The sequence below is a fragment of the Neomonachus schauinslandi genome, chromosome 4 (assembly GCF_002201575.2).
Source record: "Neomonachus schauinslandi chromosome 4, ASM220157v2, whole genome shotgun sequence".
NCBI classification, from domain to species: domain Eukaryota; kingdom Metazoa; phylum Chordata; class Mammalia; order Carnivora; family Phocidae; genus Neomonachus; species Neomonachus schauinslandi.
Genome location: NC_058406.1, coordinates 23,580,150 through 23,635,111, shown reverse-complemented (window position 1 = coordinate 23,635,111; position 54,962 = coordinate 23,580,150). Strand labels below are relative to the sequence as shown.

The 54,962-nt window shown below is 48.2% G+C and overlaps 1 protein-coding gene across 1 annotated transcript; it reads left to right on the top strand.

Annotated features, from left to right (window-relative positions):
• The first annotated feature begins 25,585 nt into the window (after nucleotides 1-25,585).
• On the top strand, nucleotides 25,586-52,397 carry SPOCD1 (SPOC domain containing 1). The gene is made up of 15 exons (XM_021684416.1): nucleotides 25,586-26,938; nucleotides 41,846-41,887; nucleotides 42,683-42,859; nucleotides 43,287-43,328; nucleotides 43,448-43,508; nucleotides 43,857-43,947; nucleotides 44,703-44,862; nucleotides 44,979-45,095; nucleotides 46,631-46,756; nucleotides 48,841-48,973; nucleotides 49,200-49,351; nucleotides 49,644-49,793; nucleotides 50,358-50,447; nucleotides 50,734-50,920; nucleotides 51,684-52,397. Exons 1-15 carry the CDS (start codon nucleotides 25,586-25,588, stop codon nucleotides 52,346-52,348), a joined length of 3,546 nt encoding a protein of 1,181 aa, XP_021540091.1. The 3' UTR covers nucleotides 52,349-52,397.
• The last annotated feature ends 2,565 nt before the right edge of the window (nucleotides 52,398-54,962 follow it).

Genomic DNA, 54,962 nt, shown 5'->3' with positions numbered 1-54,962 from the left:
TACATCACATGGTTGGTCTGGCTTGAGGTCATGATTCATTACACCGTTGTCCAGTTTATTACCTGCTCTCCTCGGCTCCTCCCTATTTCATTGTCTGAAAGCGCTACCCGGCTACAGTGGACTGTTGTACCAGCTTAGGGTCTCTTGGGTAACTGCTCCCGTGCGAGCCGGGTGGAGCTGTCCGTCATGGTCATGGTGTCCCAACACCACAGCCATGGAGTTGGGGAGCGTGACCCAGCCTAGACCGGTCCTGTGACTGATCCACGCTGTGACTCAAGCTGGGCAATCAGACAGGAGGTTTTATTAGGGTTGTTATTATTACAATAATAATTAACAGGACAGCTGGTACTCTTTCTTGTTTCACAAGGGGATGAGGTGTAGGCTGTCCGGGAGGTGGCTTCTGAGGTTGCCCGTGGCTCTCTCGCGGGTCACAAAGAGACTGTGTAGCACGAGGGTTTGGAGCCAACGTCGGAATAAAGGTAGAGAGTTGAAAGGGTGGGAGGGAGAGAGACCTTTTCTTTCTTTTTTTTTTTTAAAGAATCTTTTTTTTTATTAAAGATTTATTTATTTATTTATTTATTTATTTATTTATTTATTTATTTGACAGAGAGAGAGACAGCGAGAGAGGGAACACAAGCAGGGGGAGTGGGAGAGGGAGAAGCAGACTCCCCGCTGAGCAGGGAGCCCGATGCGGGGCTCGATCCCAGGACCCTGGGACCATGACCCGAACCGAAGGCAGACGCTTAATGACTGAGCCACCCAGGCACCCCTACGATGAACAGTTTTGTATATGTTTCTGGGTACATATGAGCAAGTGTCTCTCCATGGAATATTCCTGGGAGTGGAATTGCTAGGTTACAGGGTATACACACCTTCAGCTTTACTTAAACAATGCCAGATGTTTTTTAATTTCAATTTTTATTTTCGTTAAAGATTTTTTTATTTATTTGAGAGGGGGAGAGAGAGAGTGTGTGTAAGAGCAGGGGGAGGGAGAAGCAGGCTCCGACGTGGGGCTCGATCCCAGGACCCCAGGATCATGACCTGAGCTGAAGGTAGATGCTTAACGACTGAGCCCCCCAGGTGCCCCAGATTGTATGTGGTTTTGCTTGTCATGTCCCCTGTACATAGTACAGTGCCTGGCACTGTATTTATTTATTTATTTATTTATTTATTTATTTATTTTAAAGATTTTATTTATTTATTTATTTGAGAGAGAGAGTGAGAGAGAGAGCACAAGAGGGGGGAGCGGGAGAGGGAGAAGCAGGCTCCCTGCCGAGCAGGGAGCCCGATGCGGGACTCGATCCAGGGACTCCAGGATCATGACCTGAGCCGAAGGCAGTCGCTTAACCAACTGAGCCACCCAGGCGCCCTGGCACTGTATTTAAACACACACACACACACACACACAGCAATAAATGAGTAGTGTTACAAGGTGTTATCCATTCCAGACCATCTTTCTTTTTTCTTTTCTTTTAAAGATTTTATTTATTTATTTGACAGAGAGAGATAGTGAGAGAAGGAACACAAGCAGGGGGAGAGAGAGAGGGAGAAGCAGGCTTCCCGCAGAGCAGGGAGCCAGATGTGGGGCTCGATCCCAGGACCCTGGGATCATGACCTGAGCCGAAGGCAGACGCTTAACGACTGAGCCACCCAGGCGCCCCGAGAGACCTTTTCTTTGTTTATTCGTCTGTTCAGCTCTTCTACTTCTTGAGTGAATCTTGATAATTTATATTTTGATAGAGTGTCATCCTCCTTCAGATGCGTTGCCATAATGTTATCTTTAAATCCCCTTAGCCCTGTCGGCCCCACAGTTGTACCTCCTTCCCCATGATCTGTATCTGTTTGGAAAAGCGCTGTGCCTTCTGTTCTTAATTAGGCTTGCTAGCAGTTCTGTACTTTACAGAATATTTTCTTTTCTTTTTTTAAAAATTTTATTATGTTATGTTAGTCACCATACAATACATCATTAGTTTTTGATGTGGTAGAATATTTTCAAAGAAGCGGGTTTTCTTTATCCTTTCCGCTGCTTTTTATTTCTTTCTCTTCTACTTCATTAATTTATCTTTTTATGAATTTTCTTCTGCTTTTCTTTTTTTTATAACTTATGGGGTTTTTTTAGATTTTATTCATTTATTTGACAGAGAGAGACCTAGTGAGAGAGGGAACACAAGCAGGGGGAGTGGGAGAGGGAGAAGCAGGCTTCCCACTGAGCAGGGAGCCCGATGTGGGGCTCGATCCTAGGACCTGGAATCATGACCTGAGCCAAAGGCAGATGCTTAACAACTGAGCCACCCAGGCGCCCCCTTCTGCTTTTCTTTATCTTGTTCTTTTTCCAGGTCTTAAGCTGCATATTGAGTTTAGTCATTTTCAGCGTATTTTAATAACAAAGAAATTGCAAATGATAAATTATCTTCTGAATGAAGATCACTGTGCTCCATAGATTTTGATATAAATTTCCCTTAATTTGATTATTGTGATTTCTGTTTTTGTTTCCTCTTTACTTAGGTATTTTCCTCCACCCACTTTTCCTGATGAATTCCTACCTGTTCATCAGATTTCAGCTTAGACATTATTCCTCAGGGAAGGCTGCCTGACCACCCTCCCCCTCCGCCCATCAAGTTAGGGCTTCTGGTTGTAAACTCTTATAGAGTTAATACTTCTCCTTCTGATACACATTGTGGACGATTCTTTGTGTGATTACCTGTTCCTTCTTGCTTCCTTACCAGACCGCAAGCTCCTGAGCTCGGGGACCGTGTTGATCTTTGTCACTGTTTCGATATATGCTTATTGAATGAATGACTGAAAAATAGTTATTAGGGGGGCGCCTGGGTGGCTCAGTTGGTTAAGCGACTGCCTTTGGCTCAGGTCATGATCCTGGAGTCCCGGGATCGAGTCCCGCATCGGGCTCCCTGCTCGGCAGGGAGTCTGCTCCTCCCTCTGACCCTCTTCCCTCTCTTGCTCTCTCTCTCTCTCATTCTCGCTCTCAAATAAATAAATGAAATCTTAAAAAAAAAAAGAAAAGAAAAGAAAAATAGTTATTAGGGAGAATGTGAAATAGTACAACTCTTTGGGAGGTGACCTTGGCGATACCTAAAAAAAAAAAAAAATTCCTTGATGACTTACGCATTTACCCTTTGGCCCAATGATCCCACTTCCAGGATTCTAGCCTAATGATACACTGAGGAAAATGTTAAAATGATTTATGCACAAGGTTATTCATTGTGGCATAATTTGAGATAACAAAAGATTGGAAACAATCCAAATGTCTATCATTAGGGAGACTGGCTGAGTAAAGCTGTGATACATTCACACCAAGGAACCAAAGGATACTATCCAGCTGTAACAAGGATTGTGGAAGATGCATTGCAATGGGACAATCTCCAGGATATACTGCTAGGTGAAAAACACAAGGTGTGGAACTGAATATCCAGCATGCTATCTTTTGTGTAACAATGGGGGTGGGAACGGGTATAAATATGTATACAAATTGTTTATATTTGCAAAGAGAAACACTGGAAGAATAAACCAAAAAAACCTTAAAACCACCCAATGACAATAAAAATGATTACTTATGGAGGAAAGAACATGGCGAAGGGATAGCAATGGAAGTGAAATTTTCTAAATGCATATTGCTATGTGGTTTTGGTTTTGGAATCAGATAAATACTGCACACATTCAAAAAAATAATATTAAATCAAGGGGCGCCTGCGTGGCTCAGTTGGGAGTGTCTGACTCTTGGTTTTGGCTCGGGTCATGATCTCGGGGTCATGGGATCGAGCCCGGCGTCAGGCTCCATGCTCAGCACAGAGTCTGCTTGGGATTCTCTCCATCTCCCTCTGCCCTTCATCCTGCTTTCTCTCTCTCAAATAAAATGAATAAATAAAATCTTTTAAAAAAAGGAAAAAATATTAAATCTAAAGGAAAGGAGAAAAAAAACAATGTCTAAAATTTGAAAACAATCTGAAATGAAGGACCTTAAATGTGTATCAGATTGGTGATATAACCACTCAGTGGAAATAATTACCTGAAGTGGCTCCACAACACAATATATTGATGGTAGGTGCTTAAAAAAATATTTTGTTTTTAAAGATTTTCTTTATTTATTTGACAGAGAGAGAGCACAAGCAGGGTGAGCAGCAGGTAGAGGGAGAGGGAGAAGCAGGCTCCCCGCTGAGCAGGGAGCCCAATGCAGGGCTCTATCCCAGGACCCTGGGATCATGACCTGAGCTGAAAGCAGACGCCCAACCAACTGAGCCACCCAGGCACCCCAAAAAATATTTACTAAGGACAAAATGAGCTGCAAAGAAATTTTAAAATTGTATTTAGAAGTTTCACTGTTAGTGCAAATATTGGTGTTGTTTTTTGAAACTCTTTTATATAAATCATAGCATAATGCAAATAAGTAATTATGTTAATACTAGAATCCAAGATCTTCAGTGTAAAAGAAAAGAGATTTGAGGATAAAACCAAAGAAGTTAAGTAAAAACCTTGAAATGTGACATTTGAGTTGGAAATATTAGCAGAAACTCATAATTCTTTCATTTTTCTGTTCAAAAGTTATGTATTATTATTATTTTTTAAAATATTTTATTTATTTATTTGACAGAGAGAGACACAGTGAGAGAGAGGGAACACAAGCAGGGGGAGTGGGAGAGGGAGAAGCAGGCTTCCCGCGGAGCAGGACCCCGGGATCATGACCTGAGCCAAAGGCAGACACCCTATGACTGAGTCACGCAGGCACCCCTCAAAAGTTATGTATTTTCCAGCTCTGTCCACTGAAAAATTTGGAAGCTGTGATAACCCACTATCAATGAACACACCTAGTGCCCAGATTGTGTTCTCCAACCACCCAGAATCAGGTGATTCCAGATCTGGAGCAGCAGCTGATTCCAGATCTGGAGCAGGAAATAGACCACACAAGCCTGGGACATCTTGTCGAGCCAGGAAGCAAGGACGTTGTCACAGAGTAATGGGATCACACTGAATATATAAGCACTCATTTGCCCATATTGACATTCAGAGAAAGAGAGAGAAAGCCTCAAATCAACCAAATATTATTAAACACCGTTGGCGGTAACCAGGCCACAATCCTCATCCTGAGAATTAGCAGGGACAAGGAGAGAATTAGGCCTTTAGCCTGTCATTCTTGTACTATTTCATCTTAACCTAAAGCTGTCGTTTATGAGGGGTAGTTCCTTATTTAAAAATTCCAACTAATAAATGTAGAAGGATTGATAGCATTAGAAAATCATCTTTAGGGCGCCTGGGTGGCTCAGTTGGTTAAGCGACTGCCTTCGGCTCAGGTCATGATCCTGGAGTCCCTGGATCGAGTCCCGCATCGGGCTCCCTGCTCGGCAGGGAGCCTGCTTCTCCCTCTGACCCTCCCCCCCCCATGTGCTCTCTCTCTCTCTCTCATTCTGTCTCAAATAAATAAATAAAATCTTAAAAAAAGAAAGAAAGAAAGAAAGAAAATCATCTTTATTTTTTTTTTTACAACCACTAATAAAATAATGGCTTTAGGCAATAATCACGGATGGATGAAATTATTGTATGAAAGGCCGATAGGGAATTTTATAATGGAGGGCGTCGGGTTGTCACTGCTTGGGCCCGCTGACCCATCTAAGTGCCACCATGTGTGTCCCCTGATGTGATGTCATATGATGTGCACAGCCCTACCTGTGAAGTTCCCGCCTTAGTTTGGATTTCCTCAAAAGCACACCCTAGGAAAAAGATTTGGGTGCGAATGGTTTACTTGAGAGATGATCCCAGAGAGTACCTTTAAGAGAGTGGAGAAATGAGGCAGGGGAAGAAGAAAATCAATAAAAAGTGAAATAAAGAGTGGCCACCACTCAGACAACTGGGTTCCAGTTCTTCTGGGGATCCTCTGAAGGACTGCAAAGTGTCAGGAACCTCCTCGAAGAGGCCAGGAGGCTGGGGTCTTGAGCCACCAGGGCTCCCACCTTGCACTGGTCCAAGGCTGCTCCTGAGGCCTTCCCTTCCCTGCTCCTCTCCAGACCAGAAACCGCCCTTGGGGTGCAAGACCCGCAAGGGCATGGTCTGGCATGTCTGTAAGTGGCTGCCAGGGTTGGCCCGGAGGATTAGCTGAAGTGCCCACGCCACCCGCTGCGGTGCCACGTGGGAAGGGTTGAATTTGGGGCTGGCTTCTAGTTATAGGAAATACGGGGGATGGAGGAACAAGGTAAATAATACTGCACAGAAGCATGTAGACAAATCCAGAATGGGGGGACATTCTACAGGACAAATGATTTCTTTAACAAGGATGTTCTTGGAGTTGGTTACCACTGTGGGCAACTGGGCTCAGTTTGGCTGGGGCCCCTCTGAGAACTAGGAAGAGCCTCAGAATTGTCCCACTTGGGCCTGAATGAAAGCTAAGGTGTTTATCCAAGACTCCAGGCCCCCTTTGTTAAGGGTTGCCCCAGGGGCATCAGCTTCCTGCGTTTCTTTTTTTTTTTTTAAAGGATATTTATTTATTTATTTATTTTAAGATTTTTTTTTTTTTTTTATTTGAGAGAGAGAATGAGAAAGAGAGAACACCTGAGAGGGGATAGGGTCAGAGGACGAAGCAGACTCCCTGCCGAGCAGGAAGCCCGATGCGGGACTCGATCCAGGGACTCCAGGATCATGACCTGAGCTGAAGGCAGTCGCTTAACCAACTGAGCCACCCAGGCGCCCGCTTCGTGCGTTTCTAAATTGTTCCCAGCTGGAGGGCTGAAAGGCCTTCCCCGTGAAACAGCCCGAGGCCGAGAACACAGGCAGGGAGATGTGGGGAGGCGGGGAAGGCGGCAGACCGGCCTCTCCAGCTGCCTGGAGGCAGGGGCCCCCGGGGATGTGGGACGGCCCCGCCAGCATCGTAGGCATGTCGGCGCCTTCCCACCGAGGCTCCAGAAAGAATTCCTGCTTCCAGGCGCTGCGGCTGCCCTCCCTACAGTTGCCTCCAGCCCAGACCCCGGCTCCCACCCGGTACCAGAGTTCCTCCGTGCAGGCTGTGGCAGACGTGCGGGCCCTCCGTGCTGTGCGTGCGTGTGTGCGTGTGTGCGTGCGTGTGTGTGTGTGTGTGGTGTGAAAGCGCTGTGCAGCCCCTGCCTCGCTCTCCGTGCTGTGTGTGTGCGTGTGTGCGTGCGTGTGTGTGCGTGGTGTGAAAGCGCTGTGCAGCCCCTGCCTCCCTCTCAGAAGTACCAGGTGCTTCTCAGAGTGCTTGTCCTGGTTCCTGCTCACAGATAGGGGCTCTGTGAGCACTCAGGTCCTCATGTCGCTTCCCTGCTTAGGACCATCCAAGTGGCCGTGGGGCCTCCTGAGATGCTGGCATGTGGCTCAGCGGCCTGAGTCCCGGGGAGGCCACGGTGGGGCTGCGCCTGGTCTCTGGCCCATCCTGGTGGCCATCTCTCCTCTCTCCATCTGTCCTTCCCAGTCCTGTCTCTCTCCCCGCTCAGCGCCGCTTCCTTCCATGTCTGCCTGCGTCTTGGCCTCTGATCCGCCCTAACTCTGCATCGCTCTTGGCGCCCTTCCTCCTCCTCCTCCTCCAGCCTAGTTTCCCCCCCTCAAGAGCCAGTTTTGAAAAACGACTCTTATAAAAAGGTTTTAATTACAAACACGCTATAAAGAGGCATTAAAAGTTGGATCAAGGGGAAAAAATGAATAATCCCGTCACTCTAACTCAGCAGCTGTGGTCAATTTCGGTTATTTCCTTTCAGCCTTTTTAAAACGAGTTTCTAAACATATCATACTATACTTTCATCTTATATTCTGCTTTTTAATTTTAATAAGAAATCCTTCCACTGGTTTCCAATCTCAGAGCAGATATCAGAGCACCTTTACGGTGGCTTATGAGGCCCTGCGTGACCTGCCTACCCACCCCGCCTCCCACGGGTGCCCCGTGTGCCTTCCTTCTAGATATGTCTCCCCCTGCCCATCACTCTGCTCCAGCCACAATGGCAGCTTCCCTTTCCTGAAGATGCTGCGGCCTCAGGGCCTTCACACTGGCTATTCCTACGCCTGGAATGTCTTCTCGCAAGTCTGCATGGATCACTTCTCACCTCCCACATCTGAAGGATCACTCTGCCCGTCAAGGCTATCATGTCCACCCTCCCTAAATGGCAGCACCCCCCCCCAACTGCACTCCCAATCTGGTACCCAATTTCTCAGTCTAACAACATTGTTGGGAAACAATTCTACTGCATTCCTGTTGGGCAGACACCTTGACCCATGCTTTTCTCAACCATCGCCTGGAGGGACATTTTGGTTGGAGTAGAATTGCTGGGATTAAAGGTGTGCACATTTAGAATTTCTATGACATTGGCAACTTGCCTTTTACTAAGGCTTCACCAATAAGTACTTCCACCAATGGCACATGACAGTGCTTTCTCCCCTTATCTGCCTTTCTAATTTTTGCCAATTTGATAAGCAAAATGCATCCTATTGTTTGAATTTGCATTTTGCTAATTAGAGCTCACACTGAGCGTCTTTTCATACACTTATTAGAGGTTTGTATTTCTTCTATGAATTTTACTTTTCTTATCCTTTGCCTATTTTTCTTTTGGATTATTCATCTATTTTTATTGATTTATAAGAGTTCTTTATATATTGTGGATTTATATAGCCAAAGTAGATTTTACCATTCATTATCTGGTTCTAGCCAAGTACAGGTTGCCAGGGGTCTTCACTTCCATAGTACCACCTCCTCTATGGGTGTCAGAGATCCCACCCTTTGGTTTAGGAGGCTGACAAAAGTCCTAAGTCATTTAAAAAGGGGTGGCATTGATAGGGATAAGTGTGGATGGAGGTCCTCCACAAAATCTCAGGACAGGGGTAAGCATCACTCCTTTTGAGCACTCCAGACAACTGTCAATGCAGGCCCCAGCTGGAGAGTGAAGAGCTGAATGCCCGAAGTGGCCTCACGCACCCACGTAAGTGGCCACAGAGGATCAGCCGGTGAAGGCCCAGCCCCCAGGAAGCTTTCTGGTGTGATGACGGAGGGCTTAGCAGTCTCTGGACACTGACTCCTTTCCCCTCTTTGTGGCCCCTGAGGTCTGGTTGCCTCATCCCAGTCCCCCTTGACCTCTTCCAAGATCATGTCTGATCCCACTCCCTTCTTCCCTCCCAGCCCAATGTCCCCATTGATTTCTCTAGGTGGCACATGGTCTGGGTCTTCTCTGTCCTCTCTTCAATCTATAGTTAACGCATAAACTCTATCTCTAGCTTCCTTCAGGATCTACCCTTTTGATTTTCAAGAGCATTTTCCTTCAGCAAAAGCAGCCTCTTGCAGATCAAAGTCTCTGCCTTTCAAAAGTGTAGTTTCTGATGCGGGCTTCAGCAGATGATCTGGGAAGTTAAAAAACAAAGACATCTGAGCGTTGGCTGTTTCTCTCCCTTTATATTCCTGTTATAAAAGCACTAATTTTCCTGGAGGTGAAGTGGAAAAACTAAAAGCAAAACTGTTATTTTGGCATATGGACTTGCTGTCTTCCTGCATGTCTATGGCAGGTTTGTTTTCCCCAGCCCATTACTTGTCTTTTAACTCGGCTCGTGTAGTCTCTGTCATTCTGAAGTTAAATGTAGTCAAATCCAGCCACCTTTCCTACTTTTCTTCTAAAGCTTTTATGGGGTTTTGTTTTTTACATTCAGTTCTTTAAATCAAAAATACTTGATTTCTGAATACTTTGTATGTATGTCTGGTGTAAGGCAGAGTTCAAACTTTCTATCTTTCAAATTGGAGAGCCGTTTGTCCCAATGCCATTGATTAAATAGTCTACACTTTCCTCATGGATTTGACATGCTCCACTTAAGACAGATAAACAGGCGGATAGTCTGTCCTCTGCTATCCTGTCTGCTGCTCTCTTGCAGTGTATCCAATAAACTCCCATCTCCTGGGCGCCTGGGTGGCTCAGTTGGTTAAGCGACTGCCTTCGGCTCAGGTCATGATCCTGGAGTCCCGGGATCGAGTCCCGCATCGGGCTCCCTGCTCGGCAGGGAGTCTGCTTCTCCCTCTGACCCTCCTCCCTCTCATGCTCTCTGTCTCTCATTCTCTCTGTCTCAAATAAATAAATAAAATCTTTAAAAAAAAAAAAAAACAAAAAACAAAAAAAACAAAAAACTCCCATCTCCTTAAAAAAAAAAGACAGATGATAGATAGATAGATGGATAGATAGATGATGGATGGATGGAAGGAGGGAAAGAAGGAAAGGAAGAAAGAGAAAGAAAGAGAAAGAGAGAAAGAAAGAAAAATTCTCTTGTTTTCTAAGTATTTTTATTTCTGGCTTCATAGTTCCCCCTCATTTTTATTCATGAAAATCATTTTTTCTTGTGGAGAAAGAGGGAAATGGGAATTATTGCTTAATGGGGACAGAGTTTCAGTTTGGGAAGATGAACGCATTCTGGAGACGGATGGGGGTGATGGTTGCACAACAATGTGAGCATACTTAATGCTGCTGAACTGTATACTTAAAAATGGTTAAAATGGTAAATTTTATGTTATGTATATTTTACTCCAATAAAAAATTCTTAAAAAAAATTTTTTTTGGCTATTCTATTCTTGTCTATTTTTTTCTTCCTGTTAGACTTGAGAATCAGATTGTTAAATTCCATAAAAAGTACCTTTGATATTTTGATTGAAATTACATTAAATTTATAGATTCCTTTGGGGAGAACTGACATCTTTATAATACTGAGCTTTTACCATCCAGGGACATGGTGTGTCTCTCCATTTATTCAGATCCTTTTTTATGTGCTTCAGTAAAGGTTTTATAATTTTGTTCATATCAGCTTATTCCTAGATATATGATGACTTCAGTTGCCACTGTGAACGGAATCATGGGTATGACACAGGTGCCGTCCCTCAGGTCTGTCCTCAGCCCAGCCCCTGGGATGAATGGCAGGGTCCAAAAGACACATGAGTCAGGAAGTAAAAAATGTCATTTCATTAAAAGACTCTGCAATAGGCAGGAGGTGTATCCAAGCGAGCTGAGCCACAGAGGCTGGCAAGGTCAAGAGGAGGGACTGTCAGGATCAGAGAAAGCCAAGTTTATCACCTGTGTGGTCAGGAAGAGGCAGAAACTGAGATGATGAAGGTTGGGACTTACGCTCGCCTTGAATACCGATGTACCCCCAAAAGCCTCTTTCATTCTGCAGGGCAGATTATGGCTTTGGAGCCAGGAGATCTGAGTTTGAACCCTGGCTCTGTCATTCACTAGCTGAGCGGCCTTGGGCCATTGACTTGGCTTCTCAGAAACCAAGTGTCCTCACCAGCAAAGTAAGAGTGAATTCTAATTACATATTCAGTTGTTTAATCATTTGTCTGTCCCCCACTGACCTGTAACTCCACATGGGCAGGTACCAAATGGGTTTAATTCATTAATGTACAGGGCTACTTCTAGCCCATACAGTGCTTATGAAGGAATTAGAAAAAGGCACCCTTCTGAGTAGACACAGCTTTGTGAGCCCAGTCTGGTGATTGGTCTGTCGGCTGGATCTTGGCTCCCACTTGTCTCTCAACTGGGTGCCCTTGTGTAGTGAGTGACCTGCCCCAGTGTGTATACCCAGTGCTTGGCACAGGCCTGGCACATGAGAAGTGCTCAAGAAATTTATTGAATAGATAGATGATTAGATGTGGGGGCTTAGAGAGAAGGAGATGAGGGAACCCCTAAGGGGTTCTCACTTGAACTCAAAAAGAAGTCCTCTGCTTCCAGGTGCAAAATAACACGGATTATTCCAAGTGCTTTATTTCCCTTAATTCTGCAGGTGCTGAGGATGGTGTCCATTAGCACCTAGGCTGTGACCCCTATAGGAATGGGGCAATCTGATGATCTGGTGGGATGGACACCCCAGGCCTTCGGGAGCCTCCAAGAAATATCCTCACTCAGGGAGGAAGGAGGCTGACTTGGTAACTAAACTGTGAGCAATCCAGGGAAGTGGAGATGAAGAGTAGATGAGGAGTAACTGGTGTGGCAGGGGGCTGCTTTCTGAGGAGGGGAAAGAATGTGGTGACCTGAAGGTTGAGGAGGATCCAGGCACAAGAAGTGTGTCTGGAATGTGCTTGGATGTTGGATGGAATGTGCAAAAGTCCTGACGCTGGGGACGGGTTGTTTGGCCCCTTTGGGGAGTTGAATATTGGCCAAATTGACTAGCCCTCCGTGCATCATTTCATAGACTTTTCATGAATTAGATGCCCTTTGGGATTTTCTACACTGTCCTCCTCTTTCTGAACTTGGTGAAGTTCAAATAACTGAGACATACCCTCACTACACACCTCCGTCTCCTCGACATGCACTTCATCTCCTCATATAGGGCCAGCCTAAGGTTGACGGGGTCACCCCGTCAAGACCGATAAGCGTCCCAGCTCCACCGTGTATTGGCTGTGGTCTCTGTCAACCCCTCACAGCCTCCTTCCCCATCTATAAAATGGGGATGAGAAAATTGACCTTACAAGTTGTTGGGAAGATTCTGCCCTCAATAAAAAAGGCAAATAGTCCCAAGAACAAAGGAAAGACAATTAAAAACTCCAGGAAAGGGGTGCGTGGGTGGCTCAGTTGGTTAAGCGTCTGACTTCTGATTTCAACTCAGGTCTTGATCTCAGGGTCGTGAGTTCAGGGCCCACGTTGGGCTCCACATTGGGTGTGAAGTCTACTTTAAAACAAAACAAAACAGGGGTGTCTGGGTGGCTCAGTCGTTAAGCGTCTGCCTTCGGCTCAGGTCATGATCCCAGAGTCCTGGGATCGAGCCCGCACTGGGGCTCAGTGGGAAGCCTGCTTCTCCCTCTCCCACTCCCCCTGCTTGTGTTCTCTCTCTCGCTGTGTCTCTCTCTGTCAGATAAATAAATAAAATCTTAAACAAAACACAAAAACCACCCCCAGGAAAAACATAAAGACACAGAAGGAAGGAAATATACAAGCACACTTCTTAACTCAGCAACAAACAATATTTAGATGGTGACAGTAATCCTTAAGGTTTTAATTTCTTTTTCATGTCCTCCTGTGCTGGCCGGAACTGCGAGTGCAACATGGAACAAAAGCAGTATTAGTGGGCAACCTTGCTTTGTTCCTGACTTTAAAGGGAACGGTTCGAATGTGCATCATCAAGTATGAATGCTAGCTTAAGCAGCTGTGGGAAGAGTGAAATCTGAATCCTCAGAGAACCTCTGATCTTTTTCTTCTTGCAACTAAACAGTGGTTTTCATGCTTCAACCATTCCAAGATTCCACAGTCTCTGTGTGAAGAAGTTTAAGCCTTTTAAAAGCCTAGCATTCAAGGCCTCTTAGCCTTTCCCAATCCTGAGTCTTTAGGATTTACCCACTCATCCCATTCCAGATGTCTGGACATTCCAGAACACACCCTTGATGAGATCTTAAATTCTATCTCAGAATATCTATCCTATGCTTTCGTGCCGGCCTGCTCTTCTCCTTGTCTGGAATACCCTTCCCTTCATGTACTTACTCCCAATTATCTTGGAAAAGCCAACTCACCTCTTCAGGGAAACTTTCCTTCCACCTTCCCTAGCACTTGGTAGAAGATTCGTTTATAGTCTGGGGCACAGGTCCCAACACATACTAGGGTCTTTATGTATGTGTCTATTGAATAAACACATAAATGAACCCTTGACTAAAACTTTAGGTCACCAAAAGGAAAAAAAGTCCTGTTCTTCCAACAAATCCAGACTGTGCTTTTGCTTCAGCCTCCAAACTCCCACACATGTTCAAAAATGTTGTCTTCTGCCTTTATACTTGATCAGCAGTTTGGCTCAAAATAAAATACTTGAGTCACACTTTCTTTCCTTGCTGACTTTGTAGGTGGTGCTCTATTGAGTTCTAATGCTGGATGCTGCCATGAAGAAGTCAGAGGCCAGCCTGGTATCCTCCCCCTTGTAAGTGACTAGTTCCCTTTTGTCGAGTTGCCCAAAGGATTATTATTTTTTTTATGACTTTGAGATCTAATACCTTTATTAGGACAGAGTTGATAGTGATCATTATGAATCAATTTTCCTGGTCTCATTGCCTTTTCAATGTCTCCTTTTTTTCCTAAAGCGTTTTCTTGAATTATATCTTAGAATATTTGTTTGATGCCGTTTTTGGTTTACTTTTTCTGGTACGTGCGTATGGTCTCTGTCCTTTTCTCCATCATTTAAACTTTAAAAAAGTCTTTTCATTCTATTTTTCTCACATTCTCGTTTCTATCGTCTCCGTCCCTTGTGGTGTTTCAGCAGGGTCTGTTCTCTGTTCTACCTTCACACTGATTTTTAGTTCTGCGCTATCATAATTTTCCTGAATCCTGACAGCTTGTTGTATTTCCTTCGGTGGTTTTGCTTTTATTTCTGTGAGCTCTTCTATCTCTTCTCTGTACTCTTGTTTAGTAGAAATAAGCCCTTGGCATAGCGTCTGGTGTATGGTGGGCATTCTGTGAAGTTCCTCTTCATTATCAAGGCGACGGCTTTCATTTTCTTATATTTTCTGCCAGGCTTTCATCAAGTCAAGATGAATATCTTGCACACTTGCAATCATGCTTTGAGTCCAATTTTGCAGTCTGCTTGTAAACCTACTATATTGTAAGCATTTGTTTCCACATTTTGGTAATAATTTGATGGTGGAACACCATGCCATTGAATCAAGGTGTTGTTATTTAGGGAACCATCCTTCTGCTACTGGACATTTTGTAGTGTTACAAATGATTTCCTATTGAATTATATATTCTATGGTATTGTTGCTTTCTTTGGTATCTCCTTTTTATTTCCTACTGAAGGCTGAATATTCTTCCATGTTTACTTACTACTTCTATTTCCTCACTTGAATTGCTTGCTTGTGACCTTTGTCCAGATATCTCTTAGCCACCTATTTTTCATTGGTGTATATGAAATCCTTACATAATATAGACATTAACCACTTGTCATTTTCCCCACTCCCGGGTGACATTTACATTTTAGTTACTTTTCTAATATACAAACTTTTGGTGTTTTATCTATCAGTCTTTGCATTGGTAGATTTCTTTGACTTAGTTAATTGGTTATCCAACAAACACTGTGGGAGCACCCGATCCATATGACAGGTGCATAGAGAGATATGGAGAGGGGGAGTAAAGGACACCCCAGTTCCTGATTTCCAGTTAAGTTGGGGATGCAGCCATGAAAACAATCAGTGTTGTCTCAGTACGTGCTAGAACTGTGAGGACCGCAAAGGCAGCTGCAACAACGGCCAATTGAGCCAGCTCTCTGCACCCAGCCCCTTTCGAAGAACTTGCATACAGTATCTCATTTAAAGCTCATAACAGCTCTGTGACTTAGATGAGGAGAATGATCTTCAAAATCCTTACAGATGGGGGAGAATGATTCTCAGAATGCTACCATGACTTATCCACGCTCCAACAGTTAGTAAGAGCTGAAGCCAGTATTTGAAGTCAGCCAGTTAGACTGTAGAGCTTGCCTTTTTTTTTTTTTAAGATTTTATTTATTTATTTGACAGAGAGAGACATAACGAGAGCAGGAACACAAGCAGGGGGAGTGGGAGAGGGAGAAGCAGGCTTCCCGCCGAGCAGGGAGCCCGATGTGGGACTCGATCCCAGGACCCTGGGATCATGACCTGAGCCGAAGGCAGACGCTTAACAACTGAGCCACCCAGGCGCCCATCCTTTTTTTTTTTTTTTTTTTTTAAGATTTTATTTATTTATTTGAAAGAGAGAGAGAGAGAGCACAAGCAGGGTGAGGAGCAGAGAGAGAAGCAGGCTCTCTGCTGAGCAGGGAGCCTGACGCGGGGCTCGATCTCGGGGCTCCAGGATCATGACCTGAGCTGATGGCAGATGCTTAACCGACTGAGCCACCCGGGTACCCCTAGAGCTTGCCTTCTTAACCACCATACCAAAGCAGCTCCCCGGGACAAGGTGGTGATGGTGGTAATGACGGTAGTGGTAGTGATGGAGTTACAAATCAAGGAAAGCCTCCAGGAGGAGGTGAGTCAGAACTGAGAAATAAAGGATGAAGACAATTTCACCATCAGGCGAGGGGCTGTGGAGGAATGGGCATCCCACTGTGGTCTCTGAATCAAATGTATTGTTTGACTTAAGGAGGAGCAGATGTCCCCACCCTCAACCCGGGCAGGGAGCTCCAGCCCCCTGAGAGACTGCAAGTTGGTCAATAGCCTCAAAGGACAGGTGGTCCTTTCATGACCCACATTTTATTTGTTTATTCTCCACAGGCTCCATGTTAGGTGCTGGGGACACAGAGGTGAACAAGACACTCAAGACACCTGCCCCATGGAGTTTATATTCAAGGTGGGGGAAATAGACAAGAGAAAATGTACTGAATGTTTGCCCTTGCCCAACAATCTTAAAAATTCCCTTCTACATTTTGATTATTCCTTATATCTTGAGTTCCTTCTTCCCAAAGCAGAGAAGCCTGCCTCCCTTGAAGCTAGGGTGCAGGCATGTGACCTCCTTTCCTCCAATCCCACTCATGCATCTGAGATACCAACCAGGAGGTGAATGCTGTGAGGAAACGGATGCATGTGGGGCACACCTTTGGCTGGGCTGTGTGGTGGCCAAGGCAGTATGGTTCTGGGGTCAAGGACAGCAGCAGCAGCTCCCCCGTCAACCTGATCTTGTAGTGTGCTTCTTGGAGATGCTCCTGAAAGCTGCATCTAGAGCCTGTTTCTCCATCATCCGATAAGCCTAACATCCCTAAGTAAATTCCCTTTCTACTTCAACTGGCCAGAATGGATTCTGTTGTCTGCAAGCAAGAATACTGAGAATATGCAAACAAATAAATATACATACCGAGGACACTAAGTAGTCGAGAGGCTAAGAGACTGGCCAAGGGTTCCCCAGGGGTAGTGCTGGGATCCAAACCCAGGAGGGAGAATCCAGACCCTGACCTCCCATCCTAGGTGCTGCCGGAGTGACACCCCACCTGGTGGGATCAGTGCTATAGGGCTTGCTGGCACCCTCACAGGATCATCCAGTCTTCCTTCTTCCATGCTCAGCCTGGGCAGAAGAACACGACTGCCTCCCTGCCCCCACCCCTGCCCCCTTGTCAGGTGCACGGATTGCAGGTGGCTGGGAGGAGAGCCTTTGCACCTGGTGCTCTGACCAAAGGCTCTTGTGCTCTCTCACAGGGAATACTGTTCTGTCTTCCTCCTTGAGGACTGCAAGGTGATGTGTATTGGGATGGGATTATGTATTTTTTAAAAATTTATTTTTCATTTTTTAAAAGATTTTATTTCTAGGTAGCCTCTACACCCAACGTGGGGCTCGAACTCATAACCCCAAGATCAAGAGTTGCATGCTCTACCAACTGAGCCAGCCAGGCACCCCAGATTGTATATTTTTATTAATGGTATTGTCATACAATTATGTATCCATCTTATGGTCGGAAAGAAGCAAGGGTCTAGAGCCTACTTGGACCTGTCCCAGGAAGGGAACAAGGAGAGAAACAATCCAGGGTGTGTGGCCTTGGGATTGTGGGCCATCCAGGCCTTGCATGTCTATGGGAAGAAGTCTGGCTCAATGTTCCTGGAAGCCAGATTTATGCCCTTTGATGTCACTGTTAAGACTAGCTGCAGAAGGGGAAATGGAGGCTCCTGCCCCCAATTCAGGCTCTGCTTTAATTGAATCAGGTCTTGTCCAGAGAGACAAAACAACTCGCCAAGGGCACTGAACTGATGGCCGGGGAGTCGTTTGCCCAGAAGTGGTTTCCCCACTGACAGGGCCAGCCTGTTAGCAGCACAGGGTGAGAGGTGTTTTTCTGTTGGATGCCTTTCTTTGCATTCTCCAAGGCTGGTGGATCAATAGCTACAAACAGTTAAGATAAATTTGTCTTTGCTCTCCATACCCTCTGACAGGGAGACCATGGGCCCCCGGATAACTCAGGTTCCCATCAGATGTTGCTGCTGTAGGCAACTGTTGTCCAGGACCTCTCTGAGTCCTCACAACAACCTTCCAAGGTGAGGGCTACTGTGCCTATTTCAGAGATAGGAAAACCGAGGCTCAGGAGAGGACGTCCTGACCCAGAGTCCCAGAGTTTATCCTTGGCCTCAGGCCTCGGTGCATGTAAGCTCTTTGTTGTCACAAGTTGTGTTATTACCGTTGTTGATTCCCCAGGCTAGAGAGTAATCATGACCCTCAGAGAGGGAACATTGCTTGCTCAAGGTCACAGAGCCAGTGAATGGCAGGGCTGGAGTTAGAAGCCCACCTGGTGGGACCACAGAACCCCCTGCTAGGAGAGCTCCTCAGCCTGGGCTGGTCTGGCCCCAGCATGCCTGCCCTGGAATCCACAGAGAAAGGCATCAAGATGTGTGTTCCTCTGAGAGCCCCCGGAAAGGGAAGCAGCCTCCTTCCCCATCCACAGTAGCAAGGACATCACTTCCTGGCTCTGGAAGGACCTACTCCCCAAAGCTGCAGCTCTATTTTTAGCCTTGAATCCATCAATAAACGGAGTCTGGCAGAGCAGGCAACTCCTAGCTGCCTGGTATTAATGAGAAGAGAGACCCAGACCGTTTATTAAGCGCTTTCTGTGTGCTGGGCATTATGCAAAGTGCTTCACATGGATTAGCCACTTTACAACATTCTTATGAAACAACTACTATTATTGTCATTTTATAAATAAGGAAAATGAGGCTCAAAGACATTAGGGCACTTGCCTGAGACCACACAGCTGATCAGCTGCAGAGCCAGGATCCAAATGCAGGTCACATTCGGGTTTGTGGGACCCTGAGTCCATGCGCTTTCCCCCTTACTGCTCACTTGCTCACTCGCTCCAAGGAAAGGGCCCCTGAGCCTGGGGCAGCCTGGTGGGGGAGGGGACGGGGGCAGGGCAGCCGGGTAGCAGTCACCGGGGAGCGAGGAGGTGCTGTGAGGCGGGCAGGAGCCACAAGCCCCAGCTGATTGGTTGGTTTCTGTCACTGAGAACAGAAACCCAGGCCTGGGCGTCCCCAGATGGAGAAAGGCTGGAAGAGCATTGTGGGCGGAAGGAAGGGCACCGGCAAAGGCAATGAAGTGAGGCCTGTTCAGGGCACCGTGAATAGTCTGGCAGGACTTGGGCAGAGAGGGAAGAGGAGGCCAGGGGCAGGGTGCAGGGCAAGATTCCGGAAGCCCTTCAATCCCAGGCAGGGAATTGCGGTCTTCTGGATCCTGGAAGGACTCAGGGTGGGAGAGTGGCAGTGTGATGTCTGAGCTTCAGAGCAGGGTGGGGCATTTGAGGAAGAGGCCAGGGAGGGGGAGATGAAAGGCTACTCCCACTAACAACAGTGGTAACAGCTTCCGTTTGCTGAACACCTGCTGTGTGTGGCCAGCCTCCTATTAGGCGCTTTTCATAAGTCATCCCCTAACATACCTAGCAGGTGCTCTATCCAGTGGCAGCTCTGTGAAGGCTTTTCATGATCCCCCCTTTACAGACAAGGAAACAGAGGCTTTGTGAGGTCAAGTGACCACCCGGGGCCCCTAGACGGGTATCTCCGGAGACCTTGGTGCCTTGCTGACCAGATCCGAGCGTGTGTAACAATAAACAGTCTCCAGCGAAAGGACATTTATCTGAAGTCTCAGGAATGGAGACGATAAGGTAAGTTTTCAAAGATAACAGAGACGAAGTTTTTTTTTTGTTTTGTCCTTTAAGTAAGTTTATTCTCACACTGAGGATAGCAATTACGTTACTAAGGTTACAAAGCGCTTTTGGGGGCTGCAACCCGCAGGAAGACTCAGCCAGGGGAGAGGGCATTTTTTCTTCAGGGCAGCGGCTAGGGGAGGGAGGAGAGGGCAGGGTCTCCAGTTCGGTGTGTCCAGCAGCTCTGGGGGCTCCCCCGATCAGAGGTGCAGCCAGGGCTCAGGGTTCGGAGGCCCAGTAGCAAGTGGCAGAGGTGAGGGAAGGAGGGGTCGGGCTGGGTCCCAGCGGCATCTGACTTCTGATATCATTAGGGTCAAAAGTCTCCAAGGAGGTAGGAAATATACCGACCCCCTCCCCGTCTTTCCCCCAAACTGGGGATACATCAAAATGTAAAGAGACACAAGAGCCAACGAGAAGAGCTCCCAGTGGCCAAAGCTGGAATAGTTTGAGCAACAAAATAAATAAGGCAGCGTTTGGTTACAATCCAAAGTATGAAACAAATATCCACGAGTCCATACTGATATAAATAAATGATTGGATAAATAATATAAATAAATGATTGAAAAGAAACAAATCTCCCATGTGGAATTGCAGATGATTTATGCAGATATTCCAAGGAGGTGGTACACAGCTCCCCGCTGCTTAAGTGTGGGCCGCACGCAGTGACTTCCTCCTTAAGAGTACAGTTGGGGGCAGAGTAAACTTTTTAGAGGAGAAACCTGGTGAACAGGCCCCAGCCAGGTGATCAAGGTCAACGTCAATGGGGATAAGTCCTAGCGATGTGATGTGCGTCCATCAGCAGCCTTGGTCAGGGTGCCATCAGGCCCTGGCAGCCTTGAAAAAGTTCCGCTTTTCATAAACACAAGCATTCCCACCTGCAGTAGCCCCAGCTCCGGTTCATCCCCGGCTGGCTGTCCACAACCCTGCGGGATGGAGATGAGGAGCCCTGGAGGACCTGACCATTGCCTAAGCTGCTGGGAGCTCAGGGGCACGGGAAATCTAGTCACTTCTGCTGTAACCAGGACTTAGAGGGGCAGCCACATCCAGGGGTGTCCCGGGAGGTCTCTGACAGAGGCCTCGCCCACTTGACAGGGAGAAATTAAAGTACACATGTTATAAGTTTAAAGGTAACTACTGAAGATTATAGGGATGCCTAGGTGGCTCAGTCGGCTAAGCATATGCCTTCGGCTCACGTCATGGTCCCGGGGTCCTGAGATCGAGCCCTGCATCAGGCTCCTTGCTCAGCGGGGAGCCTGCTTCTCCCTCTGCCTGCAGCTCCCCCTGCTTGTGCTCTCTTTCTCTCTCTGACAAATAAATAAAATCTTAAAAAAAAAGAAATAGGAAAATCTAATTTCCAATCTTTTGAAGAAAATAAAGGGGGTGTGATTTGATAAATCTGAAAGAAGGCAAGAAGGAACACAAAGGAAGCAGGCAATTTGTAGCAAGAAAGCATAAAGAGCAACGGTAGAAATAAGACCAAGTATATCAGTAGTCCCAAGCATATGATTAGGTTAAACACATCGATGAAAGACAAAGATGCTCTGATTGAAATTCTAAAGCCTAGCAATACGTCATGTACAAGAGGTGTGGTGAAAAGCAGAACTGCACATAAAGGTTGAAAATAAAAGGATAGAAAAATTATACCAGGTCAACACTGTCCACAAGCAAGCAGGATACTAATAAATTCAAGCAAATAATGAATGAATAACTAATTATTATAATAAATAACTTATTATTAATAATAAATTAATGAACTAATAAATGAATTAAAAGAACATTGATAGGAAGGAAGAAGAACATTTGGCACTGACGGAAGTTATAATCTACCAAAAAGAGGTAAAAATAAATGAATTTGCATGCACCTTAAAAGGTGTTTGAGATATATAAAGCAGAACTTAGCGAAGTAAAGGAAAAGTTGACAAGTCCACAATAATAACATGAGATTTAAAAACACACCTCTTGGGGCACCTGGGTGGCTCAGTCAGTTAACCATCTGCCTTCGGCTCAGGTCATGATCCCAGGGCCCTGGGATCGAGCCCCACGTTGGGCTCCCTTCTCAGCGGGGGGGCTCTGCTTCTCCCTCTCCCTCTGCTGCTCCCCTTGCTTGTGCTCTCTCCCTCCCCACCTTCTCTCTCAAATAAATAAATAAATAAAAATAAAATCTTTAAAACAACAAAAAATATACACCTCTTAGAAATGGATAGATCAAGTAGATAAAAAATAATGTAAAATATGATAGAGGCTAATGCAGACTGATTCACTCCACATCTGTTCCCATGTGCTAGCGTGCCTTCTTATCTTGCAGCGGATGGAAAGCCGAAAATGATTTCCCAGAGTCCCTTACAGCTAGTGTTCCAAATGCGGATTCGTTTCCGGCCCTGGGTACCACTGTGCGAGATCTGGAAGGTGGGTGAGAGGCGGAGGCCACTGTCCTTTTCCTTGGGCCGTTCCTGCTTACAGGCTCAGTGGGAGAGGCGCTGGGGTTCTCTGTGTCCGTGTCTGGGCTCCAGTTTTGTGACTGTTGGGACACAGTGGCAACAATGGCCATGCTGTGTCCCGATCTTGGCTGGCTACCACAGTGCTGTATTTGTAGACAGCACTCGGTGCGGTGTCCCCAAGCCCAGCCTAGCCTGCACTCTTGTGGCCCTTCCAGAGACCTGGTAAACACCCAACACTTCATGACGCTGGGGTGGTTACTATTGTCTGCCCTGAACACTGATGTCTACAGTTTCAAGTTACTATAGATCACTGTGGATTTGAAAAACATGATTTAAAAGCTGAGAGACTTGGTGTAAGGATTAATATGGGCAAATTAACACAGATAAACACAGGTAAAGCATGTAGATCAGTCTCTGGCTCAAAGTAGCATTACACGTATTAGTGATCACTGTCTTTTTATCCTCAGTACCCCGTGGTGCTAATAACAACATCATTCCCCCTTTCTTTGACAATGGTGGGAGACCCCCATTATCGAAATGGACCAGAATAACAGTTCCCCTGGTCTCAGGAGACCTGATCAAGTCTCTGCCATCATGACTGGAACATTCCATAGTGGGAGGTCTTTTCACTTAAAAAATCATTTCTTTAGGGCGCCTTGGTGGCTCAGTTGGTTAAGCGACTGCCTTCGGCTCAGGTCATGATCCTAGAGTCCCGGGATCGAGTCCCGCATCGGGCTCCCTGCTCAGCAGGGAGTCTGCTTCTCCCTCTCCCGCTCCCCCCTCTTGTGCTCTCTCTCTCTCTCACTCTCTCTCTCAAATAAATAAATAAAATCTTAAAAAAAAAAAGATTAAAAAAAAATCTTTTCTTTAGAGCAATATTGGATGTTTAGTAGCATCCAGTCTCAACTTGTACCTCATTTGTGACCCTGACACCAGATCGAGACTGACTGCTTTCGATATGGATCACACAACACCTTCTCTCTCTCTCTCTCTCTCTCTCTTTTTTTGTAGCAAACCTCATTTTTTTTTTTTAAGATTTTATTTATTTGACAGAGAGAGACACAGTGAGAGAGGGAACACAAGCAGGGGGAGTGGGAGAGGAAGAAGCAGGCTCTCCGCCGAGCAGCGAGCCCGATGCAGGGCTCGATCCCAGGACCCTGGGACCATGACCCGAGCCAAAGGCAGACGCTTAACGACTGAGCCACCCAGGCGCCCCTAGCAAACCTCATTTTTTATGAGTTTTAGATTTACAGAAAAAAATGGAAGATTAGTACAGAGAGTTCCCATATACCTGGCACTCCGTTTCCCTTACTGTTAACATTATCTTGATTTTCAAAGATTTATTTATTTATTTGAGAGAGAGAGAGAGAGCGAGCACGTGCAAGCAAGGGCAGAGGCAGAGGGAGAGAGAGAATCTCCAGCAGACTCGCCGTTGAGTGCAGAGACCAAGGCGGGGTTGGATGCCAGGTTCCATCTCCCCACCCTGAGATCAGGACCTGAGCAGAAAGCAAGAGTCAGAAAGAGGCTTCACAGACTGCACCACCCAGGCGCCCCGACATTATCTTGATTTTTAAATTCAACATTATGTCTCTGAGATGCAGCCATGTTGATCTACAGATCGAGTGCCTTGGCTCTGAGGGCAGTGGACTATTACACCGGCCCCAGAGCTGCTCCTGGCCTCACATGGTGCAGCTTTACTGCCAGCGAATTCCATTTCCCTCTCAGTGATGTCTATCAGATTCCTCGTTCCGCAGTGAAAATATTTACATAGCCGTAATGTCATCAATGTCATCTGGTTTTAACGTTAAGAATCAATCTGCAGCAAAGTATGGCAAACGGAATTATCTTCACAGGACAGGATGTGCGTGCGCAAACCTTGACAAAGCCAAAAGGTGCGTGGCTGGGGGAAGGGCAGCAGCAGGGAGGGGAAACCGTTCATTTCACACAGAGGCGAGAGGCAATCTAAGGAAGAAATGGACATTTTAAGACTATTATTCCAAGTGGTGATAGTGATCAATAGAAACAATAGCAATACAAATATGAAAGAGAAAAACTGGGAAGAGAAAGGAGGACAGGTGGTTAATGCAATCACCAGAGCAGGGAGTCAATAGAGGCTATTCTTGTGAATAAGTCAAGTAATAGAGTATGAGACTATTATTAATATTATTAATTAGTAATAGAGTATGAGATCATTTACAGTTATGAAAGCAGCATGACTAAAAAACTAAAACGACAACAAACATGGTGAAAGGAAGAAAGGCTGCTCCCAAGAGCCCGGAAGTGAGAGGACGTTTAAACTTTTTATTTCCAACCTTTCAGTTGGACTTGGGTATGCATGTTCCTCCATATGAATTATATTTTTATATTTGAGACAATGAAAGTAACAAGTAACTAGGCAAAAGTGTGATTCTGATTCCCCTCGGAGTTCAGGCACTTTCAGTAACTCCCCATGGCCCTAGGACCAAGTTTAAACTGTCAGACAGATTCAAGACCCCTCAACGCTGGGCGCCTGGGTGGCTCAGTCGTTAAGCGTCTGCCTTCGGCTCAGGTCATGGTCCCAGGGTCCTGGGATCGAGCCCCCACATCGGGCTCCCTGCTCGGCGGGAAGCCTGCTTCTCCCTCTCCCACTCCCCCTGCTTGTGTTTCTTCTCTCGCTGTGTCTCTCGCTGTCAAATAAATAAATAAAATCTTAAAAAAAAAAAAAAAGACCCCTCAACGCTTCCGCCCTCTGGTTCGGGCGCCCACCTACCCCTGCCCCGAAGCCCAAGGGATTGGCACCTCCGCCGGGAAGCCCTCGGGAGAGAGAGCGCGCCCTCTGCCGGTGCCAGGACGCCAGCACGCCTGGGGTGCCGTCCTCAGCGCCTCCTCCGAGGCCCCGCCCCCGTCCCTCACCCCCCCTCCCCCACTTCCCCCCTCACGTGACCCCAGCTCCTGCCCAACTCGGGGGTGGAAGCCTGGGCGGGGGAGCCCTGGGAGCCCAGGTGAGAACTTCTGGACGGCTTGGGCGGTAGGGGTCTGTCCCGGTCAGGCCTGGGAACCTGGTGGGGGTATCCACGGGAGCGGGATCCAGGTGAGGGGAATTACCCCACTCGCTGCCTGCTCCCCGCCCAGTGGTTAGGAGCTGGGCTTTCGGTGGGGGAGAGAATCCCCGCTCTTCCACTCCGGTGTGTCCTTTGGTGACTCACTGAACATCCGTGTGGCTGGCATGAAATGAAATAATGCACATAGTAGGTAGTTAAGAAATGGCAGCTGTTATTATTACATCCCGTTTAAACAAAAGCGGGGCCCCTCACAGACGAGAAGACCTCAAGGGTTGCTGTAGCTCAACCCTGTTTGGTGGCAGGCCTCCCCTGCCTCCCCTGGGGCCCTGGGCCCTGCTGGGGTGCTTACATGACTGGGTGCTGTGTCCCTGTGGCCTCCAGGCCTACCCCCTGGCAGGGAGACAGCTTTCTGGCCTGGTGTCCTGAATGGGCTGGCAGCGAGACACCGCATGATGCAGTCTCCTGTCTGTCTCCTCACAGGGGCTGTGTCCTGCTTCTGGCCCCTGTAGGCAGACAGACATGTCTCAGGAGAGGGCCGCAGAGGGCTCCAGCACAGAGGACCCTGCCCTCAGTCCCCGCCGTGGCGGTGAGCTTTTCCAGGAGGATATGGAAGAAGCCAGCTCTGTGTCAGGCCTGACACCACACGTGCCGGGGGCGAGCCCTGGGGCCCGAGTTCGGGCTGGCAGCAGGAAGAGGGTCCTGAGGGAAGAGACCCATCGAGGTACCCGCTCCCAGGCTGGGGGTGCTCCTGGAGCCCGCCTGGAGGCTGAGGCCCACTTGATGGCCCTGGAGCTGCAAGCCGTGGGACAAAGCCAGGATTTGGTGCCTGGCCCCCAGCTCCACTTCCAGCAGCCCATAGTGCCTGCTCAGGGGAAGGCTCGGGCCTTCAAGAGGCTCCAGGTTTCTCTGCACGACATCCTCACTGAAAGTTGGCCCGGGAACCCGTGTAGCGTGCCTGTAGGTCTCCCGGACAGAGCTTTGGTTGGCCGGGAGAGGTTGGCCGGGGTGGGGACGATGAGCTGCACCGGTCCAGGAGAGGCCAGAGTAGGTAGGAGTGATGAAAGAGGCCCCACCCTCAGCAAAGAGGAGCCCCTCAAAAGGAGCCTACCATCCTCACCGGGCCCAGCCCCTGTGGGAGCAAGAAAGAACAACAGGAAGTATGCGGCCCGCTCAGAGGGTAGGGAGGGGGCAGGTGGCTTCTTGTGGTCTGGTCAGAGCCCTGGTGAGGACAACCCCCCGTGTGAGGGAGGCAGCCCACCATGTGCTGACCTGGAGTCCTTGGGAGACCTTTGCGGTCCTCTCTCTCCCAAGGAGGGAGAGGGGTCTGGGTCAGGAGATCCAAGTGGAACCTGTGTGGGATGTGTCTCAGGGACTGAAAAGTTCGAATATTTGCCTGCTGCGGGGAACGGGGCCCAGCCAGGCAGCCCCTGTGATCCTGTCGGGGTCCCACTGCCTGATGGAGGAGAGTCCCGTAGGCCAGCTGCCTGGGATCCTCCACAGAGCTCTGCACTGTGCCTGGGAGCGGCCTCCACAGAGTGGCAAGAAGCTGAGCCCCGAGCCGGGGCTGGCTGTGATGATGACCCTGCTGTCTCACCCAGTCAGGCCGAGCTGGAGGTCAAGGCTCAGCCAGAGTCCAGGGGGAGGCTGGGACAAGGTCCCCCTGCTCCCACTGACAGCCCCTCCAGCTCCTTGGTGCCTGCAACCAGCAAGGCTCACTCAGGCCCATCCACGGGACAGAGAAGATCCAAGTATGCTAAGAGGTCGAGGAGAGGCCCAATGCCCCGTGTCCAGCAACCGGGCGCAGACAGGAGTGCAGACGACTCCAGCCAGGAACAGCCAGAGGAATCCCGCCCAGGAAGCTTCCCCAAACTGGTAAGTTGAGCCTGAGAAGTTGGGATAGGATGGACTTGGCCAGTCTTAACACCAGGCTTGGCAGTGGAGTTTAATAAGCTAGAGAGGCTGTTAGTGGGCATTATCCTTCACACCCATTTTATACGTGAGTAAACTGAGACCCACCATGTCAGGAAAGAGAAAATGAACTTCATTTGCTGACATCTTATGAGGGTTCATTAGCTTTCGGAATTGGTGAGTCCTGGGTTCAAATCTTGCCTCTGTCCACTTCCTAGCCGAGTGACTTTGGAATACTTTTTAAACTAAGTTCCTCATCTGTAAAAAGAGGATACTAATTCCAATTTAATGGGGGTTGTTTTAAGGATTAAGTGAGATGATGGTGTAAAATAATGTGCCTAGCACTGCATAACGCACAAAGTAAATTACTTAATTTATGTTAAATTTGTGTTTCCTTTAGTGTTAATAGCCCTGTAAGATGGGCATTAGCTCCATGTTTCCAGATGGGGAAACTGAGGCTCAGGGAAGTTAACAAACTCCCCCAAGCTCACACAGCAAGAGAGTCAATGCCCAGCCGTGTCCCCTGTATTCACTACTTCTCTCTCCATTGTTCTTTAACTAGATTGTTACTTTATTAATAATAGTTAACATGTTGTTTTAAAAGATTTTATTTTATTTATTTATTTTAGGGAGACAGAGAGAGGGTGCACGATCACGAGCAGGGGTAGGAGCAGAGGGAGAGGGAGAGAGAGAATCCCAAGTAGACTCCGGGCTGAGCATGGAGCCCGATGCGGGGCTTGATCCCAAAACCCTGAGATCATGACCTGAGTGGGAGCCAAGTCAGATGCTTAACGGACTGTGCCACCCAGGTGCCCCAGTAGCTATCATGTTTATATACAAGGCAGAAGGTTTCGCCTTCTCACATAGTGGACTTTTTATCACATTCATCGAATATGTATTCTGCGCTAGGCACTTTTGATTGAATATTCACATGAAGCCCAGAGAGGTAAGGTGACTGGCCCAAGGTCACACATCTGGTAAGCGACGGAGCCAGTGTATAAAGGCTGGCGGTCTGTCCTGAGAGCGTACCGCACTGCCTGCTTGTGCTGCTTCCCTGTTGGCATCACTGTAGTGAGAGTATCTAGCCTGCTTACCATGTGCTGGGCCCTACACTAAACACTTTGTCTTCCTAACAACCCAATGAGGTAGAGGCTATTGATACCTACCCATTTTACTGATGTGGACACTGAGGCTCAGAGAGGTGAAATGACTAGTTCAAGGCCAAACAGCAAATTCCTAGAGCGGGGATTGGAACAAATGAGCTTCTCTGTGACATACCACGATTCGGTGTTACAGTTGCATGAGAATGCTATTACATTGCTTTTGTAAACATCACTCAAAACCAATTTTTAATAAAAAAAATTAGTATGTGTTTATCATAAAAAATAAGGAATTTTTAAAACTCCAAATGCCAACTTTTTGGTATGTCCTTCCTCTCATCTCTTCCCTGTGCATACATATCTTTTCTTCACCTAGAAATAGGACCACGTGTGTCAAATGTAGAACTTGGTTTTGGTATTTAAAAAAATTTTCACAACTGGCTGGCTCAGTTGGGATGTAGAGAGAGAGAGAGCACGTGAGCGTTGGGGAGAGGGGCAGAGGGAGGGGGAGAGAGAGAATCCTAAGCAGGCTCCACACCCAGCGCGGAGCCTGACGTGGGTTTTGATCTCATGACCCTGAGATCATGGCCTGAGCCAAAATCAAGAGTCAGACAGTCAGACAGACGCTTAACCTACTGAGCCACCCAGTCGTCCAGCACGTGACTCTTGATCTCGGGGTCGTGAGTTCAAGCCCCACTTTGGGCATAGAGTTTACTTAAAAAAATTTTTTTTTCACAATTAATTTGTTAACACAGAAAGAGGAAGTCCCTTTAAATGCTTCCAGGCCCCATTGCCCTCCGTCTGGAGATAATCGGTGTTCACGGTTGGAGTCCCTCCAGCCCCCTTGTTCTGAACATCTAGATCTCTGTATTGTCCATATATAAATAAGCTCATACTACACTTCATTGTTCTGGGATTTGTACTTTATTTTTCAAGCATTATAGTGTTTGGAGATCTTCTGAGTAGGTACATGTTGCCCTGCCGAATCTGTGCCTCTTCTGAGCCCTGTATCACAGCAGGCTGCAGACATTTGTCACGGCCACAGGCGCTGCCAGGACCAGAGGATGGGCCGGGACTTCCTTTTCTCCTTTCCGACCGCCGTCATGTAGTTAAGAGTACGAAACCTGGAGGCTGGCAGACTGGCCTTCAGTCCTGGCTTTGCCTCTGTCCGACTGACCTAGGCAAGTGGCTTTGCCTTTCTGAGCATCATTTCCTCATCGGCCAACTGGGGGGTGTGGAGAGTACTTACCTGACAGGGGGGTGGTGAGGAGCAAATGAGGGTACACGTGTTTGGTATTTAGCACAGTGCCTCATACAAGATAAACACTCAAAAATGTTACCTGTTACCGACATATACATTTGGGTGCTCTTCTAAGTAATGCTGGAGTGAACATCCCTGTGCATCTGGTTTCTCCCCATTTCTGATGATTTATTTGGGCCAGATGGCCAGAATTGGGATTCAGGGGCCTGCAGCGGTTCGAGGGGCTTGTTGGAGCTCGGTGGTGGTACCAGGTGCCCACCTGCCTTGACTGAAGGAGCCCACAGCTGCTCCCTCCTCCAGGCCCCATCCTTGGCTCAGCGGTGCAGCTTCCCAAAGAGCCCGTTGCTATGGCAACTGGTGCCAGATGCAGGAGAAGAATGGAGCCGGGGCTGTGACAGGGACGGACAGGTGGTCGAGGCCAGGGCTGAGTGGGGCGTGGGCAAGTGTGGCCATAGTGTCCAGCCGGTCTGGGCCCCTTTCAGGGTGCTAGCACCTTCTGGAGGCAGCCTGGTTCATGCCTGGGACAGACAGCTGGGTTCAAGATTAGTCTCTGCTTCTTGCCGCAGGGCGACTTTAGATGAGAGAGTTCTCTTCCCTGAATCGTAGTTGCCTCCTCTATGAAATGGGAATCCGGTATGAGAGGTTGGTTGTGTTGGGTTCTTCTGGTTCGAGATACAGACCTTTGGAGGACACGGCAGGGTGGGTTGAAATGCCATTTTCTTCTCTGTCCCAAGCCCCGCTGTGGCCAGTGAGGTCTGGAGCTGCTTTGTGGGCAGAACAGTAGGTGATGTGGGGAGAGCAGCCGGACAGCATTGCTTGAATCAAGTGGAGAGACTTAAGTGTGGTCAAGTATCAGGAGGGGATCTCTCCGGGCATGAGCCAAGGAAGCTTAACATCAGTGTTTACAGAGAGAATGTGCTGTGTTCTAGGCACTGTTCTAAGAACCTTGAGTAATGATGGTCCTTGCATCAACACTATGAGGTAGAGACAGGTATTATGCCCATTTTACTGATTAAAAAACTAAGGCACAGAGAGATTAACTAATTTTCCCAAGATTATACAGATCCTAAGTGTTGGCACCAAGTGTCCCATTGCATGAATATGCCACAATTTATTTATTTATTGACTCCATATGGACATTTGGGTTGTTTGCATTTTTTTGCTATTACATCTGGTGCTGCTATGATGAACAGTTGTTTTTTTTTTAAAGATTTTATTTATTTATTTGACAGAGAGAGACACAGTGAGAGAGGGAACACAAGCAGGGGGAGTGGGAGAGGGAGAAGCAGGCTTCCCGCGGAGCAGGGAGCCCGATGCGGGGCTCGATCCCAGGACCCTGGGACCATGACCCGAACCGAAGGCAGACGCTTAATGACTGAGCCACCCAGGCACCCCTACGATGAACAGTTTTGTATATGTTTCTGGGTACATATGAGCAAGTGTCTCTCCATGGAATATTCCTGGGAGTGGAATTGCTAGGTTACAGGGTATACACACCTTCAGCTTTACTTAAACAATGCCAGATGTTTTTTAATTTCAATTTTTATTTTCGTTAAAGATTTTTTTATTTATTTGAGAGGGGGAGAGAGAGAGTGTGTGTGTAAGAGCAGGGGGAGGGAGAAGCAGGCTCCGATGTGGGGCTCGATCCCAGGACCCCAGGATCATGACCTGAGCCGAAGGCAGATGCTTAACTGACTGAGCCACCCAGGCGCCCCTACTTTTTATTTTCATTTCCCTATTACTAAGGAGAATCTTTGCATACATTTTGGCTGTTCCTGTTAACTCTTTTGCCAAAAAAAAATTATTTTGGTTGTTTAACTTTTCCCTTTTGATCTGTAGGAGTTTTTTTTTTTTTAATGTATTTATTTGAGAGAGAGTGAGCGAGAGAGAGAGAGCATGAGTGTGGGGGGAGGGGCAGAGGGAGAAGGAGAAGCAGACTCTCCTTCTGAGCAGGGACCCCGACATGGGGCTTGATCCCAGGATTCTGGGATCATCACCTGAACTGAAGGCAGATGCTTAACCAACTGAGCCACCCAGGCGCCCCTGTAGGATTCTTTATCTATTTTATTTATTTATTTATTTATTTTAAAGATTTTATTTATTTATTTGACAGAGAGATAGACAGAAGAGCACAAGCAGAGGGAGTGGCAGAGGGAGAGGGAGAAGCAGGCTCTGCACTGAGCAGGGAACCCGATGTGGGACTCGATCCCAGGACCCTGAGATCATGACCTGAGCCGAAGGCAGACGCTTAACCATCTGAGCCACCCAGGCGCCCTCTTTATCTATTTTAGATACTATTCCTTTGTCAGTTGTATGTTTTGCAAATATATTCTCCCAAAGTGTTGCTCATATTTTGCTTGCCTTATAGTGTCTGTTGATGAGTAGAAATTATTTAAGAAAAATTTTCACTGTAGTAAAATATACATAACATAAAATTTACTATTTTAATGTTAAGTTACAGTTCAGTGGCATGAAGTACATTCACAGTTATACAGCCAACACCACCATCCAGAACTTTTTCATCTTCCCAAACTGAAATCCTGTATCCATTAGACAGTAACTCCCCATTCCCTTCTTCCCCCGGCCCCTGATAACCACTGTTCTTTTTTCTGTCTCTATGAATTTCACTATTCTTGGTACCTCATATAACTGGAATTGTACAATATGTGTCCATTTGTGACTGGCTTATTTCACTTAGCATAATGTCTTCAGGGTTCATGTTGTAGCATGTATCAGAATTCCATTCCTTTTTAAGGCCAAATAATATTCCATTGTATGCGTGTAGTACATTTTATCTGTTTATCTGTCAGTGGGCGTTTGGTTTGTTTCTGCCTTATAGCCATTGTGAATAATGCTGCTATGAACATTGGCGTACAAATATCTGTTCAAGTCTGTGCTTTCAATTCTTTTGTGTCTACTATGCCCAGAAGTGGCAGTTGAATCAAAGTGGAATTTAAAAGAGGTAGAATTGCTGGAGAAATTCCTAATGTTAATGTATCCTAATTTATCCATTATTTCACTTATGTTATGTACTTAAAAAAATCTTTAAGGCACTTAGCTGGCTGAGTCAGTGGAGCATGTGACTCTTGATCTCAGGACTGTGAGTTTGAGCCCCATGTTGGGTGTAGAGATTCCTTAAAAATAAAATCTTTTAAGGACACCTAGGTGGCTCAGTCATTAAGCCTCTCCCACGCCCCCTGCTTGTGTTCCCTCTCTTGCTGTCTCTCTCTGTCAACATAAATAAATAAAATCTTTAAAAAAAATCTTTAAAAGAAATTAAAATCTTTTAAAGAAATTCCTTTCCTATCTCAAGGTCATGAAGATGTTCTTGTACGTTGTGTTGTTTTGCCTTTCACACTAAGGTCTATAATGTACCTAGAATTAATTTTTGTGAATGATATGGGCTATATGTTTTTTATATGGATACTCAATTGTTCCAACACCATTTACTGAAAATTCTGTCCTTCCCCACTTATATGCAGTGCCAGATCTCTCACAAGTCAAGTTTCAATGTATGTGGGATTGGTTTTTGGTCTCCCTGTAATCATCTTTTTCAAAAATTTTTCCATTTGCTAATATGATAGAATATTACTTATAGTAGCTTGTTGTTAATAATTCTTGATATCTGGCAAGACAAGTCTCCCATCTTTGTTGTTTTCAGGAGGATCTTTACTCTTACATTCCTTTGCTCTTTCATATAAATATTACAATCACCTTGTCAATTTCCACACACACACAAACCTGTTGGAATTTTGACTGGAAAGATATTGAATCTATAAATCATTTGGAGGAGCACTAACATCTTTACAACATCTTTACAATATTGTAAAGATGTGAAGTATTGTATAATATGTTCAATCCATGAACGTGGTATATTCCTCCATTTATTTTGATCATCTTTATTGTCTTTGGATAAAATTTTGTATTTTCTCCATAAAAAATCTTGCATATCTTCTTCAGATTTATTCCTAAATACTATAATTCTCTACAACTTGTTATGGAAAACTTCAAATAATTGTAAAAATAGACTGAATTGTAAGAAGGGGTTGGCCACCTCACCTGGTTTTGTAAATAAACTGGAACACAGGCACAACTATTTGTTTACATATTATCTATGGCTAATTTCATGCCCCAAAGGCAGAGTTGAGGAGTTGCAATAGAGACCATATAACCAGCAACCCTAAAATATTTTCTCTCTGGTTCTTTACAGAAGAAAATTGCTGGCCCCTAGCATGAAATTTCTTGTACTCATCACCCAACTCTACTAACCATCTGTTATTTTGTCTGAAAGTTGACAATAGTTCCAATAATATCACCTAATATTCATTCAATATCCAAATTTCCAATAGTCTCATAAAGATGATTATTTTTATACTTTGTCTTTTTGGAGTCAAGATCTAAATAAAATGCATACATTGGAATTGGTTGATATGCCTTTAAGTCTCTTCTAGCCTTTAGGCTCTCTCTCCATATCTTGTTTTTCCTGTAATCTATTTTTTAAAATGATTTTATTTATTTATTAGAGAGAGAGCATGAATGGGGGGGGAGGGCAGAGGGAGAGGGAGAAGCAGACTCTCTGCTGAGCAGGAAGCCTGACTGGGGCTCCATCCTAGGACCTAGGATCATGACCTGAGCCAAAGGCAGACGCTTAACTGACTGAGCCACCCCGGCGCCCCTCCTGCAATCTATTTTTGAAGAACTAGGTTGTCCTGTAGCTTACTGCATCCCCATCATTTAGTGACACTTGTTTCTCTGTCTTCTGTATTTCCTGTGAACTGGTGGTTGACCCTGGAACTTTGATTAGGTTTGGATTCAATTTTTGGCCTATTTTATAGGTGGTAGTGTGATCTTTCAATCCAAAACCACATCATGTCTGATTGTACTACTTTGTATGTTTTGATACTATCATAAAATGGTAACTTTTAAAAAAATTGCAGTTTCTAGGGACGCCTGGGTGGCTCAGTCATTAAGCGTCTGCCTTCAGCTCAGGTTATGATCCCAGGGTCCTGGAATTGAGCCCTGCATCGGGCTCCCTGCTCAGCGGGAAGCCTGCTTCTCCCTCTCCCGCTCCCCCTGCTTGTGTTCCCTCTCGCTGTGTCTACTCTGTCAAATAAATAAATAAAAATCTTAAAAAAAATGAAAAAAATTGCAGTTTCTAACTGTTGTCGGTGTATAAAAATACAATTGATTTTGCAGAAATCTTGCTGGATTCTTTTATTTATTCATATAATTTACATATTAAAATTTTGTTTTCTATGTAGACAATCATGTCATCTGCAAATAATGACAGTTTTTTGTTTCCTTTCCAATTTTTGCATATTCTCTGCCCTCTTTCCTTACTGTGCTAGTTAAGACCTTTAGTATAATGTCAAATAGAAGTGATGATAACGGAGACCCTTGTGTTACTCTGGACTTTACAGGGAACATGGTCATCATTTCACCAGAGTATGTTTGCTATGTTTTGTTTTGTTTTAAGATTTTTATTTATCTGACAGAGTGAGCCTGCGCACGAGTGGGGGGAGGGGCAGAGGGAGAGGGAGAAGCTGACTCCCCACTGAAAGTGGGACTCGATCCCAGGACCCTGAGATCATGACCTGAGCCGAAGTTAGACACTTAACCAACTGAGCCACCCAGGCGCCCCTATTTGCTATATTTTTATATATGCCCTTTATCAAGTTAAGGAAGTTCCCTTCTATTGCTGGTTTGAGCATTATTCTGAATGGACAGTACATTTGACCAAATATGATTTCTGCATTTTTTGCAGTGTTTGCTCCTTTTCTGCTCGCTGTAAGAATTTGTATAAGATTGGAATTATTTGTTCTTTGAACATTTTGGTAGTCACTGGTAACAAAGAGATTGGACTGGTGTTTTCTTTAGGGAAGGTGTCTCCTTCCCTACTGATTCAATTCATTCTATGGTTATAGTTTTATTCAGTTTTTTTCTTTGAGTAAATTTTGGCGAGTTATATTTTTCTAGAAATGTATCCATTTAATCTGAGTTTTCAAATTTATTGGCAAATTGGCATAAAGTATTTCATGATAGCATCTTATCTTTTTAATATCGGTGCATTCATGATTACTCATTCCAGATATGGCCTAGTTGTATCATCCTTCTTTTCCTTAATCTTGGCAGATAATTGTCTGTGTTTTGAGTCTGTTCAAATAATTGATTTTTGGTTTTGCTGATCCTTTCCATTTTATGTTTGTGAAAAGTGTCATCTTTCTTTCAACTTATTCTCTTATTTTAAAAAATCTTAAGAATTATGGGAATTTATTAATTTTCTGTCTTTTCTTTCCTTTCTAATAAAGTCATTTGAAGCTATAAAGGAACCTGTAATTATCACCTTAGCTGCATGCAGAGACTCTAATACATAGTCTTTCTTCCCATTATTCAATTACTAATATTTCATAATATTTATTACAATTTGTCTTTGACTTATGTGTTATTCAGAAGTGTTTTTTCTTAATTCCCATTCCTCTGGGCTTCTTTTTTTCTTTCTCTGTTTCTCTTTGTTATTGCTTTCTAGCTTAATCAGAGTGTAGTGTGAGAATGCAGTTTTTATCTGAGTTGTCTGATATGGCGGCCACCAGCCCCTTGTATCTATTGAGCATTTGAAATTTGGCTGGTTAAAATTGAGTAAGTATAAAGTACACGTTGAATTCAAAAACTTAGTACCAAAAAAATGTAAAAATCTAATACATTTTTATCTTGATTACATATTGAAATTGTAATATTTTGCATATGTTGAGTTAAATACAATATAAAATTAATTTTTTGAGGGGGAGGGTCAGAGGAAGAGAGAGAGAGAGAGTATCTTAAGCAGGCTCCACACCCAGGGTGGAGCCCGACAAAGGGCTTGATCTCATGATCCTGAGCTGAAATCAAAAGAGTTACGGAGAAAGACATGTATCATATGACCTCACTGATAAGAGGAATTCTTAATCTCAGGAAACAAACTGAGGGTTGCTGGAGTGGTGGGGGGTGGGAGGGATGGGGTGGTTGGGTGATAGACATTGGGGAAGGTATGTGCTATGGTGAGCGCTGTGACTTGTGTAAGACTGTTGAATCACAGACCTGTACCTCTGAAACAAATAATACATTATATGTTTAAAAAAAAAAAAACAAGAAGAAGATAGCAGGAAGGGAAGAATGAAGGGGGGAAAATCGGAGGGGGAGACGAACCATGAGAGACTATGGACTCTGAGAAACAAACTAAGGGTTCTAGAGGGGAGGGGGGTGGGGGGATGGGTTAGCCTGGTGATGGGTATTAAAGAGGGCACGTTCTGCATGGAGCACTGGGTGTTATACGCAAGCAATGAATCATGGAACACCACATCAAAAACTAATGATGTAATGTATGGTGATTAACATAACATAAAAAAAAAAGAAATCAAGAGTTGGACCCTCAACTGACTGAGCTATCCAGGTATCCTTAAAATTAATTTAACTTGTTTCTTTTTACTTTTTTTTTTCATGTGGCTACCAGAAAACTTGAAAGTACACACATGGCTCATGTTTATACTTCTATTGGGCAGTGCTGGTGTAAAAAGTACTAATCTTATGGGCGCCTGGGTGGCTCAGTTGGTTAAGCAACTGCCTTCGGCTCAGGTCATGATCCTGGAGTCCCGGGATCGAGTCCCACATCAGGCTCCCTGCTCAGTGGGGGGTCTGCTTCTCCCTCTGACCCTCTTCCCTCTCTTGCTATCTGTCTCTCATTCTCTCTCTCTCAAATAAATGGATAAAATCTTAAAAAAAAAAAAAGTACTAATCTTTTGAAATTTGTTGAGATCTGCTTTATGGTCCAGACTTAATTTTATCTGTCACATGTATCCTTGAAAAGAATATGTATTTTCTATTTGTTAGGAAAAGTGTTCCATATATGTACACAGATGAAGTTTTTAAATTGTTTTTATCAGGGGGCACCTGGGTGGCTCAGTCAGTTAAGTGTCTGCCTTCAGCTCAGGTCATGATCTCAGGGTCCTGGGATCGAGCCCCACATTGGGCTCCCTGCTCAGCAGAGAGCCTGCTTCTCCCTCTCCCTCTGCCTGCCGCTCCCCGTTTGTGCTCACTCTCTCCCTCTTTCTGTCAAGTAAATAAATAAAATCTTTTTATTATTTATGTGCAAGAGAGCACAAGCAGGGGGAGTGGCACAGGGAGAGGAAGAAGCAAACTCCCTGCTGAGCAGGGAGCCCGATGCGGGGCTCAAATCCAGGACCCTGAGATCATGACCTGAGCTGAAGGCAGACACTTAACTGACTGAGCCACCCAGGTGCCCCAAATAAATAAAATCTTTAAAAAAAATTTTTTTTAAATAAATAGTTTTTATAAAATCTTTTTTTAATCTTTACTATTTTGTCAGCCAGATTGATCAACAGTTAGGGAGATACATGAACATTTCTTGCTATAATGGTGGATTTTTTTTTTTCTTGCAGTTTTGTCACTTTTTGCTTTATATTTCTTGAGATTATGTTATTAGATGCTTATATGTTTAGAGTTGTGATAGGTTCCTGGTGAAACTGCTCGTCTTTATGTAGTGAGGTCTTTGATCCTAGTTTTTTTCCTTGTAGTCTGTTTTGTCAGATATTAATATAGCTACAAAGCTTTGTTTCATTTGGTATTTGCCTGTTCACATATTATTGTATTTTTTTCTCATACTCTTTTTTGCATTTTTGTATTTTAGAGGTGGGTCTTATAAATATTCTTTAATTAGGTTTTCTTTTTTAAAGGTCTGATTTTTTGTATTTATCTCAAGGATTAGTTCATTTTCTTTTGTTGTAGCTACTAATTTATTTGAATCTATTCCTACTGTCTTATTTTGTGCTTTGCATATATATCCTGCCTTTTCTATACTTTCCCCTCTTTTTTTTTTTTTAAAGACTTTATTTATTTATTTGACAGAGAGAGACATAGCGAGAGAGGGAACACAAGCAGGGGGAGGGGGAGAGGGAGAAGCAGACTCCCCGCCGAGCAGGGAGCCTGATGTGGGACTCGATCCCGGGACTCCAGGATCATGACCTGAGCCGAAGGCAGTCGCTTAACCGACTGAGCCACCCAGGCGCCCAGTTTCCCCTCTTTTATTGCCTCCCTTTAGATTGATTTTTTTTCCTTATTCCTTTTTACCCCTCTAGTAGTTTGGAATTTTCTATGCCCTGTTTATGTTCTTTTGGTGTGATTTTGGAAATTTTATTTTTTTAAAGATTTTATTTATTTGTCAGAGAGAGAGACAGAGAGAGCACAAGCAGGGGGAGCAGCAGACAGAGGGAGAGGGAGAAGCAGGCTCCCGATACAGGACTTGATCCCAGGACCCTGGGATCATGACCTGAACCAAAGGCAGCCGCCTAACCAACTGAGCCACCCAGGGGTCCCAATTTTGGAAATTTTAAAACGAATACCTAACTTGTCAAAGTTTAAAGGTAGTTAACTACTGTTATTTGCCTCTGAAATGATATAAGGATCCTGGAATGCTTTAATTAAATGCAGTTAATTACATTTAATTGCTTTTAAGTACACCTTCCCAATATATGTGCTATTATCCAGTAAATTGCTCCTATCTTTTTTTTTTTTTAAAGATTTTATTTATTTATTTGACAGAGAGAGAGATAGCGAGAGCAGGAACACAAGCAGGGGGAGTGGGAGTGGGAGAGGGAGAAGCAGGCTTCCCGCCAAGCAGGGAGCCCGATGCGGGACTCGATCCCAGGACCCTGGGATCATGACCTGAGCCGAAGGCAGATGCTTAACGACTGAGCCACCCAGGCGCCCGCTCCTATCTTATTTTTTAACCCCCCAATTACACACTGTTACAGTTTCATATGATCAATGTTCGTTTAGATTTAACAACATATTTGTTATTTTCTTTGCTCAAAATTCCTCCTTGCATCTCAGCTTTTCTCTCAGATATTATTTCCTTTCTTCTGCCTCAAGTTCATCCTTTAACATTTCGTTTCTTGTGGGGTGCCTGGGTGGCTCAGTCAGTTAAGTGTCTGCCTTTGGCTCAGATCATGATCCCGGGGTCACCCGGATGGAGCCCCATGTCAAGCTCCCTGCTCAGCGGGGAGTCTGCTTGTCCCTCTCCCTCTGCCCCTCCCCACCTCCGTGCTCTCTCTCACTCAAATAAATAAATTTTAAAAAAACATTTTGCTTCCTGAGAAAAATAAAATTATCAAGGATAACAATAATTCTCTTGGTTTTCTCTAGGATACCTTTGTTTGATCCTCATTCTCAAAAAATATTTTGTATGGGTCCCCAGTTGACTTTAAGCACATTTCTTTAAGCGCATTGAAAATATTATTCTACTCTGTTTTGCCTTCCATTGTGACTATTGAGAAGTTAGCTGTTAGTCTAATTGCCATTCCTTTGTAGCTAAAAATGTCTTGGAGAGAAGCATTTATGCCTATGGTTAAAGGTGTGGCCTCTAGAATCAGACTGCCTGGATTTAAATCCCAGTTCTTTGGTCTGGTAGCTGTGAGACACTGGACAAGCTGATTAACCTGTGTGCCTCAGTTTCCTCTTCTGTAAAATGGGGACAATAATAGTAGCAGTACCTAGCCTATAGGGTTTTGGTGAGGATTAAATGAGCTAATGGAAAACATTCACAGGAGTGGTGGCACATTTTCAGTGCTATTAAAGTGTTAGCTGTTATTTTTTCTCTTTATGCTCTTAGGATCTCCTCCTCACTGGTGTTCCACTACGTTGTGCCAAGGTGTGGATTTACTTTTACTTATCCTGTTTGAGATTCACTGAGCTTTTCGAATCTGTAAATTGTTGTCTTTTATCAATTCAGGAAAAGTCTTAGCCATATATCTTCAAACACTGCCTCTGTCTGGCTCTCCTCTCTCCTCTGGAACTTCGGTCAGATTAATCAGTTAGTCCTTTTCACTCCGTCCTTTTGTCTTGTTCACTGTTTCACAGTCTCTGTGTTGTGAATACTCTGGATCATTTAAAGTGTCTTCTAGTTCTCCAACTTATTACGTTGTGTCTAATACACTACCAAACCTAGATATGGAGTCTTACATTTTCATGATTATCATATTTTTATTTCCAGAAGTTGTGTTTGGTTCCCAACCAAATCTTCTTGGTTATTGTTTAATATTGTTTTGCCCTGCACTCATATGTTCGACTCCCTATTTTGTTTTGTTGAACATATTACACATATTTTGTATTCTAGTCTGATAAATACAGCATGTAAAGTCTTTGCTGGGGGTGCCTGGATGGCTCAGCGGTTAAGCATCTGCCTTGGGCTCAGGCCTCACGTTGGGCTCCCTGATCAGCGGAGAGCCTGCTTCTCCCTCTCCCTCTGCTGCTCCCCCTGCTTATGCTCTCTGTCTCTCTCTCTGTCAAATAAATAAATAAAATCTTTAAAGATAAATAAATAAAGTCTTTTCTGGTCAGATTTGGCTGCCTGTTGTCTTGAAGCCTCATAACGCTGATGGACAGATCCCAAGACAGGGGCCGGTCAGAAAGTTTTAAGCCACGGAGGGCTGTTCTTAATATCTTTCCTGCTTTCTTCCCAGCTGTCCCGTTTTTCTCCCCCTCCCCCTTTTCCTCAATTTACTTTTTTGAAAGGCTGATTCATCCCCATGGTTTAAAAAAAAGTGAAAAGTCTCCTTTCCAGCTCCCTTTCCCTTTCCTCCTGGCAGCCTCTGTTTTTAGGTTTATGGATACTTCCAGAGATATTTCATGCAGATTCAAGCAAATACAAATTTAAAAATTCTTTCTCTTTTAGAGCAAATGGTAGCACACTACACACATTGTTCTAAACTTGTTTTTTAATTTAAAAAATGTTTCTGATTATAAAAGAAATACATGCTCATTTTGAATATCATAAATACCCAAGTGTCTACAAGCAGAAACTGAAAGTCCCTCTGGAATTTCATTCCCCAGAGATAACCTTCATTATACGTCTATAAATATATATTTACATAAATGGGCTTATGCAACAGACCCTGCTCTGTAACCTATTTTTTTTTTCCTTCAAATAATACACCCTGACATCTTTCCATGAATCTTTCCACATCTGTCAGTGTTGTCCACATAGCCCGCAGTTCGGTGCCTGGGCTTGAGTCAGGTAGAAATAGGTTCTAATGCTAGCTCTGCTGCTTAGTAGCTGTGGGACTTTTCAGATCCTCTCTGACCCTCAGTTTTCCTCATCTGTAAAATGGGGGTAGAAATAGTACATACCTCATGGTGTTGATCTGAGACCAAAATAAGATCATGTGTGATGTGTTTCCTTCAGGGGCAGCTACTTTGTAAGCCTCGGATGAATGATAGTTTTTATTATGACTCACTCTATTTAGTGGCCAGTTAGAATCCACAGTATGATATGTGATGGTTTATTAACCATTCCCCCTTTGATGGTCATTGGAGGGTACACATTTATTTTTTGTGGGGTTTTTCCGCCAATCCTGTGAGCACTGAACATCGTTCACCTTTGTGTGAGTGTCTTCTTGTGAACTCCCTCCAGTGGGGTCACTGGTCCTCTGAATCCTAATCTCTGCATCCTTTCTCTCCAAGGAAGAAATGAAAATGCCCCATGGGGTGAAGCACGTGTGTTACGTAGGTTTTTGCTTTTTCTTACTGCTCTTCTTCCTCCCTCTCCTCAGGTCTGGTGGGATGGGAAGGGTCCTCCACAGTAGAGGCAATCCTGGTCCCCCTGGCCTGCTCTCCTCCAGAGCACGGTAGTACTCCCCACCCCCTGTGATGCTGAATCTCAGACTTCCAGTTTTCCCCAAACTTTGGAACCTGACCATTCATGAGAATTCATTCAAAGATTAGATTTCAGACCCATCTACTTTCACAGTAGTTCCCTGTGGTTTGCAATAAACTAAAAGAATCAAAACATACTTGAAATGGGATAAGTATTTTAAGCCTAAAGTAAGAGGAAAGGGGGAAGAGAAGGGGAAATCTTGATATGACAAACTCTCACCCTCTGCCAATCCTGGAAAAGTACAACTGTTGGACTCCGAGTTAATGCTGAGCTTCCCGGCAGCCAGAGGAAAAAGGGCAGCAGGATAGATTCTATAGCTCATAAAAAGACCAAAAACCACTTTGCACCTTGAAATGCTTATAAAGGCCTGGAGGTGAGAGGGGAAGATGAGAGGATGAGAATGAAGACCGGCTCCTCTCCTGGCACAGAGGCCTTGCAGTCCGCAAACATGTCTTGAATGCTACTTTGCGTCAGGCCTGTTCTAGGCATTGGGAGTAGAGTGGGACCGAGGCACCCACACTCTCTGTCCGCATGTTGCTTACAGCGCAATGGGGGAGAGAGACATTGAATGAATACAGATGAACTGAGGGCTGCTCTGAAGGGCCTTGGCCGCTCGGTTCTGAAGCGCTTTTCTTCCCCTGCAGCTTGGTTCCGGGGCAGTGCTCCACCTCCTGGGGGCCATCCGCCGTGGCCAGGCAGGGGAGCTGCAGCCTCCAAAGCTAGAGGTTCTGGAGGACATGATGAAGGTCAGCTTAGCATCGCCTGTCCAGAGGCCCAGAAGGAAGGAAAGGCCCAGGGCCCAGGGCCCCACCGGGTGCCAGGTACTGATCAGGTTCTTTACATGGACAGTGTGACATCATCCCTGCAGAGAGACACTTTCACACCTGCCTCCCAGAGCTGTCACTGCCACCATGCAGCTGGGACTTGCTCATGGTCACACCGAACGTAATAGCCAGAGATGGGGTTAGGCCCCCACTTGTCTGCCTAGGGGGGTCGGTGTGCTCTTTGTCCAGCACTCCTGAATTCAGGAGCTTGACCAGAGCAAGGGACGGGCTGAGCCTCCGGTGCATTTGAAGAGGGAGCAGTCGCTGACCTTTGTTCCTGGCTGACCAGCATGTCCTGCTGTTCTAAGGTCCTCAGGAGGGACAGCATGGGCCCCTGGTGGCCTCTGACTTCTTCTGCCTTCCGAGGAGTCATTCCTTTCCCCTGAGCGAAACCCACCCTCTCCATATCCTCTTTCTCTTGCAGGAGGGGGCTCCTCTTCGTGAGGCCTGTGCTGAGTGTCCCGGGGTGAGTGCCTCCTCCCCCCTTGCCCGCTGGAGCATGGGGAGCTGATGGGAGCAGTGCCCCCTGGGGCCGGGAGCCTGCTCCCAGAGTCATGGCCTCATTTCCTCTCCCCTTTCCTGCAGTGCGGCCCAGTGGAGGCTGAAGAGGAGGAGGCTGGTGAACAAGACGGGGGAGAGGACTCAGGTGAGGGGCCAGGGAGGGTGCCCCCTCAGCAGCTGCTTGTCTTCCAGGGGGTGCTGGGGACTAGCAGGGCCTCATGCCCAGCTTCTGGCCCCAGTCCCTGCTAGGAGTCTCCTCTCTCACCTCTGATCCCCGCCCCCCTACCGGCCTCAGTCCTTCCCCAGAGGGAGGGGGGCTGCTGGCTGCGTGGGATTGGATCCTAAACATCTCTGGTCCCTGAGGTTGGACCCACCCTTTGCCTGCCTAAACCCATCAGCATTGAGTCTCTCTCACCCCTTGCTCTTTGGCATCCCATGGGAGTTTGTGACTCTCTCTCTCTCTCTCTCTCTCTCTCTCTCCCTCTCCCTACAGCTCAGCTTCAGCCCCAACAGGAGAAGCTATCCCTGGATATCGGGGTACGGGGTACAGTGGTCCGTGCCATGCAGGAGGTGCTGTGGAGTCGGTAAGGCCTCCCTCCCCACTTCCGTGACATCCTGAGAGCTGTCCACACCTCCCAGGCCCATGCTGCCATGTCCTCAGAGCTTCTGAATGTATGACTAACCCCATTTTGTAGCTGTGAGGTCATCTGCCTGCACAGCGAGCTGGTGGAGAGCTGACATTTGAACCTGGGTCTCCCTGGCTCCAAGGTCATGCCGGCCCATTAAGCCACTGCTGCTGCTCATGTCCTCGTGGTCGTTACCCACAGCAAATGCTTTCAGACACAGTGAGACTCTCCTGGGAGCATCTGAGAGCTCTGAACCCAGAGCTCTCGTTTACAATGGTGAGACCAAGGCCCAGAGAGGGTAGGACTTGGCAAAGGCCACACAGCAAGCTGGTGGCAGAGTCCGTGTTACATTCAGGGCCAGGGCTCTATCCCCTGCCTGCCTGATGCCTTCCCCTTCCCCCCAGGCTTCCTCCATCCCAGTTCCACGGGCCAAGGATAAAGCATGGGCTGAGCAGTCAGATCTTGCTTTGCCACCCATCATGCGGCCCTGGGCAAGCCCCTTATGTTCTCTGAGCCTCGCTCACCCCATCTACAAATGGAGAATGAGAATACTGCCTCCTCACAGAGTTGGGGTGAGAATGAATATGTATACATAGGAAGATGCCCAGAATAGAAACGCAGTTGGTGCGGACTCTGCCCCATACTTTGCCTGTCCGGCCGGTGCCTAGATCACCTCGCGGGCTCAGACCTGTGACTCCACTGTTGCCCTGCAGCCTCCAGGATCTCCCAGATCTGGTGCTGAGTGAGGAGGCGGTGGAGGGCATCGCTGTTGGTATTGAGACAGCCCTCTTCGACCTGATACAAGCCACCAGCTGTCGCTACAAGACCAAGTACCGCAGCCTGCTGTTCAACCTGCGTGACCCCCGGAATCCGGTGAGCGGGGCTTGGGGGCTAGCCTAGACCCTCCCTTGGGGGCTCGGAGCCCTGGCAGGATGTTGGGGGGGAGCTTCTGGAGCAGTGTGGTGCAGCCCCCATGCCTGCCCCTGCAGGACCTGTTTCTCAAAGTGGTTCAGGGAGATGTCACCCCCCACGACCTGGTGCGGATGAGCTCCACCCAGCTGGCCCCCCAAGAGCTGGCCCGCTGGCGGGACCAGGAGGAAAAAAGGGTGAGCTATTGGGTCAAGTCAGGATAGGTGATGTGGGAGGGATATGGGGAGGGGAGGGCCCGAGTGTGCGGGAGAGACAGAGCAGAGTGAGGCGGGGGGGGACAGTGAAATTCGGGGAGCACAAGACAGAGAAAGGAGGAAATGGAAAGAAAGAGCAGGAAGACAGGGAGGGAGAGAGAGAGACTCTCTCCACAAAAAAATGGAAAAGAGGCAAAAATAGGGGGGAAAGCGGCTGGGGATGGAGAACTTGGTAGAGAGGTGACCTCTGAGAAGTATCACCTTCCACTTGCTTTGCTATGGAGCTAGGCTGTGGGCGGGGGCTGGGGTACTGGGTGTGATGGTCTGGGGTCTGGAGTCTAGGATTGTCATCCACCATTGATGGGGGTAGATCCCCTGGGGTGCCCCTGTTCCCATGTCAGTCTCAGAAGGCCCAGAAAAGTCTTCCTGGTGCCCCAGGCTGGGGGAGGGACCCCACAGCCCTCATGCTTCACAGTCACGTCCCCATACACCCTGTGTCCACGGGTCTCTCCCTTCCTGGGGACGGCTCAGGGACAGGGAAGATGTGGGCACTGAGCGGGCTTTGGGGAATGCTTGCTGGTGGCCCCTGAGGGAGAGGGGGCTGATCTCGGAGTAGGCCAGTGGGATGGGGTGGGGTTCTGCGGCCCCTGTTCTGGAAGACACTGGGCTGATTAGATTCACCTAGAATCCACTAGGTGACTCTATCCACTGTAGGCTGAGCTTCTGTCCAGGTACCTGTGGGGGACCAGGAGCAGGACCAGCTACATAACTTGTGGGGGGGCAGTGCCAAACAAAAATGTGTGGCCTTTTGCTCAGCAACTCTTAAGAATTTCAAGATGGCGACAGCATGAAGCATGGGGCCCTGTGAAGGGCCGTGCAGGGTACAACCGCGGGAGCCCACACCCATGAGGCCAGCTCTCCAGGGAGGATGGGACCTCCTCCAGGCTTCCAGGAAACATTTCAGATAGGATGACGTTGATCAACAGTAAGAATGACAGGTAGCATTTACTGTGAGCCAGGCTCCAGCCAAGCATTCTACATTTGCTGTTTAATTTAATGCCCTTAATTTGATTCCTAGAAAACAAATACACCGAGGCTTAGAGCGGTGAAGTGCTTGTCCAAGGCCACACTACCCTGGGGGTCTCTAGTCATGACCCAGGTGGTGCCTCCGAGCCTGCACACTCTTTCGGCTACACTGTATTCTTCCCAGAACAGAGGCTGGGGCACAGGCAGAGGCAGAACTGACTTGTGGGAGAAGATGAAATTCAAGAAGGCTTGCTGGAGGAGGCAGGGCTTGAGTTTGGAGGGCGAATGAGTGGACTGTGGAGCCGTAGAGCTGAGGGGGGAGGGCGTGTTAGGCGCAGGAACAGTGGAAGCCGAAGTGTGAAGGGAGGGGAGGGGTTGGCACAGAGGGGGACCACGGGAGAGGGGCCTCCGGGGAAGAGAGGGAATGCTTGGGCTCGTGGTGGCCTGGGAGCCCCTGACCTGGCTGAGTTTGGGCTGCTTGGCCCCTCCAGGGCCTGGAGATCATTGAGCAGCAACAGAAGGAGCCGTGCAGCCTCCCAGCCTTCAAACTGACCCACAAGGGTGAGGTCGAGATCCTGCGGGACGTGGACCAGACACTGACCTTGGAGGATATGGTGGTAAGGGGCAGCCTGACCTGACGACGCCGGGGGTGGGGGGGAAGCCTTGTGGCCAGGGTCCCACTCCTCACCTCAGCAGCTGGGTGGTCTTGAGCAAGTCACCGGACTACTGGGAGTGCCAAGGTCTTCACTGTGAACAAGGGGGTGGTCATTGCCGCAGGGGTCCAGGCGAACGTGGGGCAGGACTTGAACCCCTGGGACTGGCCTGTCCTCACCACCTCGGTTCTGGTCCCCTCCTTCGGGCCTAACGCCATGGAGTGGGAATAAGTCTTATCACCGCAGTTTTCCCCAGCCCCAGACATTCCCGCCAGATCTCTGGCTGGGAAGCAGAAGGGCCACACTGAATCAGCGACCGTTTTGGGATGTGAGGAACAGAGACCTACTCTCTTTGGTGGCGGGACTTCGGGGTGCTAGGGGCACAGAACCACCCAGAGCCCAGGGCATTGCTACACTCCCCTCTCATCGCCGGAGATCTGCTCCGTCGTCACGTCCATCCTGCTCCTTCCTCCCCGTCGCCCCTCCATCTTGCACGTGTCCTGCCATGGCAGCTCCGCAGCCCTCAAATCAATGAACTCATCATCCGCTCAGCCTCCCGCCGACAATCCGAACTCCCCCTTGGCTTCTTTCAGTCACTCCCGGGAGGCTGCTCGGGCTTGGCTTGGGTGTTCTGTGGGTCAGATGCTCACCCGCCTCTAATCAGCTCTGTGTCGGGGATGGACAGCGCAGATAGACCCCTTGAGCCATGTGTGCTCGGTAAATGACAGTGAACATGACAGACAAAAATCCCTGCTCCCCCCGCCCCCCAAGCCGGTGTCCAGGCCACGCACCAGAACTGCTGCCTGTGTGGAAAGGAGTCCCCAGCCGAAACCAGTCTGTGTTCCCTGAATAAATTGCACATAAGTCTAGAGGGAGGAACTAGAAGACCAGAAAGAAGTCCTCACTGGGACGGGGCAGGGGGGTGGGGAGTGGCAGATAGCGGAGGGGGATAACACATAACAACATCTTTACTCCTTATCGAGCACCAGCTGTGTGCCCCTTTGACAACAGTGCCTCGTTCAGATCTCACAGTGACCTACGAGGGAGGTGAGGCCAGTGTCCTGCATGAGGAACGGGAAGCCCTTTGCCCAAGGTCACTAGTTGGTCCTGGGGGAGCTGTGATTTGAAGCGTGTGCCTTGGTGCTACTCTGCAGCTGGTTTATGAGGCCAGAGTCAAGTTTCCAAATGTTTTATTTTATTTTTTTTAAAGATTTTATTTATTTATTTGAGACAGAGAGAATGAGAGAGAGAGAGCACATGAGAGGGGGGAGGGTCAGAGGCAGAAGCAGGCTCCCCGCTGAGCAGGGAGCCCGATGCGGGACTCGATCCAGGGACTCCAGGATCATGACCTGAGCCGAAAGCAGCCGCTCAACCAACTGAGCCACCCAGGCGCCCCCGAATGTTTTTAAAAAAAAAATCTTCCTAAAGCCATGTTTATTTTGTGGTTAAAGCTCTTTCTATTGTGAGGGGGAAAAGCTGATTTGGCAGTGAGCATCAAGGCTTAAAAATGCTCATTCTCCCTGATTCTGTCATCTGCTTCTGAGAACTTGTCCTAAGGACAGAGTTGAAAGTTTAGGAAAATACTCTCTGCATAAGGATGTCCTCAGTACTGTTTGTAATGGTGAAAATCTGGGAATGACCCCACCATCCAGCAGTGGAGGTGAAGCATACACAACGGTCCCCCCTCCTTCAGTGACACAGTGAGAATACAGTGATCGCAGTTACGCAATGAGGGTACGGGTGGAATGTCTTACCCCAGCTATTTTAGTCAGAGGACCCCCACACCCCATGTGTAGGAAAACTGCTACAAGGATACCCAGAGTGCCAACAAGTGTCTCTGGGTGCTGGGACGAGGGGTGATCTTTTGGTAATTTTCAAATTTTCTGTATTTTACAAATTTTCTCTAACACGTTCACAGTACCTCTATAATAAAAGAATGCATTATTTGGAAAAATAGAACCATATCCTTGAGGCTCCCTAGTGATGGAGAGCTGCTGACTTCCCTAGCACCTTACCAGCCCACTGCTCTCTCCTTCTGTGCTTCCTAGGGACCCATGGTGTCCATGGACTGCAGCCCACTGGCCCTGCCTGCCACGTTGAAGGCCACCACAGAGCAGGACGAGGACACCACGGGGCAGCACGAGCACCACTTCCTGGACCCCAGCTGCTGCATCTGCATGGGTTGGGGGGAGACACGGGCTGGGTGCAGGGGTGGTGGGCAGGCTGGGGCTGAGCAGGGGGCTCAGCAGCAACAGGGATTCATGGCCTGGGGAGAAGGTGGCAGGGTGGGCTTTTCGAGGTGTCCCAGGTCACCTCGAAAAGAACCTGGTTCAAAGCCTGGCTCTAAAGCCCTAGGCTGGCTCCATGTAGCTGCCTGTCCACCGGTCTCTGCTTCTATTCTTTGTAGATTGGAAGCCCTCGGGTGAGCTGCCAGGCTCCTTCAAAGCTACTAGGAGGATAGGGGACAGTGTCTTCCAGAGAGCCCCAAGCCCAACCCTCGCGTCCTCTCCAGAGATGCCCCAAACTAAGGAGAAGCATCCCCCACAGCTCCAGGACAGGTGTGGGGCTGGGGCTAGGAGAGGGTCAGTGGGGGCAGCCACCTGGGGGGCAGCAGATGCAATATGGGCTCTCCTTTCTTTGTGGCCTTGGGCAAATCCCGCCTCTTCTGTGGGTCTCAGTTTCCTCATCTGTGCAATGGAACCAGTCATCGCTGCCTGCTGGTTCCCCCCTCACAAGGCCATGCTCAGACTAGTGTTCCAGCACCCACACTGGGAACACAGGACTTTCTCTGAAAAGTAGGGAGATGCTGAGGGATGTCCTGATAACCTGCTCTGTCTGGCCCTGTCTCTCTGTCCCTCTTTCTAGGCTCCAGATGCCTGCTGGACCCACAAAGGCCCTGCCCAGCCAGCCGCCCTGGGAGGGAGCTCTGGACATGTTCTCCATCAAGCGGTTCAGGGCCAAGGCCCAGCTGGTGTCTGGAAACAGCTGTCGGCTCCTCATGGTACTCCAGCCCTGCTCGCCCGGGTTGTGTCCCTCACACGCTGGCTGGGCAGCTGCTCACACCGCTTTCATTCATTCATTCTTTTACTCCCTCATTCTAAAACAAGGCCTTGGTACCCTCTCTGTGCCGGGCCCTGCGCTGGGCATGGGGCAGTGAGACACCAGCCCCACTCCTATGGAGATGCACAGGGGTCAGGACTCCCTGTAACCCAACGCATAATGCAGGAGGCCCCAGGAGAGCAGTGTGGTGCCTCCCTGGTCCAGGGGAGGGTGTTAGGAGGTATTGTCGAGTGACCGAATGATCAGCTGAACTGTGGGATGGGGGTGGAAGGTTCAAGGAAGGAGGAAGGGGTTTCTGAGGAGCTGCAGGAGACTGGCCCAGATAGGCTGTAGGCCTGCAGGGGCAGTCAGGGCTTCCTGGGCAGCCACTGACCTTCCCGGGGTTCTGGTATACCGCCCGTCCATCCTCGTCGCCCAAGGCTGTGGCTTCGCGGTGGCCAGTGTTGAGTGTGCCCTAAATGGGTGGGACGCTAGGGAGCTGACTGGCCATCCTACCTGCCCCCAGACCCTGCCGGAGGTGATCCGTTCAGCAGGCTGCATCCCCTCCAATACTGTCTGGGACCTTTTGGCCAGCATCTGCCCGGCCGAGGCCAAGGTAACTGCCATCCTTGGGCGCCCCCTCTCCTCCTAGCTGGGGACCCCCAGCCCTGTGCCCCCTCTCTCTCCATCTCTGGAGCAGAGGCCTGGTTTAGGGTGTCTGGGTCTAGTTCCCACTGTAACCATAGATACTGTGTGACCCTGGGCAAGGCCCTCTCTTTCCTCCTCTGGAAAGTGAGGCCACGCGTCCTCACAGGGTTGTCAGAGGTTTAGATGAGGGCAGGGGTGTTTGCAGGAGGAAAGGATGGCTGCTCCAAAAGCCACCCTCTTTCCTGCAACTGCAGGACATCTGCGTGGCCAGACTGTGCCCACACGGGGCTCGGGACACCCAGAACTGCCGGCTGCTCTATTCCTACCTCAACAACAAGCAGCGCCATGGCCTGGCAGCCGTGGAGCACGTGGGCGTGGTCCTGCTGCCCCTGCCGGCCTTCCAGCCCCTGCCCCCCAGACTGCGCCCTCTGGGAGGCCCCGGTGAGTGCCCCAATGCCGGGCCAGGCCAGCGGGGGCGGGCACGTGGGCTGACAGGAGTAGCTCTATATTGCTTACTGGGTGCCGGGCCGTTTTCCAAAAGCTTCACTTCTATTAATTCATCGAGTCCTCAGAATAACCCCATCAGAATGCTGCTATTAGTTTCCCCCAGATGAGGAAACTGAGGTAGGGGGAAAGCAGGTGGCTTGTCCGGAGTCACACAGCCAGTCAGGAGCCGGGCCAGGCTTCCCAGCTGGGCGGCTCGGCTGCAGACTCAGGGGGCGGCCACACTGGAGGCAGACACAGCGGGACAGAGGCAGGACCCACGAACAAGCGACAGGAAGGAGGGATGTTTCACCACAGCGGTCCTAGGCCAAGGTTGGCCTTGGTGCACAGGGCGTGGCTCCAGCAAAGCACCTGGGGTGGGGGTGGGGCGTAAAGGGGTGGACTGTGCCCATTTCCAAGCAGAGCACTTGGCCTTTCTGGGCTGCCTGTCCTGGGGACAATGTGGTAGACTCTGAATCCATACAGTCTTGAGGTCAGACCATCCATTGCCCTACCCTCCATCAGGTGAGTCCGTTCCCGTGCCCGAGACAGGCTCACCCTCCTCCTTACTGTTTCCAGCATCTCATGGGCCCCCCTCTCACTGCTGGAAAGCCCTCCCTGGGGCCTCATTGATAGACCTGCTGCAGCCACAATGCAGCTTCTAGGGACTGTGTGTTCTCTCCTACCCGACCTTTGGTCTCTCCACTCCCTCTTTCCCCAGGCCTGGAAGCCGCTCACTCAAGCCTGGTCCTAGCTGTGCTGCTCCCCAAAGCAGGGCTTCCAGACACAGCAGAGTCCAGCCCTTTGTGGGGGAAGGTTCGAAAGATGGTCTCCTTCAACAGAAAAGTGGAGAAGAGATGCTACCAGCCAGAGGACAGGAGTCCCAGCGTGGCCCCAAAGGGCTCCCCTCTCCCAAGGGGCGCTCTGCAGCCGAGCCAGGGTGATAGCAGCTTGGCTCCAAGGGGACTCTGTGCTTGGCAGAGGCCCCCCAGAGGCAGGGGGAGACTGTGGGGAGAGCCAGAGACCTGGCAGAGTCCTGGGCGAGGGCAGCGGCCCCCCAAACCACCCCGGTGCCCGTCCTGGCAACCCTATTCAGCAGCACCGTCTGGCCCCGGCCAGCACCTCCACAGGGCCTCCTGTCCCCACCAGGCCCTGCTCCAGCATCTGGAATCCCTGGTGTCCATGAGCCGCCAGCTCCAAGCCTCGTTGAGATCCCCAGGCCAGGGGCTCTTCCCCCCAACCCCTCCCCCACCCCCTGCAGCCCCTGGAATTCTTGGCCTACTTTGCCAGCCCCCTATAGCTCCAGAGCCCCCTGGCCAGGCTTCCGACTCTTTGGGTCCTACAGATGGAGCTTGCTCTGAGTGTACCTTCCCCGGAGAGACCTGACTCTCATTACCCACCAGAAGAGAGACATTGATTCCGTCCCCAGGAGAGAATCCTGAGCTGTTCTGGAGGGAGGGGCAGAGGAAGAGGGGAGGGCCAGCTGTTTGAGATTCTTGTTCTGCAGTCTGCTTGGTGTTGATTTTTGGTTCAATAAAGAGTTTGGCAAAGGTGAGATTGCATCTGCTGGCTGATCAGGAGAGACGCTGGGGCGGGCCAGGTGTGGGTCAGGGTAGGTGTGTCTGGTTCTATGCACAGATGTAGCAGAGCTAAAGTGCTGGGGATGGAGGGGGCAGCCTTGCCAGTTGCTTGTCTTGAGCTCCTGAACCATCACTGCGCCCCAGGGCACAACTGTTGCCATGGTGGGTTCTGGCAGCATTCTGCAAGTATTCTGAACTAGGAGGAAGAAGTGATGGTAGAGAGGGCAGGACTAGAAATGAGGCTTTTGCAGGGGCACAGACATCTAGAGATTGTTAGGGAGAAAGAGGAGAGCAAGTTGCAGTGGTTTTTAAATTTTTCAGTTACCAAAAAAATTTATTTCAGTTACCAAGATTTTTTTCATTTGGCTAGTTGGGTACCACCATATTCCCTGTGTGTCTCTGTGTCTGTGTGCATCTGTGAGCGTCTCTGTGCATCTGTGTGTATGGATGTCTGATTGCATGTCTGTGTGTGGGTCTCTGTTGAGTAAGTTGGGAGAGCCATATAGGATGACTCTTCTCTGCACCTCTTGTGAGCTCCCCGAGACTGGTACAGGAGAAAGCCAAGGGTCTTGGCCTGGGAGGGAGTGGGCATTCAGGGTAGGGTTGGACGCTGGTGTTAGGGCTGGATGGTGCTGCTTTGCCTGGGGCCAGGAGTGAACTCCTAACAGCAGCTACAATTGTAAAATATTTCAGTGTGGGGTGGACCTTGGGAGAACGGAGTCTGAGGACCCACCTGGAAACTAGCTGCCCCCTGGCTGCCTAACCCAGTGGGAAGAGGCAGGGCCTGGCTTAGAGGAAAGAACTTCTGGCAGCACCCCTCACTCCTCACCCCCCTCCCCGGTCCTAAAGGGGGTACCCCGTCCATCCCTCTGGAAGTCTACCCATGCACTAGCCTCGCTCTGGACCGTGCTGTACTGGGAAGGATGGGGACTTGGTTGTTTAGGGGAGCCCCTCTTCTCTGCCCCATGAGCTCTGCTGCTGCCCTACCCGCGGCCGACAGCAGAGGGGGCCCTCGGCCTAGGGATGGAGGTCGGGGCTAGCCGACCGGAGGATGAGCTGGGGGCGGGGAGAGGTACGGAATTGTAGCCGGAGGGACCGGAAGCGGGGCCGGGGGTGTGGTGCGGGGGCAGAAGGGGGACACGGAGAGGGGACTGAGGGGACTGGACGAGTGAAGCAGGGGAGGGGGCGGGCCTCCTTCGGTAACTTGACCGCCTCCGACGGGCTGGTGAGCGCCACAGCCTCGGTGCTGTATGTAAATGACGCAAATTACTATGCAACCTGCAGCTTGATCTGAGTCGGCAACTTGGGTCATTTTCCTAATGCAGTTGGGGCAGGTCAAGTGGAAGACGGCTGCGCACCCCTTCTCCCCAGGCCCGGGCTTCCTCCTAGGGAGACAGGAGAGCGTTTGCTGCCTTCTCAGGGCACTCAGGGAAGAACAAGCTCTGTACTCTCGGCCGGGACTTCCTTTCGGATCTTCAGTTCACCCCCCCCCCACCTTGCAAATGGGGGTGATGACTCGGCCTTCTAGCACCTCGCCCCGCAAAGACGGCTAGAGGTGGACTGCGAAATCCTGCAGCGTGCTTTGAGGCTGGGGGCTGGACAGTACGACCTCCACCCACGTTTTGGCCCTAGTCCACAAGCCTCTTTCCTCGCCTTTTTTGCGGCAGAGGAGGCCAGGAGCAAGGATTAGGCGAGCTGTTGCTAGGGGGCGTGACCGGCGGTTGCTGGGCTCGAGGGACGTTGCTAAGCAACGCTGGGCGGGGCTCACGTTGCTAGGCCTGAGTAGGAGTCCCCAGGGACCGGAGAAGTCACCTAACTCCCCTCGGCTTCAGTGGAAGGCGCCCCACGAAGCTGCTCTCCCGCGGCTTTCCCCGGGCCTCAAGCTTCCCCCGGGCTGAACGCAGTTTCCGAGGGTCCTTTCCGTTCACACCCTCCGAGACTCTGTGATCCTCTGGGCTCTGGAGTGAGGAACCCTGGGTCTTTGTGCACGTGTCTATGCGCTTGCTGGAGCGGTAGAGGGGGAGGGGGGGTCGCATTTGGGTTTCCGTAGCAACCGCTCCTGTGTCTTCCCATTTCTCCCGAAGGTTTGAGCAGTAGCGTGTGGAAATTTGCATATATCTGCATGTCATTAACATAGAGGCGGGGCCGGAACTTGTTTGGGCAACTATCCCTGGACAGTTCCCTTTGCTTCTCTCATCCCGCCTGAGGGGCACGTGGGCCGCGCATGCGTGAGTGTTTTGCTTGTTAATGTTCCCAGAATTGGGGTGGGTGGGTGAACTGTAATAGTGACCTACCGTTCTGGCCCCCGGTCGCCTTATTGAACCATTAGCATGAATCCGTCCAAGTACTCTTGACCGAAGACCTTGACCAGCACCCCCTCCCCCCCACCCACCCCCCCCCCCCCCCCCCCCCCCCCCCCC

Excerpts from the sequence above, each read along its gene's own strand:
- SPOCD1 (XM_021684416.1), top strand. The coding sequence starts at position 25,586 with ATGTCTCAGGAGAGGGCCGCAGAGGGCTCCAGCACAGAGGACCCTGCC. Across the intron at positions 46,757-48,840 it reads TGACCTTGGAGGATATGGTG|GGACCCATGGTGTCCATGGA; the intron begins GTAAGGGGCAGC and ends TGTGCTTCCTAG. Across the intron at positions 50,448-50,733 it reads TCTGCCCGGCCGAGGCCAAG|GACATCTGCGTGGCCAGACT; the intron begins GTAACTGCCATC and ends CTGCAACTGCAG.